The 68,935-nt window shown below is 50.0% G+C and overlaps 4 protein-coding genes across 9 annotated transcripts; 2 read left to right on the top strand and 2 right to left on the bottom strand.

The window, feature by feature from the left end:
- Window positions 1–20,893: 20,893 nt before the first annotated feature.
- Window positions 20,894–24,093, top strand: Sdr39u1 (short chain dehydrogenase/reductase family 39U member 1). 3 transcript variants are annotated; one of them, XM_076545049.1, is made up of 6 exons: window positions 20,894–20,981; window positions 21,539–21,645; window positions 21,739–21,821; window positions 22,100–22,221; window positions 23,005–23,148; window positions 23,393–24,093. In XM_076545049.1, exons 1-6 carry the CDS (start codon window positions 20,909–20,911, stop codon window positions 23,803–23,805), a joined length of 942 nt encoding a protein of 313 aa, XP_076401164.1. In that variant the 5' UTR covers window positions 20,894–20,908; the 3' UTR covers window positions 23,806–24,093. The 3 variants fall into 3 exon arrangements, with proteins under 3 accessions (XP_076401164.1, XP_006988626.1, XP_042140850.1); XM_006988564.4 differs by lacking the exon at window positions 20,894–20,981 and adding an exon at window positions 21,188–21,294; XM_042284916.2 differs by lacking the exon at window positions 20,894–20,981 and having other exon boundaries at window positions 21,301–21,645; window positions 22,100–22,217.
- Khnyn (KH and NYN domain containing) lies at window positions 22,625–34,466 on the bottom strand. 3 transcript variants are annotated; one of them, XR_013042418.1, is made up of 8 exons: window positions 34,146–34,457; window positions 33,835–34,052; window positions 32,249–33,378; window positions 31,985–32,115; window positions 31,806–31,902; window positions 27,177–27,342; window positions 26,954–27,055; window positions 22,625–26,477 (listed from the first exon to the last, which is right to left on the bottom strand). XR_013042418.1 is itself a non-coding variant. In XM_042284914.2 (8 exons), exons 2-8 carry the CDS (start codon window positions 34,033–34,035, stop codon window positions 26,216–26,218), a joined length of 2,031 nt encoding a protein of 676 aa, XP_042140848.2. In that variant the 5' UTR covers window positions 34,036–34,052; window positions 34,146–34,466; the 3' UTR covers window positions 22,625–26,215. The 3 variants fall into 3 exon arrangements, 2 of the variants coding, with proteins under 2 accessions (XP_042140848.2, XP_076401163.1); XM_042284914.2 differs by having other exon boundaries at window positions 27,235–27,342; window positions 34,146–34,466; XM_076545048.1 differs by lacking the exons at window positions 22,625–26,477; window positions 26,954–27,055; window positions 27,177–27,342; window positions 34,146–34,457 and adding an exon at window positions 28,160–29,432 and having other exon boundaries at window positions 33,835–34,035.
- Window positions 34,467–34,929: 463 nt separating this feature from the next.
- Window positions 34,930–41,406, top strand: Cbln3 (cerebellin 3 precursor). Its single transcript, XM_006988589.4, has 3 exons — window positions 34,930–35,964; window positions 36,256–36,375; window positions 36,664–41,406. The coding sequence occupies exons 1-3, from the start codon at window positions 35,689–35,691 to the stop codon at window positions 36,859–36,861; spliced, it is 594 nt and encodes a 197-aa protein (XP_006988651.2). The 5' UTR covers window positions 34,930–35,688; the 3' UTR covers window positions 36,862–41,406.
- Window positions 41,407–45,320: 3,914 nt separating this feature from the next.
- Nynrin (NYN domain and retroviral integrase containing) lies at window positions 45,321–64,454 on the bottom strand. 2 transcript variants are annotated; one of them, XM_042284910.2, is made up of 9 exons: window positions 64,343–64,454; window positions 63,989–64,203; window positions 56,071–56,726; window positions 54,110–55,960; window positions 53,509–53,639; window positions 53,271–53,367; window positions 51,742–51,843; window positions 51,429–51,530; window positions 45,321–49,937 (listed from the first exon to the last, which is right to left on the bottom strand). In XM_042284910.2, exons 2-9 carry the CDS (start codon window positions 64,184–64,186, stop codon window positions 47,075–47,077), a joined length of 6,000 nt encoding a protein of 1,999 aa, XP_042140844.2. In that variant the 5' UTR covers window positions 64,187–64,203; window positions 64,343–64,454; the 3' UTR covers window positions 45,321–47,074. The 2 variants fall into 2 exon arrangements, with proteins under 2 accessions (XP_042140844.2, XP_076401162.1); XM_076545047.1 differs by lacking the exon at window positions 64,343–64,454 and having other exon boundaries at window positions 56,071–56,366; window positions 56,568–56,726; window positions 63,989–64,313.
- Between the last annotated feature and the right edge of the window lie 4,481 nt (window positions 64,455–68,935).

Raw genomic sequence — 68,935 nt, 5'->3', positions numbered from 1 at the left:
GGGGGGCCTTGTGAGTCCCTCCCCAACCCATGGCTGTGGAAGGGCCGGATCCTGTTCAGGTCTTAAGTTAGTCATAGCTGCCGTAAGCTCAAAAGTGTAACTACCACATGGTGCCTAGAAGAAGACAGTGCCCCACAACACTCCACCCCATCCTCGGTTCTTCCTCATTCTTCTGTGTCCCCTGAATCTTGAAGGGGGCGATGTGAATGTCCCACTTCTGGTGGGGTGAACAGTCACTCTCAGCACTTTGACCAGTTATGGCAATGCCTGCTGCAAAAAAAAAAAAAAAAAGAAACTTATCCGGCTGGAGCTGAAGCAACACTAATTTATCAGAATAATCATAATTATTTAAAAGGCAATTTCATGAGTATATCATATGCACGTAGCAAAACAACAGCTTTAGCTCCCTTCTAGAGCCTAGGACCCTCCTCGGCCATGGGCTCTTTACCAGCCTTACAGTACTAAATGTGAATTCCATTCTGTGGAGCAGGCCTCAGATCACTTAGAAAGCCGTTGGTTGACAGGCCTCCCACCACTGCACCAGGGTGCACATCAATGAATAGTAGGTCAGTAGTGTAGTATGTAAGGCCCACAGGTAAGGCTGTCGGTCACCCTGGCCTCATGCCTCCCAGCACTTTGAGGGCTAGTGAGAAGAGAAGAGGTTTCCAGGCCGGCTGCAGCTTGGTTGCTGTGTCTGTAACCAGTGTGCGGTATCACCAGCAGCAGTCTCACCCTCTAGTTCTCGCGGACAACCAGCAGCAGTGGCAATGGCCTGCACTGTTTTGGAGGCCTTAGAAGGCCTCCTTGACCAAAAATTCATGGAGGTGGCCTGCCCCCGGCACTGGGACTTCCACAATGGCTTCTGGGAACAGAACCCTATGAGGGTTATTTTTCTAATTTTTCTTAACGTGTGCAGATGGGGTATGTGCACATATGAGTGTGTGCCCTCGGGATCCAGAAGAGGGCATCACATCCCCTCCCTGGAGCGGGAGGTACAAGCAGTTGCAAGCTGCCTGACATGGATGCTGAGTTCTTCAAGAGTAGCAAGTCCTCTTAACCACTATGCCGTCTCTTCAGCTTCTAAGTTGACCTTTTAATTAACTTACTTATACTTATCAGGTTTGCGTATGGTTTCTTCATACGCCCTTAGTTTTGGCTGACTGCATTAGTCAGGGTTCTCTAGAGGAACAGAACTTATAGAGTGTGTGTGTGTGTGTGTGTGTGTGTGTGTGTGTGTGTGTGTGTGTGTAGATATATGATTTATTAGAGTGGCTTACAGGCTGTGGTCCTGATAGTCCAACAAAGGCTATCTACCAATGGAAGGTCTAAGAATCCAGTAGTTGCTCAGTCCCTGAGGTCGGATGTCTCAGCTGGTCTTCAGTATGCTCTGGATTCCAAAGAAGCGGGTTCTAATCCCAGCGAAGGAATGGACTTGCCAGTAAGAGTGAGGGCAAGCAGGCAAAGAGGGAGAGCTTCCTCCTTCCACGTCCTTTATACAGGCTGCCAGCAGAAGGTGCGACCCAGATTACAGGTGAATCTTCCCACCTCAAAAGATCTAGATTCAAAGTGGGGCTTCCCACTTCAAATGATTTAAGAAAAAAATCCCTCAATAGTGTACCCAACCACTTGGATCTTAGTTAAGTCCAGATGTAGTCAAGTTGACAACCAGGAATAGGCATCACACCGATGCTTCCCCAATCCTCTCTCTCCTCCTTTCTGCCTCTGCCCCCACGTAAACACTCCCCTTCTACTTTCACATCACATGTGTTCTACGACCCTCCTCCCACCAGTTCCTAAGCCCCTCCCCCTTTTGTGGACCCTTTCTAGTCTCCTGATTATACACACACATTAATGCACATATATAAAAAGCCAAAGCTGAGATCTGCTCACCACATGAACCATTAGCTTTCTGTGTGTGGGTTACATCATTCAACATAATGTTTTCCAATTCCATGTATTTTCCTGCAAAATTCCTAATTTATTTTCTATTATAGCTGCATAAAATTCTGTTGTGCATGTGTACTACATTTTCATTATCCATTCAAAAGCTTTTTATTAAAAAGCAAAAAAAAAAAAAAAAAAGCTGAAATGAACTCAGTGTGGGGCATTAGTGGGGCAGAGGAGGAGGCGGCAGGTGCCAGTGGGGCCCTGCCAGGACAGCCATCACTGCCCACCAAAGCAAGCCTCCTGAGAAAACGTTATCCCGGTTTGTTCTGTCTGTCTCTGTCGGTCTGTCTGTCTGTGTGTCTGTGTGTGTGCGTCTCATTCTGTCTGTTTCTCTCTGCCTCCCTCTGCCTCTTTCTCTCCCCCTCCCTCCCTCCCCTCCTCCCCTCCTCCCTCCGCCTCTTTCTCTCCCCCTCCCTCCCTTCCCCTCCTCCGCCCCTCCCTCCCTCCCTCCCTCCCTCCCTCCCTCCCTCCCTCCCTCCCTCCCTCTCTTCTGCTTTTCTTTGGTTACAGGAACATGCTCAGCCAGCACACACAGCAAGCAGACCACAAACGTTGGAAAGCAAATGTCCCTGAAGTAGCTTCACCCATAACGGTTGAAATCTGGCGCATGAGGAACAGGTTCATCACTTTCTCCCACAGTCCCCAGGCAGACAAAGCCTCAGTTGCCCACAGAGGTCATCTGCTCACTGACATGCACTGCACTTCCTTTCCCCTTTCCTCTCGCCTCCAGGAACACTTCTAGGAATCATGTCGCTAAGCAACCACTTGCCTTCAAATCTTTGTTTCAGGGACAAACCAATCTAAGATGTTCCCAGGAGTCAAGTTATTTAAAATCACTGGGGTTACATGGTGTGGGTTTGTAAAGGCATCAATTAAAGCAATAAACAAAATCGGGGTGGAGTCCAGAAATGGACCCACTTGTATATAAACACTTGGTTTACGGCAAGAGAGGACATTCTGGGGAGTGGAAAGGGACAGCCACCCAGTGAATTAAATCTGACCTCTATTCGTGGACGCCAAAGACAATTCCTGCTCATGAGCTGGTGAGTAACGGGACAGAATTTCCTGATAACGCACTAAGAAAACATCTGTATTACTTTTTAGAAAGTAACCACTTAGGGGAATTTCTTCTCCATGCACAAACAGCACTGAAAATAGCCAGTTGTCATGCTCACACTGTTGATATCTTGAATAAATTCCTGTCTCAGGAGACCATCCGGTGTGTGAATTGTGTGTGTGTGCTTCTGCCCACTAGATGTCAGCAGATGTCCCCTTTTATCACCCATTATGACAAAAATGTTTCCAAAAGATCATCAAATGAGGGCTCGAGCTGAAAGACCCAAAAGGAAAGGGAGAAAACAGGATGCCCAATTAAATTTGAACTTTGGCTAAAGAAGAAAAAGTACACATATCTGCATCCACACACGTAAACACACAGAAAGAAAACCAATGAGGTATCCTTTCTCACTGGACCCCACGGCACAGGCCTGTTACCCCAGTTTCTCGGGAGGCTGTGGCAGAAGGATCACCACAAGTTCAAGGCCATCTGAGCAACTGAGCCTGCCTCAAAATAACAGAAAAGTTTATGGGGGCCGTCGAGATGGTTTGGTGAGTAAGGGGCCTGCTGAGAAATCTGACAACCTGAGTTGAATTCCTGGGACCCACAAAAGAGAGGACTGACCCCACAAGCTATTCTTTGACCACCACACAGGCACTATGGCACGTGCACACATGTGTACACAAACATGAATACATTCACACTAAATAAATAAAATGTAATTAAAATTTTAAGTTTACAAAAGAGGGCTGGGGATACAGCTCATGCCCATGGCCCTAGGTTCAATAAGACGCTTTTTTTTCCTCATTGTTTACCTGGTATCCATAGTTAATTGAATGTCCTATATTTTATATGATTATCTACTGAAGGGTACAAAAATCACTCCATAATTGAGAGTCACTGACTTGGAATAAAAGTTATTTATTTAATAAATTGGACTACAAGAAAGATTTCTATTCATCAAAAGATATCACTAAGTAGAAAAGGAAAGCCACAGAATGGGAACTGTGTACGCCATGTAAGACGGCAAGAGCTTTAATCCCAGCACTCAGGAGGCAGAGGCAAATGGATCTCTAAGTGTTCCAGGGCAGCCAAGGCTACATAATGAGACCTTGTCTCAAAAGCAGGGAAAGGGTTTGTATCACATGTATGCTGACACAGAACACAGCTCTCACCCAAAGATCTTATTTGGAGCCAAATATGAGTGGCCATTGCCCAGGACCCCAGAATTCAGGCTGCCCTGAATGAAATGTTCCACCATGACCACCACTGAAGGGATTGCATAAGCTTTTATAGTCACAATGTATTGGTGGAGATGGCAGACAGGCAGGTTACAGAAAAGTGGAGAAAATTCTGCCATAGGTTTCAGGTGCTTGCTGATGCTATCGTGAGCCTAGGGTTGATGGAAACCAGTGATCTACTACAAATACATCCCAAAGGTTTTCTGGTAACCAAAGGGCATCAGGTCAGACACAGATGATGGACAATAAGTAAGACATATAACAACCCAAAATAATTTGCTCTGGATTTGCAATATTCCAATTCTTTCTGAAGGTCTGATCAGCCATCCACCTTTGTAGAATCTTTAACCCAGGTGTGGCCTTTTCATTGACACTTAGTCTACAAATATGAACAGAGAGCTCGTGGACCCAATTTATAAATTATGCATATCAATCAATAAGAAAAGATCAGGTGGCTAGGTGTGGTGGCATACACCTTTAATCCCAGCACTTGAGAGGCTGAAGAAGGGGGAATCTCTGAGTCCAGAAAAGATTAGACAACTCATTGAAAGCACAAGTAAGAAACTTGAACAAGAAGTTAACAAAATAACACAATCAAATTGCTGATAAGCATGCCAGTTGTCGAGCTGCACTAGCAATCAGGAAAACACAAATTAAGCCTCAAAGCAACAGCATTATACCATCACAAGAATGGCTAAAATTAAAAGGACTGACAAGGAGAGAAACCAGAACTCTTGTCTTCTACTCAGTGAGAGCATCAATTAACTCGGCCACTTGGATAATATCAGCTGAGAAACTGAAGATGCACATCCTCCATCCATCAATTCCACACCTAGGAACATATCTACACTATCAAGCAGGAATAAGAGCAATAACGTGGCCTGTGAACAACTCGGAAGTCCATGTAAATGAATCAAACTATGGCGAAGTCAAACAACAGGGTACCACCCAGCAATAAACATTAACTAGTCACAAAAACAGGTGAATCTCACCATCAAAATATCAAGTATAGAAAAGCGCAGATTGCTTATTTTTCTATTCTTCTCTCATACATCCTGACTGCAGTTTCCACTCCCTCCTGATGTTTTTCTGTTGGCTTAGCGGCTGCACATGAATCTACTGATATTTTAATTATCGTCTGCGGCCCCAAGGCCCCTCAGTCAGTGCCCTACCTGACTCAGGATGCTCAGGCTGCTGCCTGGCCGGGCTTCCAGTCCTGAGGCCCCGACTAGGCCATGGCCAGAATATGTAGGTTTAAATTAAGTCTCTATCATTCTATTTATCAATAAGACTCAAAAGTCAAAGGCTGGGGTGAAAACCTGCTAGATCAGAGAAGCTGAGAAGCAACAGGCTGACCTTGCCTTTTGGCTAGAAACACCGTAAGAAATGTGTCTCTTCCCTCGTCCCAGAACCAAGAAGTGCAAACTCCAGTCCCTGCCCTTTCCTTCCTATGCATCTTTTCTATGCAAACTGGGCCCTGCTTAGTTGATTCTGTGCGGAGTGTTCTCCTGGTGTCCTCCACCACTGTGGCCCCTACAATCCTTCCTCCCTAACTCCCACAGGGTTCCCTGAGCTCCGTCTAATGTTTGGCTGTGGGTGTCTGCATCTGCCCCCATCAGCTGCCAGAGGAAGTCTGTCTGATGATGATTGGGCTAGGCACCAATCTATGAATATAGCAGAATATCATTAGGAATCGTTTCATTGACTTTTCTTCTGTTAATCGTATTTGGTTCTACCCTAGGTATTTGAGCCATCCAGCTTCTGGTTCCTGGCCATCCAGGCAGCGTCGGGCATGGGCTCCCTCTCATGGAGTGGGTCTCAAGTTAGACCAGTCACTGTTGGCCACTCCCACAAGCTCTGAGCTACCATTGCCCCAGCACATCTTGCTGGCAGGACAGATGTGGGTCAAATGAAGGTTTTGTGGGTGGGTTGGTGTCCCAGTTCCACCACCAGGAGCCCTGCCAGGTTACCAAAGATGGCCAGTTCAGGCTGCATATTCCTTATTACTAGGAGTCCTTGCTAGGGTCACCCTCATAGATTCCAGGAAGTTTCCACTGCACTAGGTTTCCATATGAGCCCCTAAATGCTCCCCCATTCCAATCATCTCTCCCTGTAATCTCTCCCTCCATCCCTCCCTCCCCTACTTGGTCCCTCCTGTTCCCATCCCTTCCTGTCCCCAGTCCACCTGCAAAATCTATTCTATTTCTCCTTCCCAGGAAGATCCATGTATCCCCCCAGAGCCCTCCTTGTTACTTAGCCTAGGTCTGTGGATTGTAGTGTGGTTATCTTTTACTTAACAGCTGATATCCACTTATGAGTACATATCATGTTTGTATTTCTGGGTCTGGATGACATAACTCAGGATGATTTTTTCTAGTTCCATCCATTTGCCTGCAAATTTCCTGCCACTTTTTTGTATCAGCTGAGTAATACTCCATGTGTAAATGTATATTTTCTTTATCCATTCTTTGGCTGAGGGACATCTAGGTTGTTTCCAGTTTCTGGCTATTATGAATAAAGCCACTAAGAAATGTAGTTGAGCAAGTGCCCTTGTGGTAGGGTGAAGTGTCTTTTGGGTATATGACCAAGAGTGGTATAGCTGGGTCTTGAGGTAGATCAATTCTACAATGGCAGATTTAAAAGAACAATTACATCAGTTTACTTACATAAACTTTCAGAAACAGACAAACTAACCAGGTGTTAAAATGGTTAAATCAGGTCATTTTAAAATGACCATTACATTTGATGAGATGGAGGAAGTAGAATCAGGAAGAGACACCCAGTTGGTGGAAGGTGGGAGGAAGCTTCCACACTGCTGCTGATGTTGTTTCCTGGTGAGTGAAAGCCAATAACACAGCCAGGGGTTTACAGCAAGGATGGAGAGTGCTGGAGTTCACTTGCTAAGCAGAGTTTTCTCCGAAGAAAGCAGCGGGCTTGTGCTGGGGAAATACACATATTCAGTAGCAAAGACTCAACACATACAGGCAGGCGAGAACCTGGATACACTCAGTTCAAGGTCATAATCACGGATCAAAAAGGCAGCCATGGAAGCCTCGGGCAGATGGTTTAATACCATAATAAGCAAGTTAACCGCACATCACCTAAAAAGAATGAGTCAGAGTGACTCAGTGACTTGGGCCAAAGCCTCTTAGCTAAAACAAAAGGGAAAGCATCACTGAAGGCTCATTACCTTCTTTGAAAGGGCTCCCAGCCCTGACAATGACAGGATGTCTCACCTGGCCACTAACAATCACAGGAAATGTGCTCACTTAGTGACATCTCCTTTGGTTTTATTAGTGTTACACTGTATCTCAGAGATGTTTTCTCAGATTCTCAGTCCCTCCAAGTGCTTTTGGTTACTTAATGTCCAGCTAACACTAAACTCCTGCTCTTCGGTAGCTTTTCTTTTGTCTTCACCCTGACAATTTTAGGAGTTGTTGAGATAGGATCTCAGTATTTATCCCTAGCTGTCCTGTTCTTCATGTCCTGTGGCTACATAGGTCAACCACAAAGGAAGATTTTTCTTAATCACCTAGAAATGTTTCATTTGTTGAATTTACACTGTGTCTGTAGCCTTTTAATATCCCATCTTTCAGTTTTTCATTCACTAATTTTCATATTTTAACTCAGCCCCATTAAGCTCAGGATGTTAAATTTAATTGGGCATAAACACTATTACTAAAGGAATTACAGCTAACACCTGACCTACTTTATAGCTCAGTCTATCTATTAAACCGAATAACTGAAGCAGCAACTGCTGGCTCTGGAAAGGAAGCTGACACATAATTACGCTTCAGAAATGATGTTTACTAGGAGAAGGGGCCTCCAGGCCGTGATCGAGTCTCAAGGGAGTAGTATTAGAAAAGAAACAACACAACTGAGTCAGAATCATGACAGGGCCTTAAAGGGAAGGAGAGGTTTCCCTTGAAAGTCTAAGAGAACTTCATTAAGAGTGAGAATAAGGCCGGACAGTGGTGGCACATGGCTTTGATCCCTGCACTCGGGAGACAGGTGGATCTCTTCTCTGAGTCCAAAGCCAGCCAGGTCTACATAGTAAGTTCCGGGCCAGCCAGGGCTACACAGAGAAACCCTGTCTCAAAAAACAAAAATGAGAATAAGAGAGATAGGGAGGGAAGGAGAGAGAGAGAGAGAGAGAGAGAGAGAGAGAGAGAGAGAGAGAGAGAGAGAGAGAGAGATCATGAGAGAGAGAGAGAGCATGAGAGAGAGAGAGATCATGAGAGAGATGGGGGTCAGAGAAGTACCCTCAGAGAAACCCTCAAACAAGAAATGTCTGACTTTCACCCCTTGCAGGTCAGAAGTTTCACATGACAAAATTTAGTTCAACACAGCTTATGTGACAAACACCATGGAAGAATCCAGTACTGGTTAGAACCATAAATGAGAATCCAGTGACACAGCTGAACAGCTTCCTAACAGTCCTTCCCAGGGACGGAGCTGCAGGGCCCGATTTCTTCAGGCTGTGGAGATGATCTGTCCTCTTAAGAGCAGCCGTCACCTTTAAAGGTTCCGATGTTCTCCACATTGACATTTTCAGTTTCTGTCATCCTGAGACACTAGCAGTTTGTCTCCTTCCGTAATACTGTCTGTACCTCATCAACAGCCTCTCCTATCTCGGTTTTCACTCGATATCCTCAGTCAGGTCAGGTGGTCCATAACAGAAAGTATCTCCACTTCCTTACATGTGCGTTTCACTGTTTTATCCACAAAATCTTAAATAATAAAAGGATATTTTCCTTCTCACCACCTCGCCTACTCACCCAGTGATTCCCTAAAGAGGATGACAAATAGTAGGTCATTGGATACATTTGTTCATCCAGAAATGGTCTACCTTCTAAAACAAGGTCCAGGGATAGAGAGATGGCTCAGCGGTTAAGATCACTGACTGCTCTTCCAAAGGACCCAGGTTCAATTCCCAGCACCCACATGGCAGCTCACAACTATCTATAACTCCAGTTCGGGGGATCTGACACAGTCACACCAATGCACAAAAAACAAAGATAAATAAATTATTTGGCTGGAGAGATGGATGGCTCAGCGGTTAAGAGCACTGACTGCTCTTCCAGAGGACCCAGGTTCAATTCCCAGCACCTACATGGCAGCTTGCAACTGTCTGTAACTCCAAGATCTGACACCTTCACACATACAAACATGTAGGCAAAACATCAATGCCAAAAATAATAACAAGTTCCATGGATACATTATGTCACAGAATCAGCAAATGTTCCATTGCATATGACTATGGTTTTGAGGCAGGCAGTCATATGTGGTTAACACATTTTCCTCTCAGGTTGTTCAGGTCCTCTGCTTCCAGGACCACACTGATCCCAGGTACTCCGACATGCTCATCATTCACTCTGGAACTGTCCTGCTGATCATCTCCCATTGAGCCTCTACTGATGAGATAAGCTGCTAAGGGCATCAAAAATTCTGCTTAGTAATCTATGACTAGAAATGAGAGGATCATTTCTGCCACCTGGCTGGGCCTGGCTTTGTAGAGTCTCCTTTAACAGTTGACCTTGAGTGCCCAGTTACTGTTACTTTGCTACAAACTTCTCCAAATATCAAAATAAAACAGCTGTGGAAGCTGGAATTTCCAGCACACAGCCATAATCTCATCCTGTGGATTGTGTGGACTTGTTGGAAGAAGTGTATCACTGTGAAGGTGGGATTTGAGGTCTTATATGCCCAAGCTATGCCCAATGTGACACTGTCTCCTTCTGCTGCCTGCAGATCAAGATGTAAAACTCTCAGCTCCTTCTTCAACACCATGTCTACCTGCATGCTGCCATGTTTCCTGTCATGAGGATAATGAACTAAACCTCTGAAACTGTGAGCCAGCCCAATTAAATGTTTTCCTTTATAAGAGTTGCTATGGGGGCTGGAGACATGGCTCAGCAATTAAGAACACTGACTGCTCTTCCAGAGGACCCAGGTTCAATTCCTAGCACCCACATGGCAGCTCACAACTATCTGTAACTACAGTTCCAGTGGACCCGACATCCTTAAACAGGCAAAGCACCAATGGACATAAAAATAAATATTTTTAAAAAATAGTTGCTGTGTCATGGTGTTTCTTCATAGCAACAGAAACCCAAAGACACTCCCCTACCCCAATTGAGGAAGACACAAAGGCGGACGTTGATTCAATTGGGACAGGAAGTCACCTAGCAGAATCTCCATCCATACCTCTGGCAGCTGCTTCTGGTTATTGGTAGGAATTCTGTTAGGCTGTCAGCTGGACACTCCATTGTGGCTTCCTCTGTGGTCAAGTGTTGGCCTCCTCAGAGGTTAGTGCATGGTTCAGAAAACGATAAAATGGAAGTGTGCGGCACTGCTGTGGCCTAGTCTTGGAAGCACCCATTGAGCTCAAGGGAAGAAACATGCATTTCATCTCCTGATGGGAATAAGAAGATTCCAGAGCAGCACAGGAAGCTGAGTCATGGTTGCAGCCATCTTTAGAAAGCACGTAGCCACAAAAGGCCTCCATAGCGCTCATCCTCACGTTCTCTGTCCTCCAGTTTCTCCCAAAGCTTCCAAATTCTGCTTCATATCTCTAATGCCCTAGGAATTTCATCTGGTGATGAAGATGACTAACAGTTACTAAATCATGCTGTGAACTGTTCTAAGAGATTTTTTTCAAGATTTATTTATTTTTGTCTGAACGTTTTATTTGCATATATGTCTGTGTACCATTTGCATGCCTGGTGCCCTTGGAGGTCAGAAGAGCACACTGGATCCTCTGGAAGTGGAGTTACAGATAGTTGTGAGCTGCCATGTGGGTGCTGGGAACTGAAACTGTGTCCTCTGCAAGAGCAGTAAGCACTCTTAACCCATGATCCATTTCCAGTTCCAAAGGAGAGGAAGAAGACTGTGCTGGTAAAGAGCGCCCCATAAGACACTGGCTTAGATACATGACGGAGGCTCGGTCTGTGAGGTCCATGTGGCTATTCAGAAGACTGGGCCTGATTAGGAAGCAGGCAGGACAGGCAGTGGGGGAGAGGGGTAGGGAGTGATAGGAATTGAGGGCATAGACAAGTGAGCACCAGATCACCACCTGAAGCTCTGCAAGGTCTTTTGGCTTTTACTCTAAAGCCAAAATCTATTGGAATCTTTGAGCATGAATTTGAGTGGCATGTCTAATTTTTCATAAAAATTACTCTGCTTATAATGAATCAAGGGAGCAAGAATTGGAAAACAAAGAAGGCGCCCCGATGATAATCTAGGCCAAAGATGGCATTCGCTCAAACAGGGGGTAGCTGTAGTAGAAACAATGAGAACCAGGGTTTTTTTTTTTTTTGGTTTTTTTCGAGACAGGGTTTCTCTGTGTAGCTTTGCGCCTTTCCTGGGACTCACTTGGTAGCCCAGGCTGGCCTCGAACTCACAGAGATCCGCCTGGCTCTGCCTCCCGAGTGCTGGGATTAAAGGCGTGTGCCACCACCGCCCGGCGAGAACCAGGGTTTTATTACTCTATGGATTCCCACAAGAGGTGATGGTGTCTCCTCACAGATCTGCTGTGGGAGCCAGTGGGGGAAGGGGTGAGAGTGGCCTCACATTCTGTCTTGACATTCGCCACAGATTGCAATTTGCTAAGTCTGGAAGAACTAGGAAAGGGACACGTTCTGACATGTCACAGTTGATGATGCTAATCATCCTCATGGAGATGGGGAGATGGTCAGTGCCCAGCAAAGGAGACTGAGGAGTGCCTAGGAGAACATAAGGGTCCCAGAACTCGAGTGAAGAAATATGCTTGTTGATATAAGATACGCTTCTATCAACAAATGCTGCTGAGGCAGATTATGTAGAGCTCAGAGATCCATAAATTTAGTGATCTGTGGGTCACCAACAGGAGCTGTATCAACAGAACAGGAGAGGCATTAGGCCCTACCACCTCTGTAGATGGGACCCAACTTCCCATCAGCAACTTACAGACCTTTAGAAGTCCTCCAATCTCCACAACGAAGACTTCTCTATGTACCAGCATTTCATCTCTGGCATCTGCCTGGATGTGGAGTCCAGATCTATAAAGTGTGCAAGAGACAGCCTCCTCTTCACAACCCATTCTAGGTACCCTGAACCTCCACGTCCACCTTCATGCCACTAAGTACACCCTCAGTTGTGTCCTCAAGAGCATACCTGTATCCAAAAGGAGCACTGATTATGGGATATCCCCTAACCATAGGGAATCTAAGCTCTGGAGACCCCTGTGCATCCTCAAGGCTCCCCTTCCCCCCACCTTGTTATTTTTCTTCTTCCCCACGTCTTCTTACCTAAATCAAATCTTCAACGAGATACCCAAGTCACACCATGACTTTCTCTCTAAACACAACAAAACACCATGGTGTTTCTGGTTCGGCCTCCTGTAGATAGGTCTGGCCTAGTTTTATCTGAAAAGTAGATCAACTTACATTAGGAAGCCACTCAGCTTTGCCAACTGATGGGTGGTATAAGAAAATGAGAGCTGAGTGGATAAACATGAAGAAGGCAAGGAAAAGCCACAAGAAACACAAGTCTGAAACAGATGTGAGGTTGGATGGGCGAGCAGTGTCTGGACGTCTTCAGGAGAAGGATCAAAGAGAAGGTACTGAAGAAGGGCTGGCATTCCCACTGAAGGCACTGAGTATCACAGATCCTCAGGGCAGAGCAGAATAGAAATAGAGGAATGGGGTATTCTGGAATCCTTTATTTAATGTCTCCAGAATTGAAATTCGGTTGGTTGGCTAATTAGTTGATTGCATCATTATATTTTTATCAGAAACTATGTGAAATGATCATGATGATGATATAAATAAATAGCCTTTAGGAAGTGCTAATGCCCGAAGTCACAAAAACATAAGTAGACAAAATGAAGCAGAGAGGAATTCCCAGTCAGCAGAGGTTATAGCAGGGGCTGCAGACAACCTGGATTCCACTCTACCCTGGTCCAAAGTGAAGGGAGCAGTCGGGATCCTCCCAGTCCTGGCTTCCTACCCCGGACCACAGAATGTCCTGAGCACCCAACGGGGCTGTGCTCAGTTCCTTCAGCTATGTTAGGATGCTGCTGAACGGGAGACCAGGCCATCAATGAGTGAAGACTGCGGACTCAGAAGGAACCTCTGTCTTCCCATGAGACAGAGCTGCACTTGCCCCTATGCCCAGATACGCAGACAGAAATTCTCACTTCTGATCCAAATTGAATATTTAAACTCCCAAAGTGTTAAAGGTCAGGACTGCAAATAGTTTAACTTTAATAGTCCAGGTGTAAAAGGAGAAACTGCAGAGGAAGCAAAAGGCTGATGCCCCCTCCTCAGAGCCCAGAAAATGAAAGCTCAGAAGAGAAGCGGGCTACTCCCCTCAGCTCCCTGAAATATAGATTGACGTCTAGGATCACAGCTCTGTCCCTAAGCATACTGGGCACAAAGCTTTGGGAAGGTTGTCTGTCTCCCCTGTGGGGATATTTATGGACCTCCATCCTCATGAACCTGTGGTCTAAAAGCCATCTGGCACCATGTGACCCTTGTCATACCACCATTGTCCAGAAGATGGAGCTGTGAGAGAGGATAACTGTTATCAATAACTGGGACAGTGGTTCTCAACCTTCCTATTGCTGCGACCTTTTAATCCAGTTCCTCATGCTGTGGTGACCCCCAACCATAAGATTATTTTCATTGCTACTTCATAACTAATTTGCCACCTTTATGAATCATAATGTAAATAAATACCTGTTTTCCTGTGGTCTTAGGCAAACCCCGTGGAAGGGTCATTGGACCCCAAAGGGGTTCTGATCACACAGGTTGAGAACCACTGAACTGGGGTTTGGGGCTGAAGAGATGGCTTCATGGTTAAGAGCACTGACTGCTCTTCCAGAACATCTGGGTTCAATTCCCAGGATCCACAGAGGCAGCTCTCTGGTTGCAGGGAGATCTGGCACTCTCTTCTGGCCTCCCAGGTACTGTGTGCACATGGTACACAGATGTACATTCAAACACTCATGTGCATTAAAAAAGATAAAATCACAAAGAAATAAAAACAATTGGTATATTTATAGGTGAGAAGCCCCTGAACACACAGTACTCCAGCCAGGTCTCTACAATGGAGAATAAAGAGTAAGGACCCTCTGGTCCATGAGCAGACACATAACACAAGCCTAGCCATTCACAGTATTTCATGCTTAGCCACAATGGTCAACTCAAAGAGGGCACATGCCCTAATCACTTCTGAGTTGTTGGTGTTTTTTTTAAAAATAAATCATTATTTATTTATTTGTTCTTATTTTATGTGCATTGGTGTTTTGCCTGCACTAAGTATATGTCTGTGTGAGGGTGTTGGATCCCCTAGAACTGGAGTTACAGACAATTGTGAACTGCTGTGTGGGTGCTGGGAATTGAACCTGGGTCCTCTGGAAGAGCAGCCAATGCTCTTAACAGCTGAGCCATCTTCCAGCCCCAATTCTAAGATTTTTTTTAAACTGGAAAACAAGAATCCATCTTTCTCTAAAGGGAGGACATCCTCCTGAAAGTAGAGGCAATCTACACACAAACTGAAAATAAGAGGATTCTGATGGCATCTGAGCCTCTGCACATAGCCATGAACAAAGTCAGCATGTTTCGCACCATTACCCAGCACGTCCTCTGCCCACCACAGTTCACTCCACAGTCTAAGGGAACAGATAAGACAAGTCTCAGGCTTTACTCAACATTTTTTCCCCATCATCAAGTATGAATGTCATACTGAAAAGTGGGGGTTCACACACAACAGCAAGGTTTTGTTGGTTTGATTTGGGTTTTGGTGGGGCGGGGTGTTAGCTTTGCAGGGGGAGTCTGTGTGTGTGTTCTATGTAGGAAGGATGACCTTGAACTCCTGATTCTTTTGCCTCTACCTCCCAAATTCTGGGGTTATAGGCATATGCCACCACACCAAGCTCAATATAACCATTTTTGTTTATGTTTTGTTTTGTTGAGAAAAGAAAACATTTGGCTAAGATTGAGCATAAAATTAGTTGCCTGAATCAGAGAACAGGAAAGAACTGGTTATGACATTAGCGCAGTGATCCTTTACATCATTTCCTGTGGAACTAGACGAGAATAACAGGAGAGTCTCCTGAGTCATCTGGGAAGATAGCTCAAACACCCAGAGGGAGCCGGGCATGTCGACACTCGCCTTTAATCCCAGCACTGGAGAGACAGTGGCAGGTGGATCTCTGTGAGTTTCACGTCAGCGGGATCTACAGAGTGAGTTCTAGGACAGCCAGAGCTACATAGAGAGATCTTGTCTCAAAAAAAAAAAATAATAATAGTAATATTCCACAAAACCCAGAGGGACAACAGGGTGTGTGAAAAGATCAAGGTTGGTGGCACAATCCCTGGGCACACCCGAGAGGCCGCAAGCTTCCAAGAGAGAGCTTCACCTCAGCAGAGCTTGCAGGGGCTCTTTGAGACTCTTCCCTTCAAAGGTGGGGTTAAATGTGCCTCCCCTTGTACTTAGTGACCTGATTCTAATACTCATGACTGTGATGTGACTATCTGCCGCTTCTGAGAGTAAGTCAGTACTTAGAGGCAGGGAGGCTTCCTCCCATTCTCATCCTCTGAGTCCTGGGAGGACAGCCAGTACACCTATGGACACTAAGGACGAACTACAAAGAAGTCAGCACGGCCAGAAACAACCCACAGGAACAAGGCTGTCAACAGTGTATGAGGGACCTTCATGGAACGGACTCCTCTGGCCCCATTTAAGTCTTCAGATGATTGTGGCCCTAGTGACCGTAACCTCCTAGGAGACTCTGAGCCACAACCACCTAGCTAAGCTGTTCCCAGATTCCTAACCCACAGAACTTCAAGGGAAAATAAAAAGTATTGTCCTTTCAAACAACTGTGTTTTGAAATAATTCATTAACAGCAACATGAAACTAATTAAAGGGTAGGCCACAGCAGACTGCCCGAGAGTAGTGACTATAGGACAAGCCAGGAGATGAGCCTAAGGAGTGATCCGTCAAGGTCCACATATTCCATTCTGATGGCCAGAAGGCAAGTATGCCCTTACCTGCAGGGGATGATCTCAAACACCAACAACACAGCAACAACTATGGACATCCACAACAAAGGTCCTGAAGTCGGGGGCAAGAGGATGTTAAGTATCCAGCCTGGGATCCACAGTAACATCCTACTTCAAATAAAGGGGCTGGGGGGACAGACCTGGTGCTGACCACCCACAGCTTCCAATCCCAGCTGTCTGGAAGGCTGCAGCAGCAGGATTCGAAGATCAAGGCTAGGGGCTAGAGACAGCTCAGTGCGGTTCTTCCTGAGGTCCTGAGTTCAATTCCCATCAAACCCCATGGTGGCTCACAGCCGTCTGTAGTGGGATCTGAATCCCTCTGCTGGCATAAAGTCGTATATGCAGATAGAGCACTCATACATAAAATAAATAAATCTTAAAAAAAAAAAAAAGACAAAGAATGAGCTCAAGGCTGGGGGCTGGAGAGATGGCTCAGACATTAAGAGCACTGATTGCTCTGGGTTCAGTCCTCAGTACCACCCATATGATGGTTCACAACTTCTATAACTCCAGTCCCAGGGGATCCTATGCCCTCTTCCAGCTTTCAAAGGCACCAAGCAGTCACGCAGTGCATATAAAACACCCATACACATAAAATAAAAATAAAGAAACTATTTTAAAGAGGTAGGCGGTGGTGGTGTTGGTGGTGGTAGTGGTGGTTATTAAAAAATCAGGCTGGGGTAGAGTAAGTTCAAGGCTAATCTGGCCAAGTTAGTGAGGCCATGTCTCCAAATAAAAAGTAAAAAGATGCTGGGAATAGAGCTCAAGTAGAACACTTGCCAGGATGTTCAATGCAGAGGCCAAATCACTGTACCCCTAAACCTGGCTCGACCAGCTGCGCCTCAGCTGACCTCATCAGGAAATATCTAAAAACAAATGAAACAAGAGCCCTCTGGGAAGGCACTGGTGACCAAATGCCTAATCAAATGACCTGCCACACCTGTGTGGCTGTGAGAAGCAGAGAAGAGGGACGGTGCACTCTACAAGATAAGAATTTACCTAACCCCTTTAATCCCAGCACTCAGAAGGCAGAGCTAGGCGGATCTCTGTAAGTTCGAGGCCAGCCTGGGCTATAGAGTGAGTTCCAGGATAGGCTCCATAGTTACACAGAGAAACCCTGTCTCGAAAACAAACAAACAAAAAGAATTTGCCCAACCAAAAAAAAAGAAAGGAAGGAAGGAAGGAAGGAAGGAAGGAAGGAAGGAAGGAAGGAAGGAAGGAAGGAAGGAAGGAAGGAAAGAAAAGTCTAAATTAGTGATTATAGCTCCTTCTGGTCAGTTTAAGTTTGTTTCATGAGTGATGTTCATGAGCAAACTAATCACAGAAAGTAAACTTACAAACTTCACATGGTGGTTCATGCCTGGATTCCAGAACATGGGAGGCTGGAGCAGGAGGACTGCTGTGAATATGAAGCCAGTCTAGGCTGCAAAATGAGACCTTGTCTCAAAAAAAAAAAGAAAAAGAAAAAAAGAAAAGGAGAAAATTACGCAAAGTTATATTTTGCACACCTGAAATATAAATTTTGAATCCATGTAATTTTGTTATAGAATATTTCAGACAATACCAAGATTAATAAAATGAATAGCCTGGACCCATCACTGATCTAAGAAATAAGAGTCCCCTGAGTACTTGTCTTAGTTTGGGTTACTACTGCTGTCAAGAGACACCAAGACCATGGCAACTTTTATAAGGAAAACATTTCATTGGACTGGCTATGTAGTCCATTATCATCATGGTGGGGAACATGATGGCGTGCACGCAGATGCGGTGCTGGAGCTGAGAGTGCTACATCTTGCAGGCAACAGGAAGTCAACTGACTCCAAGCATAGGAAACCTCAAAGCCCGCCCCCACAGTGACAAACTTCCTCCAACAAGGCCACACCCACTCCAACAAAGCCACACCCACTCCAACAAAGCCACACCTCCTAATAGTGCCCCTCCCTGTGAGATTATGGGGGCCAATTACATGCAAATTACCACAGTTCTCCTCCCCATCATATTCTACCTCCACAGGAAAATGCTACCCTGAGTTTTGCATTATTCTCATGCATTTATTTTTAGTTTTACAAGTCTATTTATTTAAAATCATAGTTTTGCTTGCTTTTAATATTTAAATGGAATTATAATGTAAATACTTCCTCAACTTCCTTTTCTATTTAATATTATAGCTGTGAAGAAATATCAGGGCATGTGGAATTCTGGCTAAGCCAACAGGTTTTGCTAAGACAGATATGATGGTTTACCGTTACTGTCAACCTGACTAGATTTTAAATCACCTAGGAGACACATGTTTAGGTGTGTCTGTGACGTCATTTCCTGAGAGTTTAACTGAAGAGGGAAGACTCACCATGACTGTGGACCACACCATCCCATAGACTGGGGTCCCAGACTGAACAAAGAGTTCAAAGTAAACTGAGCACCAGCATTTGTTGTTGGTTGGTTTTGCTCTTTTGCGGGGCTCGCCACCCAGCTCCCAAATAAATCACACACAGAGGCTTATTCTTATTTATAAATGCCCGGCCTTAGCTTGGCTTGTTTCTTGCCAGCTTTTCATAAATTATCCTGCCTACCTTTTCCCTCTGGGCTTTTTCTTTTTCTTTCTTCTGTAATCTTACTTTCACTCTTACTCCATGGCTGGCTGTGTGGCTCAGTAGCTGACCCCTAGCATCCTCCTCTCCTTGTTCTCTTACTCTTTTCTTCTTTTTCCCAGACTTCTCCTTCTATTTATTCTCTCTGCCTGCCAGCCCCACCTATCCTTTCTCCTGCCTCACTACTGGCTGTTCAGCTCTTTATTAGACCATTGGGTGTTTTAGACAGGCACAGTAACACAGCTTCACAGAGCTAAACAAATACAACATTAAAGAATGCACCACATCTTTGCATCATTAAACAAACGTTCCACAGCACAAACAAATGTTAACACACTTTAAAATAATATTCTACAACAAGCATTCATCTCTCTCTGCCTCCTGACTAGACACTCCAACTCCAGCCACCATGCCTTACACACCTTGATGGACCGTACCCTCCAATTGTGAGCCAAAAGAACCGATTCCTGTCTTCAGTTGCTTGTGTGGGGTACTTGGGCACAGCAATGAGAAAGGTAGCTTATATACACGCACCAATCAAAGTGATCAGAAATCACTTGAAGGCTGGAAAACTGAATTGAATATGGACAACCAGGTTATCAAAATGGGGATTATTGCTAAATGGTTTTAGCAGGAAGATTTGATAAGATGGGATTTTGTAAGGAAATACGCAGACAAACCTAAAAGAAGGCTCAAAGGCCTGACTGGAGTTTGGTCGGGCAATGCATCTTCAGCAGAGGCTCAGGCCTGGAGATACTTTTTGTCTCCAGAGACTCCCTTTGGTTTTCTAAGTTGGTAATGCCGTTAAAGTGGCGGAGGTGTTTATGTTTTATCTGACTCACTGAGTAACTGTCCTCGTAGGCTTTCTTAGAACATATGACACATAACACAGTTGTCCTGTCACGTGTTATCCAATGATGATTCAGCTTCCAATGTGTAGGTGGAGAAAAAAAACTCAAAATCAGGAAGCCTATTAAGAAAGCATTCAGGAATTTAGAGAGAATAACTGGAATCAGGGTTGTGGTTAGCAGAGACAGAACTAGATCTGAGAGATATTTAGTGTGTAAAATAAATTGCATTTCAGGCAACCAGAGCTCTAGAGGCGCTGGAGAGATGGTTCAGTGGTTGGGGACACTTGACACTCTTCCAGAGGACCTGGGCTGGAGTGCCAGCGTCCATATGGCAGCTCACAACCGTCTGAACTCCAGTTCTAGGGAATCCCATAACTTCTTCTGGCCTCAAAGGGCACCAGGCACCCACGTGGTACAGAGACATACATGCAGGCAAAACCACCAAACACATACTTCTCTTTTTTAAAATGAGAGATCTAGAGAAGTTTTTATGGGAGTCAGGAACTCAGAGAAGAGATCTGAATTACATACATTGGGGGGCTCTATGAGGAATCAGTGACTGAATTCACAACATAGATGGTAATGGACAGGAGCTGTGTGTTGTGGGCAGCCAGGATGACGGTGGATGGAAACAGAGACCTGAGATGGCTCCATACGTAGACTGCTGCACAGGCATCAGAAGGACCTGAATTCTGATCGCCACCACCTTTGTGAAAAGCTGGACATATAAAGCCAGTTGTAACCTGCGCCATTAATCTGAGCCAACACAGCAGGAGCCTGGGTCTCACTGGCCAGCCAGTCTAGACAATTGTGAGCTCCAGGTTCAATGAGACCTTGTCTCAAAAATTAAGGTGGAGGGTGATAAGAGGACGACTATTTCCTCGCATGCACTGCAGAGACTGAAGGAAAGGGAGGAGGGGCAAGCGGACAAAGGCGCATAGAGGGTGTAAAGAGGGTACTAGGATCCAACTGGGAACGATTATCTACATCTTAAGAATTTTAAGCAAATGGAGCAATCAATACACGCCAAAATTGGTTCTTAAAGTCCCAGAAGACAGGATGGTTTCCACTGAGGCCCAAAATGCAGCGTTTCCAAAAGGAGAGAGCACGTGTCAGTGATTCTGGCTGGGCGACCAGTCAACATGATCTAAAACTGGGCATTAGACTTGGTGAAACATGGGCAATATGTGTTCGGGGAAAGCCCGGGGAAATGGAGTGAACCCGGAAGCAGAGGGTGGAACGCGTGCTGGTGAGAACCTCGGGGACATCATCCACTGGAGAAGGAACTTAGGCACCTTCGAGCGCTGCCAGGAAGAGGCGGAACAGTGAGAAACAGGCCAAGGGAGAATCTGCGTCATCAACCTCTCCTCCCGGGCAAGCTTCGTCTTTTCGCGGCGATTGCTATATAACTCCTTCCGGGTCGGGGGTGGGGTGGGGGAGGAGGAGGGGGGGGCGGTTACACCTAGTCCTGAAATTCGCGTGAACTGAGGCGCGTAGTCGCGACCGGTATTTAAATCTCGCGCAGGCGTGTTAGTTCCCTGTCGCTATGCGGGTGCTCGTGGGTGAGGGCGGGCAGAGAGAGGAGTCGCGGGCGGGCTGAGGGCTGGGAGACCAGCCCCACTGGGCGCGATCTTCTAAGCACGCAACCTAGCCGTGGTTCCCCAGCCCCCAGGGCCGAAGCCCTGACACCCTGGGACCTGTGTCCCCGCTGCAGGGCGGGGCGGGGTGGAGGAGAGGCCTGGTGTCAGAGGAGACAGGCCTGCCTCCTCCACTCGGGGGTATAAACACGTTGTGCTCTCCCGTCAGGTGGCGGGACGGGGTTCATTGGCACAGCCCTAACCCACCTGCTGAAAGCCCGGGGCCACACCGTGACGTGGGTCTCCCGGCAGCCAGGGCCGGGTCGGATCACGTGGGTACGTCCAGCCTCTGCAAGGTGGGCGGGAGGGCAGTTTGCAGGCGGCGGCGGGGAAGGACAGTGCCAGGAGGTTCTGTGCCTTCTCCAACAGAATGAGCTCATTAGGTCGGGGCTGCCCCTCTGCGATGTCGTCATCAACCTGGCTGGAGAGAACATCCTCAACCCTCTGCGAAGGTCAGCGGGGCCATAAAGCAGTATCGCCTGCCCAGAGGGAGAGGGTCCACTGCTGTGAGCTGTAAATGGTAGACATGTACTGTGCCTCTCTTGACCCTGGAGCCTGTTTTATACCGGTGTCCTAAGAAAGACATACATAAGTCCATGCCTATCATGGAGAGGGGAAAGTCTTAACCTTTCCTAACCACCCTGAGTTATGCATTCGAACAGTCAGGGCGAGTAGTGACGATATGGGTTGGATGCATGTCTGTACTTCTGACCTTTTATCTTCTCTCCAGATGGAACGAAACTTTCCAAAAAGAGGTTCTTACCAGCCGCCTGGATACCACCCACTTGCTAGCTGAAGCCATCACCCAAGCCGCACACCCTCCCCAGGCATGGATCCTAGTCACAGGTGTAGGTATGCCCCCAAATCACCAACCTCTTCCATTAACAGGGAGAAAGCAGCTCCGGCCCTTGGGGCTAGCCACCCCCCACTGCAGCACCTTAGAGCGTAGATCCTTTCCGGTATAGCTTCTAGACCCTCCAGCCACAGCAGGTTTCTCCCAACCTCTGTATTTTCACTGTGTGCTATTTCTGGGTGTGAAGGGAATGGGGAGTGTACGTGGCTAGACTCAAAGCTAGAAGTCCTTATCAGAAGCCCTCAGAAGGATGCCAGTCCTAATGCTGAGGTGGTCTACCTACTCCCAAGTCCCTTGCTTTTTGGACCACAGTTCTTTATGAACAGCCTCCTATCGATGTGTCGCCCTTGAGACCACATCATTGTCAACAATTAAAATGGAAGTAGTAGCCACCATACTAAGTAATTTATACGTGTTATTTTAATCTTTGCAACAACCTTATGAGGTAGGTACAGTTACTCCCATATTGAAGATACAAATGGTTCACACAGAGAAGTAACTTGCCAGAGAGTCACAGACATCAGGAATGGGGGAGCTCAAGCAGCCTGGCACCCAGGTTTCTGTCCCTAACCACTACAAGCTAGCAGCCTCTGGGTATAGCCCTGCAGCCAAAGGCTAGACTTGCAGGCAGGAACACATGAAGCTCAAGGGGAAAAGTCACGGTCCTTTCTTCTCCTGTGGAGAGCCAAAGGGTCAGAGAGAATGAGGCTAGGGAGCCTTTAACTGCAGAGAGCCCAGCAGGACAGGGCCAGCCAGAGCAAATGAGTGCTCTCCCGTGGCAGCTTACTACCAGCCAAGCCTGACTGAGGAGTATGACGAAGACAGCCCGGGAGGGGACTTTGACTTCTTCTCCAACCTGGTAACCAAATGGGAAGCAGCAGCCAAGCTTCCTGGAGAGTCTACACGCCAGGTCGTGGTACGTTCAGGTGAGGACCGAGGGCCTGGGAACCAGGCAAAGTGGAAGATCCGGGGAGGGCTGAGCTTACAGTGAGAGGACACGTCACTCGAGCTAACCTAGAGAGGGAACGTCCCAGGGAGGTCCATAACCCTCAGCTCTCTCCACTCCAAATCGACACGGGAAGAAAGCGAGGAAGGGAAAAGAGAAATCAGAGTAGTGCAGATTGTCAGGGCTAAGCGACCTTCCTGTACCACCTCTCTCGCCTGCTTTAGGGGTTGTGCTGGGCCGAGGGGGTGGTGCCATCGGCCACATGCTTCTGCCCTTCCGCCTGGGCCTGGGAGGCCCCATTGGTTCAGGTCACCAGTTCTTCCCCTGGATACATATTGGTGACCTGGCAGGAATTCTGACTCATGCCCTTGAAGCGGACCACGTCCAAGGAGTCCTGAATGGGGTGGCTCCAGCATACACCACTACCAATGCCGAGTTTGCCCAAGCCTTGGGTGCTGCCCTGGGCCGCCCAGCCTTCATACCTGTCCCCAGCACTGTGGTACAAGCAGTCTTTGGACGAGAACGTGCCACCATGCTGTTGGAAGGCCAGAAAGTGGTCCCACGGCGGACACTGGCCACTGGCTACCAGTATTCCTTCCCAGAGTTGGGGGCTGCCTTGAAAGATGTTGTCACCTAAGTGGAGGACCCCAAGGCAGGAGCTGAGGCCTGTTCCTACATACTGAGGATGGGTTCAGGTGAGCCCTGTAGTTGTGAACAGACGCCATCTGGGTCTTCGAACCTCTGCTCCTCACTTCCTTCCCGAATTGTTGTTCCATCCCCATCTGAGGAACTCCAGTCAAGGTTGCAATCTCATTCTAACCTTAACCTCTTCAGCTTCTTGTGGGTCACACTGTTGCCCCAGTTCTCCTCTATGCTGTGTGGAGAAAGTTCTAAGTTACGGCAATAAAGTATATCACTAGCTTCAGCTGTCTCTTTGGCTTAGATTCTCCTAGAACTTCTCTTAAAAGAACTAGATTTTACTCCAGATGGCTCTTCTTCCTAAATGAGGTTCTGAATGGTGTAACATGCAATCTCTCTCTTTCTTGGTATCTCTTTCCAAATGAGCTGGTGAGAAGTGAGGTTATGACCGAGGTTAAAGACAATACATATAAGGATCTATTTCCAGTGAGTTCCGGTGCCACCCTAACCACCAGTTCAGAGGATGCCAGCAAACGTGGGGGAAGGCCCTGTACGTTAGCCTTCAGCATTTCACAGTGACAGTGAATTAATGTAGCAAACACATGCAGGTCCCGCCTCACACTGCAGAAACACAGAGCCAGTGTCCCTCTCTGTCTCTCATCTGCTAGGAACACTTCAGCCTTCCAGGGCCCACAGCATAAAAAGGAAGCTAATTCTGGCCTTCTGTACCCCCACCACTATGGCAAGTGAAAAGAGCAGTTGAAAAGCAGTTCGACTGGCAGCCAGTTCAGACCAGTCGCTGTTTCCTGGGCACTGAGAAGAGTCACTGTCATTTCCCTGATCAGTCTGTCTCCAATGCAGCTGTCCCAGCCTGAGTCAATCTGGGACTCTATCTGGGATAGAGGTGAAAACTGCCCAATGAAACAGGCAAAGACACTGGCACCTAGGGACCCTCTCTCTGATCACTGAGCTCCACACACAGTCAACTCTCTGTGTCACTTGAAGTCAGCCCAACAGAAAAGAATCTAATTCAGGGGCTTGCTACAAGGTCCCAAACAGCTGAACCCAGGGGCACCTGCCTTACCTCTTGATCTGAGAAGTTGACTAGCTCAACTATTCCTGGGGAAGGTAAAAGTAATAGAAGCATGTTACTACACTGGACAAGAAGCTACTGGAAAAACTACATCCAGGTCAGGAATGTGCCACCTTACAGAGTCAATTCCCTGGCACAGGAATCAAGCAGATACAGCACAATGACTTGTGGGAATCAGGATGTAAACAGTTGGTCATGATAGGTCAGTGGAGTTGATCTGTGACCAATCAGGTGTCTTTTCCCAGAAACTAGTTTCTTCACCATACACAAAGCCCAATGCAACCTCCGCCTTCCATAAAGGGAATATTACATAGAGCCCACTAACATTGTTGCTGTAAAGCATGGCTTCACCACCAGAGAGAGGGTTTAACCAGGGCCTTTCTGACACATGAGTCTGTAAACAAACAATTGAATGCAGCTGACCAGCTGCCACTTCTAGGAACCCTGAGAGTATTTAGGTAATTGGACAATCAACCCTAACAACTACTTTGTTAATATGTGTTTTGAAGGTTGCTGGAAAAGGATGCAGCCATTGCAGGGCAAGTTCTGCTGAAAACCCAGTGTTACACTGAGGTACGGACTGTGGACACCTCTGACCAGGACGTGTAGGGTAGGGAGCCTATGCAGCCCCAGGCAGACACACCTGAGACATGATCCAAGATCACTTCCTCACAGGCGCCTGCCTCTGTTCTCATCATTCCTCTCAAAGGTTTTTTTTTTTTTTTTTATGCCTGATATCTAGACATAGTAAAGGCCAAGCGACTCCGCCAAGGTCACAGGCAGACACACCTGAGACTGGGACCTCCGCCCCTCTGCCTCCTGGTCTCTGCTGTCCCACTCCAACAGCCCACACAGCACTGTGGCCCCTGCAGAACCCAGCCAGCTCAGCCTATCCTAGGAACCCAGAAGGATGCCGCCTTCCTCAATTTAGCCCTCTGTGCCACCTCCAGCTTACCCTAGGCTCCAACTCAGTTTACCTTGGAGGTGAGGCCAACGCTCCCAGTCTTCAGGAGGAGCGTCTACACCCTACAGAAACCCTTTGCAAAGATGAGGTTCGGGGGTTCGATCTGATCAAACCTAAGAGCTGGTTGCGGTCCTGGCTCAGCTTGAGTCACTTTTTATGGACCTGTACTCACAGTACCCCAAGGCAAGATTATTCCCACACTCAAATCCCCTTCTCCAGTGCTTCCTCAAGCCAAAGCACCATCTGGGTCACAGTCTGCGCAGCAGAGGGGACTGTAAAGAAGGGGCTGGGCTGGGCTGGGCTAGGGGATGCTGAATCTGGTAGGGCAGCAGCTAGGCAAGCAAGTAAGGCTCAGAAGTTGAGACTCAGCAGGGCCTCCGAAAGTTGGTTAATATCCCGGCAGTATGGCTCCCGCTGCAGGATGAAGTCCACCTTGTGGTCCTGACCCCAAAACACCTCCAGCAGCTGGCGCCGGAGCCGCTCTGTCTCCCGGGTCTTCCGAATGCCCCCGCCGCTGCCTGTTTCCTCTTCCTTCCCCTGCTTCCCCTGCTGCTGATTCCCATGCTCTGGGGGGCCTCTGGGGGGCTGGTGAGCCTTAGAAGAGCCCTGTTTCCTGGAGAAAAGCAGAGTAAACATTGATGCACTCTGGAGAAAAACTGGGCCTCAGGGAGCCTCATCCGGACTGACCGACGATGTCCAGCCTCAGGAGATGAATTTGTGAAGTTTCCTAAGCCGGCCACCGAGTGGCAGTATCAACCCACTAGGAAGACAACCCTAATGAGAAGTAGTCCTGCTTAATCACTTGCTTAATGAGCCAACAAAAGGTGTGGGGGTACAACTGGCTAGCATGACATGCAAACATCCCCCAAATCACTCCATCAAACACACTGACCAGAGAGAAAAATAAAAGTTTCTCTCCCTAGTACAAAGCTCTGTGTCAGGGTTCTCTGGGGGGACTTGAAAGGGCAGCCCCTCAAACTCAATACTACTGCAGAATTAAGCTGGCCCCAAACTGCAACACTCCCATCCAAGCCTCCGATCCTTAAGAGGAGCGTATCGACAGGCTGCGGGCAGAAGCAGGGGCATTACCTGTCTGTCTTCTTCAGGAACTCATCCAGGGTGGGGCCATTTCGCCCCAGGGGGTCATCTGGGACCATGAAGAGGTTTCCCACAAAGGTGAAGGGCAGCAGGCTGGATGAGGAAAGAGGGAGTCACAGAAATGACCTCGCCTACCTTGCCGAGACCGACACCACCCGGAGCTCCTGGCTATCATCCTTTGAGGCATCTTCAAGCCCGTCCCCAGGATTCTCACCCAGTGGCCTGAGAAGAGCTGGTTTTAGAGAAAGGCCTGAGTCGGTGCCTATCCTCACCGCTCTCTGATGATCGCCATCCACTTGTCAGACTCCTCTGCCAGGTCCCGGAACTGGTCGTTGGAGACAATGATCCCATCAGTCTCTTCAGCCAGCTTCACCATGAACCTGTCTCCAAAAAAACACAGAAACCATTCTGGGATTCTCCAAGGATCGATCCCACAATACGCTATCAATGCCTGTGACCCAATGCTGGTGATGGAGGCCGTCTCCAGACTCGTTTATTTAAGTGAAGAAGGGTGATGGGGGGCTTCTTGGGAATTGAGCCCAGACCCTCGTGCATCCTAGGCAAGTGCTTTACCACTGAGATGATGGGTAGGTAGACAGACAGACAGACAGACAGACCAAGGGAGTGGGAGTCAGAGACAGGCAGGGTATGGTGGTGCACACCTTTAATCCCAGCACTCAGGAGGCAGAGACAGGTGGATCTCTTGAGTTCTAAGCCAGCCTGGTCTACTTAGTTTCAGGACAGCCAGGGCTACATAGGGAGACCCCGTCTCAAAAACAAACAAACAAAAAAATTGGAGACAGGATCTTGTTAAGTTACTCGGTCTAGCCTTGAATTCACTCTGTAGCCCCAGCAGGCTTTGAACTCGCCATCTTCCTGCCTCAGCCTTCCAAGTAGTTGGGATATTGAGCTCCTCCCCTCCCCATCCCCCAGCCACAAGTGACTAACGAGACATAGGCACCAGAGTTAGAAGAGAAACAGTGATGAACCCAAGGTAGTCTCCCAACAGCATCCCATTCACCACAAGCCTTTACTGAACACTGTCTAAGAAACAGTAAAAGCTAGCTATAACTTTCTCCTGCGCCGCCAGTCACTCACAAATCTGCATTCCTCCTCGGACCTTCCCACGCCGCCTTTCTCTCCAGGGCCACAATCACCTTAATAATTCAGACATTAAAACTAAGACTGCTGCCAGCCTCCCACCACCTCACCTGCCTCACCTCACCATCCTCCGGTCTCACCTGCTCTTGCCCTACACAGAGCTCTTCCCCACCTGCCCTTCACCCCAACCCAGCCCAAGTGAGCGGCCGTGAATAAAGTCCACACGTCCAGGCTGGCAGCTAAGGCCTCTAGAATCCACCTCCATGTCCCCTTTACAGCCTTTTCTCTGCCGGTATTCCCTAATGCACCCTCAACTGGAGTTGAGATCAATGATTAGACTGCACTCTTAACACGTCCTCCGCTCTCTGGCTTCAGTTTCTCAAACTATCCCCTCCATCTCAGAGTGAACCCCAAACCTTTACCATGGCAGCCACCTAAGGAACTTGCTTTCTGGGAGCTGGCAATATAGCTCAGCTGGTAGAGCGCTCACCTAGCTGCAGCAGGTCCTAGGTTCAATCTCCAGCACCACATAGGCTGGGCATGGAAACATACACCAGCATTCGGGAGGTGGGGACAGGACAATCAGAAGCTCAAGGCCGTCCTTCGTCACACAATGAGCCTGAGACCAACCTGGCTACATGAGACCTTACCTCAAAAAATAAATAGAAAAATAAAATGGTCCAGTTATAAGGTTTATTTTTCATGCATACAGGTGCTTTGTCTGCATGTATGTCTGCAGACCAGAAGAGGGCATCAGATTGTGAACTGCCGCGCAGGTGCTGGGAACTGAACTTAGGACCTCTGCAAGAGCAACCAGTGCGCTTAACTGCTGAGCCACCTCTCCAACCCCAAAACTATAAAGTTTTTTAAAGACACCTGAGCCCCACTTTAGTAACTTTCTGGTCTTGTTTTATTTTTGAGACATGAGCTCACATAGCCCAGACTTGCCTCCAACTTACTGAATAGCTGAAGCTAACCTCAAACTTCCTGCCTCTGCCTCTACCTCCCAAGTATTGGCATTTAAAGGCATTTGCCACCATGGCCAGGTCCCATTTTACTAATTCTCCATCCACAGAGTAAGATTCACAAGGTGGTGGGGAATGAACTAACTTTTGAAAGGTTTAAAATCAAAGAGATCCAGCCCATCCCACATCCTTCTCAATCAAAACTCCCAACCCCTTCCTTCCTGTAAAACCCAGTCACAACGAGGCTCCCTTCCCTGAGTTCCTGTAGTGCTTGATTTACGGGAGTTTTTATTGTTGTTCACTTCATTTGGGGCCTTCTGAAGCCAGGGACCAACTCTTGCCCCAGGGTTCTTTCTCCAAGTCCTGTACCTAGTCTGAAGTGGGCAGTCGGTGTCTGAAAGGCACTGTGGTACAGAGAAGACCGGGAATCAGGATTTGGTAGAACAGGTGTGTGGGAAACAAGCTAAGGGGGTGCTGTGCTACCTCAAGTACACAAAAGGTGCTTTCTAGTTAAGGACTTCCGGCTCTCGTGTTAGGCTACATCCTGCTCATTTTGTTATGCTCCGCTGTGCTGACTTACACCATAATGAAGAGAACGTCCAAGTCTGTATCATGTATCCACTAGGTTCTACACAACCATGCATTAAAACTGACTCAGTCCTCAGTATCAATTCTGTTACAATGTCGATGTGGACAAAAAGTTACTATCTTAGATGAACTAAAATCTAGGCCTTAAAACAAAATAACAGCACTTGGGAGGCAGAAGCAGAAGGATGGCCACAAGCTCAAAGCCAACCTGGCCCACAGGTGAAGTACCAGTCCAGCCCAGGGCTACAAAGTGAGATCCTGTCCAAAAAAGTAACAGTGGCATCAGGAGAGTCCTGGCTGGTTTTCTGTCAACTTGACACAATATACAGTTATCTGGGAAGGAGACCCTTAACTGAGAAAAATGACTCCATTAGATTGCCTGTAGGCAAGGGTGTGGGCCATTTTCTTGATTGCTAATTGATAGAGGAAGGTCTGGCGACCTGGAGGCATTGCCCCCTCTAGGCTGGTGGCCCTGGGTGGTATTAGAAAGTCAGCTGAGCAAGCCAGTAAGTATCATTCCTCTGTGGTCTCTGCACCGGTTCCTGCCCCTGACTTCCAATCAGAGATGGACTATTACCTGAAACTTAAGATACATAAACCCCCTCCTCCCAAGTTTCTTTGGATCACAGTAATTATCACAGTATCAGAAATCTAAGACAAGAAGAAAGTTAAGTACCTCTTGTAAAATACTACTGACTTCTAAGGAGTAAAAGTTAAATGTCTGGAAAGATAAAACACACCACTAAGCTGGTTGGTTTTTAATTGTGAACTTAACACAGTCACCTGAGAAGAGTTCACACTGAGGGACCGTCTAGATCGGGCAGTCTGTAAGGACGTGGCTAATTAGAGTGGAAAGAGCCAACCACTGTGAGTGCCACCATTCCCTAGGCAGGGGATTCTGGACCCTACGAGTAGAGGAAGCAAGGTGAGCACTATCGTGTATGCATTTGGTGCTCTCTCGTCCTGGTTACGGATGCGATGTGACCAGCTCCCCTAAGTTCCTGCTACTATGACTTCCCAGATATAATGGATTATAACCTGGACCTGGGAGCTAAAATAAACCCTCCTTAAGGTTTTTTTTTTTAACTTTTCTGGACTCTGTGGACACCAAGCATGCACATAGTGCACATCCATACATATAGGCAAAACATTACTACACATAAAAAGTTTTTTTATTTTACACAAAAATTAGGAAAACTTAAAATAGTTAATCAGCTTTAAAATGTATATATTTCCACACCATGTGTGTACACGTGTAGCAGGAGGACACCCTATGATTTCTGTTTAGCCTATATGGTGACTTTTGTCCAGGGAGTTAACCACTTACCCTTTGTATCTGCCTCTGTAAATAGTGATAATATTTCATGCATCTCTTTTTTCCTTTCTTTTTTCTTTTTAGTTTATTGAGACGGGGTCTCATTTTGTAGTCCAGGCTAGCCTGGAACATACTTTGTAGCTCATGCTGGCCTCAAATTCATAGGGATTATCCTGCCTCCATCTCTCACGTGCTGGGATTACAGGCGTGACTACCACACCCAGCTTCATGCATCACTTAACTGGGCCCATGCAATGTTAAGAAGGAATGTCACTAGACTCTTGCTTAGCTGCAGGAACGAGGCAAGCACATACCTTATCTTCTTTTGATATTCACAAGGAGGGTGAATGAATGGAGAAGGATCCTGAGACAAAGAGGTTGATTCACTAAGAGGTGGGGCCGAGGCCATGGAGAGCAGATCAATAATGAAACCTGGAGCCCTAGTTCTGACATTCCGTTCCATTCTGCATCTGATGATCTCTCACTGAACAGTGTTCTAGGCAGTCCTAGTATTCAAAGACTGTGTTTCTGCATTTTATTTATTTTGAAGGTTTACTCTCCCTTTCCCAGAATGTTCGAAGAATTTCTCTACGTTTGGAAATTCTGCCAGCCATTCATGTCACTGGCTTTCCTAGCTCCCCGTTACACCGGCATTTTCTAGACAGTAAACACAAGGTGAATGATGAGCAGGCAAACAGTTGTCTCCAGTCCGTCTCATGTCACCTGCAGAGCTCATTTACCTCTCCCATCTTAGGTCCCACGGACACTAACTCCCCTTCTGAGGCTGGAAGACAGAGGTCAGGAGCATCTCTCTCCTAAAGTCCCACTTAGACTCCTTAAATGTCAAACTTGGGGCCAGGGGAGGGGCAAATACCTGTCATCATAGGAAGAAATCCTCTTGCCATCCATGACTCGTGAGGGCGTCAGGGAAAGCAGACTCAGTGAGTACAGCTTCTGCAGGAAGTGGCTCTCTACAGAACAAGATACACAACAGGGTTCTCCTCGAGGCAGACACAGTCTCACCCAGGACCCGGATGGCCAGACGCAACTTACCTCTGACCTTGGAGTCCTTACTGAAGCGCCACTGCGGCACAAAGACGGTTATGTCACGGTGCCCGCGGTCCCAGAAGTACTGCACAGCAAGAGCAATGCCTCGGCTTGAAAAGTAGTGCTGGAGGCCGTGCCTGCAACGGAATGGGTCAGCACTCAGGACCCAGAGGACGCCGCACTATCCGCCCCTCGGCAGAGGTCTCCAGAAGAGACCAAGATGCCCGGCTCATCCTCCCTCCTCAGACCTCCGCCCCACCAGCTACTTACACCATGGCCACGTTGCTGCCATCGATGACAATGTGACGGAGATCTGGCTGGCCGGGCACATTGGCAAGGCACAGGGTGAAAGGATCCTGTAAGGCTTCCTGGAACCGCTGTGTGCCAGTCACCAAGTTGCCCCCTCGAGTGCCTCGTTTCCATGGAGACCCTCGACTTCGGGCGCCAGCCTGTTGCTTGTCTCCCCTGTCTCCCCGATCTCGGTCCCCACAGGGCCACGGGGGTTCCGGCGCAGGTGGGGGGCTAGGTACTCTTGGGGGTGAGGTATCCCCATTATGGAGCCGCTGGAGGAGAGAGGCTCCCCGAGTTGGAGCTGCCCGCTGAGGGGGCACATGGGCACCGGAAGGTTCATCCTGCATAGGGAACCCTCCTCGTTGCTGAGGCCCCTCCTCCTTCCCCGAGGCCTTTCCCTTCAAGGGTGCTGCCGCCTCTTCTGCTCCTGCGCCTGCCGGTTGCGACTTGAAAGCCACCCCTCTCTCCCAGACGTGTTCCCCAGGCGGCTCCTTCCGCCCTGGATACATGTCCCTGACACCATCCTGTTTCCTTCCCCTCTTCTCCACGGTGTGACCTTCTCCTCTTGCTGCCCTTGACTCTCCCCACCCCGCCACTCCAGTGCCCGGGGATTCCCCACCTTCATTCAAGGGAGCCCTAACTCCCTGGAACTGAACACTCAACAGGCCCGGGCTCCCCTGCTCACGAGAGGGCAGCGCCTGTGGCCCCTGCTCTCTGGATGCCTCCTGTACCAGGCTTAGGAGCTCCTCCTGGACAGCCAGGGGCAGCTGCAGCAGGGCCTCTGTGTAGGCATCCACCCTGGTCTGCAGCAGGGCAGAGAAGTCTCGCAGCATTCCAGCACTGGCAGAGGCTCCAGGACAAGAAGGCAGCTGAAGATCCCAGCTCAGCCGCTGCATTAACTCCTCCACCCGGCTCTGGGCCATCACAAATGCCTCAGTGAGGCCACTGATCATCAGAGAGCCGGGAGCCAGGGGCACCAGGTGGGCAGACGTGCTCCAGGACAGGCAGTCAAGGAAGAGGCCTTGGGCTCCCTGGAAGACGCAGTGCAGTCTGGGTGGGAAGCGGATTTCACTCTGCAGTTCTGGGCTGCAGAGCCCCTTCAGGTATTCCTAGATGGGAAGGTCAGAGAGGAAACTTCTAGAAGCCATCCCCTCGGGTTCATTGTTCTCCCTGAGCCCCAGGGGCTTGCATCATCCAAGTAGCTACCGTTATTATTCCCACTGTAAGCAGAAGGCTGTCAAGTCCTCCTCGAGGCCAAAGAAAGCAATGTGGCCAGCCTCCTCCTACACCCACTCCCAGTGAATTCCTTGGCAAGGACTACCTACACAGTGGGATTACTATCCCCAAGAGCACAAAGGAATCGGTTTCCAAATGCCTGCAGTACCTGGGCCATCAGGGCAGAAGTGAAACCAAAATTCTACATGAAAAGAATTGCTGAGTTCCTCAAAGCTCAGGTCAGAGGCAGTCGGTAAGGCAGCCAAGAGGCAGGGATCCTCCCCAACCCCTCCTCCGATTCTGCCTAGGGGAGGGGCAGGCTCCTAAGAGGCGCTGGAAGAGGAGTTCACCTTGGCTCTGCAGACATTTTCTTTGGGGCTCTCAAGCTGCAACCAGATGTGAGGGTTCTCTGGGCAGTCTCTGGAAAGGACGCTCATTCCCACGCTGAAGATGCGCTCCACGCGAGCCTGCTGCTCCCGAACCTTGTCCTCTGCGACCGCAGACACCGCAAAGCGGTCAGGGGTCGGGGAAGCAAACCCCCAAGTAGACATGGCTTCTTCCTGGGGTCCTGGAAGGGCAGAGGCAAGCTCAGTCTCCGTCTCCCTTCAACCCGAATCCTAATCACGCGGCCTACATACACCCAACAATCAACAGGTCGCACCTAGTTACAGGCCCGGTAAACAACCCCAGGAGGTGGCACGTCCACCTGGCGGGTGGCGAGGATGGAAAATGATCTGTACACAGGCCTCTCCCGGAGAGGAAATCCTTCGTAAACAAGGCTATCTGGGATGGGCGACTGGCCTGAGAACACCGATGACCACCGCCCCGAGAGGGGAAGGGGGAAGAGGCCTCCAGCTCATTCTGGGGATCCTAAGAAGTGAGTGGGTGGGGGGAAATCCTCAAAGCTCAGAGGTCTCTGCAATTTCTGAGTAGAAGAGAGCCTCTTTGGAGACGAACACCCGCCGGAGGCTGTAACTGGGTAGTCCTGGGAGGGGGTGCCCTTGTCTGCCATGTTCTTCCTCTAGCCACGCCCACCTCCCCGCCCCCCTTCTCGGAGACGTCCACCGCCAAGCGTCCCACCCAGGGCCGGGGAGCAGGCCCGCCCTCCCGCGGACGGCCGTGGTGGCCGTCCCCAGCCCGACCACCCTCGGGCCGCGGCTTCCAGCTCCCCAGCGCCGGGAAGGGGCGCGCCTACCGCCCAAGCCGCGAGTTCCTCCTGCTCTTCTGGGTGCCCGCGCCCCCCCCCCCGCGCTCCTCCCGCGCCCCAGGGATCAGGGGCCGGGGGCGAATCTGGGAGGGCCTCTCGGCTTCCTCACCCTACCTAGACGGGTCTCGTCAACATCGCGTTCTGTTTTTGGACTCCACTTCCCGGCCTGGGGCGGAGTCAGCCCGGCTCCTCCCCCGCCAGGGCTGCGCTGGCTGGGGCTCAGGGCAGCGCTGCGTGCTTCTTCCCGCGCCCGCCCGACCGCCCTCCCTCCCTCCCTCCCTCCCGGGCTCCGCCTGCTGCCCTGCGGCCGACCAGCCCGCCCTCCACGTCCCCCGCGGGGCCTAGCGGGTCGCCAAAACTTCTCCATCCCACCCCACCCCCCAACGCCTCCCGCCAACTCTCCCGCTCGCCTCCCATTCGTGGGGGTCCCAGCGTGTTCTGCACAGTCGTCGAAGGTGCCAAGAGGGCAAGTGACTGGTCCAGAGTCACAAGAGAATACTGCCCTTGGCACAAGCACTTTCACCAAGTAGATTGTGGGGAAGAGGAGGACGCGCCTTCCAACAAAAAGAGAGATTCCACGGGAAAAGACCGTGAGGAGTTCTGGAAAGGAGAGGATGAGGAAGGAGCCGCAGAAACTTCGTCTAGCGTACACGCGCACACAGAGGGGGGTTGCTCTCCATCACCCACTGTCCCGCCTCCCTGCTTCAGAATCTGGCTGGAGCCCTCCTGTCCTGTCTCTATCCCTGTTCTCCCTCTCCGAGCCCAACTGCTGTCACTCCGTGCTCTGCCAAGGAGGAGGGAACTGCAGTGATAGCGGAGTGAGGAGAGGCCAGGCAGAGCTGGGGGACACAAACAGAGGGAAGGAGGTGCCCACACTAGGTGACAGACCCATAGACAGGACAGAGGAGCAGGGCAGGAGGAACTGGAAGCCTGAAGCAGAGGAGGGAGGAGAGCAGAAGACAGGGAAAGCTGCGAGTTACAGAGGTACCGAGCCGTGATGGCCACCAACCGGCACAACCCCAAGCTGCCCTTGGCCCTGGTGCTTCTGACCCTAGGGGCTGGGTGGGCTCAAGAAGGGTCGGAGCCTGTCCTGCTGGAGGGGGAGTGCCTGGTGGTCTGTGAGCCGGGCCGACCTGCTGCGGGGGGGCCTGGAGGAGCAGCCCTGGGGGAGGCACCCCCAGGACGGGTGGCGTTTGCTGCAGTCCGAAGCCATCACCATGAACCAGCAGGGGAAACGGGCAATGGCACCGTCGGCGCCATCTACTTCGACCAGGTAATACCCTTGCCCCTGCCCAGAGGACCTGCCAGGACCTGGGCTTTCCTGTCCAAGCCCGCTCTGCATCCCTCAGCCTTCAAGGGAACCATATCCCTTCACCTATGATGGCCACCAACTGTTTGCCTCCTTTCACTCATACACACAACCTATCTTAGCCATGTCTCATAATTTTTGAATCCACAAATTCCTGCCACACCTGCTTGCCACCCCTTTTCCCCTGACTCATGGCACAAATGCCAACCCCAGTGATGTCCCTGAATCCCGCTCAGTAGGATCTGCTTCCCTCAGGTGCTGGTGAATGAGGGTGGTGGCTTTGATCGGACCTCGGGATGCTTCGTGGCCCCTGTCCGTGGAGTCTACAGCTTCCGATTCCATGTGGTAAAGGTGTACAACCGCCAGACTGTCCAGGTGAACCGAGGGCCAGCCCCATCTCCAGGGGGAATGAAGGGTCATAAGCAGAATGCAGCACATCCCTGGGTACCCCTTCTGTTGACCTGTATCCTGGGGACCATGAGCAAGGGAGGAAGGGTCCTGGCTAGCAGGGTATGGCAGATGTGCAGAGCCCAACACCGGCCACCCCTCAGCTCTCACAGGAGAGCCCATTAAGCCTCTGGTTCCCAAAAGGAAGCCCCTGGGAAGATGAGGGTCCTGAGCTAAGGGCTAGGAAATAGATCCTAACTGAGCTCCCCTCCCTAGGTGAGCCTGATGCTGAATACATGGCCGGTCGTCTCAGCCTTTGCCAATGACCCTGATGTGACCCGAGAGGCAGCCACAAGCTCTGTGCTGCTTCCCCTGGACCCTGGGGACCGTGTGTCCCTGCGCCTCCGTCGGGGGAATCTCCTGGGTGGCTGGAAGTATTCAAGCTTCTCTGGCTTCCTCATCTTCCCACTCTGAGAACTCAAGCCTTTGAAAGACAGATATCTAGCATCTGGCCACCCTGCCCTGCCATGCTCTGCCCTGCCCTGCCCCAGAAACAAGCGTCTTTGGAGCAAGAGAAAGGCCCCCTCAGGCTACCTATAGCCCACCTCCTTGCATGAGATCCTGTGCCAAACACCCGAGGCTAAGAGTAGACAAGAGCTGAGCTATGGACTCTCTAGATGGAACACTCCTCACCAGTACCACTCCGGTTGCCCTCCCGGCCTCCTGCTGCCCCTCTCCTGCCTCAGTTCTGGCTTTGGCAGAGCAGGATTTGGCAGGATGGAAGCTGACACTATTCCACAGGCTCCACTCCTCCTGTTCTCCACCCCGCTCAGTGCTATTTGGTGACAGGTGGCGCAGGTAAACCTGACAGGCTCCCACAGGGACCCAGATGGACCAGCCGCATCATACCTGCAGACTCCATCCTGTCAGGAGTCAGCCTGAGAGAGCTCAGCCAGCACCCTGTGAACAGGAGCTGACAGCCCAGCCATAAAAAGAAGTGTGGGGAGGGCCACAGAGCGTCCATAGCTGGAGAGATGGGATGGGGACATGTGCCTACCCTGAACATGATCAACATGCTGCAGATAAACTGGGACAGTCAGCAGGCAGGAATCCTGCCACCCATCTGGGCCAGGTCCCAATGGACTCTGGCCCTCATCTGACACGAGGCATGTGTGGGTGTGTGTGGGCGTGTATGTGGGTGTGTGGGTGTGTGTTTGCTCTGACCAACAGGTGAAACCAGAGCAGGTATACAGAGCCGGAGGCACGGTCAAAGGTCACATATGAGCCACAGAACAACACATCAGTGACCGTGTGTCCTCTTGGCCACCTCCTAGAACTGCCCCACCTTTGGAATCTGAGTTTCAGTCACTCCCCACTCTTGTTAGCACCTCTCTTCCTCCAGCTACGTCTCAGCTAACTTCCCTGTACCTGCAGCCTGTTCATAGCACCACTCTCCCTTGATCCATACTGTCTAATTCTTTTTAAGTTTCCTGGTACCCGGGAGTCCGTGGGTCATCCCTCTTCCTCCAGCATCAGAAACTCTCTTTCATCCCATGGTCCAGCATGAATGGGTCTATCTGGAGAACTGTGGTCGGTGAGACGCTATTCTTCTCACTTTGGTTTGGAGCAGGATTGGAGCACATAAGGCATGATGAAGAGAAAATAAATTCAAACTGAGCATAACAGCCAAGTTTTTAAAAGGCTATAATAGTACTCAAGTTAAACAAATACCAGGAACGAGAGAGAGAGAGAGAGAGAGAGAGAGAGAGAGAGAGAGAGAGAGAGAGAGAGAGAGAGAGAGCTCAGAGGCAGAGCTAATGTGCATGAAGCACCAGGACTGAACTCCAGTACTGGGGTACAGGGTGGGGAGTGGGTGAGAAAGAGGTGAGGGAGCATTTTCTTTCAGCATTTGCCCATACTTTGTGAGCAGGAAGAACAATTTAAACAAGATAAGTGATCGTTCCGTCTCACATGGACGAGTCTGCCCCTGAGAGTCCAGGATGAACAGCCAGCCGCTCATGATCGCAAAAGCCCAGGCTCCCCTTCTGCAGTTCTGTGGTACTTGGCCTGACACCTTGTGGCCCAAGATGGCTTCTTGAGCTTCAGCAATTTCATCGGCCCAGCAGGAGAGAAGAAAGGGCAGGACTCCTTCCTTGAAAGGTTTCCTGACAGCTGCATATACTGTTCCTGGTTACATCTCTTTGCTAGAATGTAGTCACACTAGGCCACACCAAGCCAAAACAGACTAGGAAACAAACTTACTTTTTTGTAGTATTTTCTGTGTGTGAGAGTGTGTGTGTGTGTGTGTGTGTGTGAGAGAGAGAGAGAGAGAGAGAGAGAGAGAGAGAGAGAGAGAGAGAGAGAGAGAGAGAGAGAGTCAGAGGACAGCCTTGGATGTTGGTCCTCACCTCCCACCATGTCTGAGACAGTGATTCTAATGTATCACTGTGTATATCAGGCTAGCTCGTCTGGAAGCTTCTGGAATTCTATCTTCCCCTAGGAGACAAGGATTACAGATGCATGGGTTATGGCCAGCTTGTATGTGAATTCTAAGGATGTGAACTCAAGTTATCAGGCCCACACAGCAAGTGTTCTAACCACAGGGCCATCTCCATAGCCTCCATAGTCTGTACTTTATTCTAGGCAACTGTGTCCAGCTAAAAGTCAGGAGTCTTACAGTAAGAAAAAAGAGTAAATGGACATTGGAAGATTTTCAAAATACAATAGGCTAGATCCACTTGTAAACACCAACTGGTTTAAGATGCTGTTTATTTATCACAGTTTCTGTATGTCAGTCGTATTACAGAGTGTGACTATTCTCTGATTGAGGGTTCACAAAGTCAAAAATAAGGTGGACGGCAGCGGTCTTCCTCACTAGAATGGAAGAAGCCGCTTCCAAACTCATAGAATGCGGCTCCTTAGAGTTGTAGCACTGATGTCCCCAGTATCCTGTTTTCTAGCCAAAAGCTGCCGGCCCAGCCCCACCCTTTGACTCTCCCCGACCTATACCTGCTACATGTTTCTGACTTCCATGGGCAGAGTTCTTGGAGTCTGAGGATTCAGTGCTTGGACTAGACCCTCCCAGAATATACATAATAATCTTTCTATTTTAAGGTCCCCACCTGCATGCATATGCAAAGTCCCCATTCCATGTAACAGCATACTGAGATGTCTTGGTGACATCTCACATAGGCTCTGAGATATCTGCATACCACAGACTTTGAATGTTGAGAAAAACACTGGGCACAGTTCACCCATTGCAGGGAAAGATGTGAGTCTGAGATACCCAACATAAAGAAGGTCAACACCAACATAGGTTTTTTTGTTTTGTTTTTTTGAGTTTATTTATTTATTTTTATTTTTTAATTATACTCATGATATTCATTAATTACACTCATGATATTAATTACATTTGTGGTATTCATTGATTACATTTGCAGTATTCATTCAATAATTATATTTATGATATTCATTAATTACATTAATTATATTGATTTATTGCATTCTTGATATTATGTCCTGTCCATTTGTGGGGTTTTTCCATCACACAAAACAGAGATTCTGTACTTAGGAAATCATTGCTCTATATTTCTTTCTTCTCTATCTTGAGATAATGTCTAATCTTTCTGTCTCTATGAATTTGTATATTCTATACATTTCATGTAATACAATTCTATAGTATTTGTCCTTTTTTAATGTACAACTGCAGGAGAAATAATACTCAGCCTGAACATAAAAACAGGTTATAATTTAAAAGTCCAGGGTTATTTTAGACAGTAAAATATTTTCTCTGTAGAAAATAGTATAAATGATAACATTTTCCAATAAGCCCTTTTAAGCCAAATGATAGCTGAATTGTACATATAAATATTGATTAGATTCTGGGATACAGAAGTTTATTTTTACTTTACTTGTATGGGTGTTTTGTCTTTGCACCACATACATACAGTTCTCTCAGAGGCTAGGCGAGCATGTCAGATCCCTTAAGACTGGAGTTAGAGCCAGCGGTGAGCTACCATGAGTAATGTGAGCTGGATCCTCTGCAAGAGCACCAGGGCTCTTAACCACTGAGCTGTCTCACCAGCTCCCTGATACACACACACAGAGAGAGAGAGAGAGAGAGAGAGAGAGAGAGAGAGAGAGAGAGAGAGAGAGAGAGAGAGAGAGAGAGAGAGACTCAGGTTTTAATCATTTTAGAAGGTAAATTAGTTCCTACCCAACCAAGACTCCACTAACTGCCCATCCAGAACTCCTTGGCACAGAGGGAATGCCCTCTTTTCTTTTGGTCCAGAGATAAATGGCTTATCTTCAGGCCACACACACAGCTGTGTGTCCCTCTTTTTTTTTTTTAATTTGAAGACCAAATTCAAAACTTGGTCTGAGTGAGATAGTATCTATTTCATAATCTACAAACTAGTTTTTATTATGGTGAGAGTGGAGGTTTAAAACTGGACAATCCATGGGGCTGGAGAAATGGCTCAGTGGTTAAGAGCACTGGCTGCTCTTCCAGAGGACCTGGGTTCAATTCCCAGCACCCACATGGCGGCTCACAACTGTCTGTAACTCCAAGATCTGACGTCCTCACACAGACACACCTGCAGCAAAACACCAATGCACATAAAATAAGAATAAATTAAAAAAAAAAAAACCTGGACAATCCAGCCTGGTGTGATGGTACACACCTGTAAACTGGGGACTTGAGAAGCAGAAGCAGGAAGACCTGAAGTTGAAGGCTAGCCTGGGCTACCTAGACTCAGTCACACATGCACACACACACAAAACTTGTATAATGCGTGTAGTGATGTGTTTGCTTTATCAAAATGTTCAGAGCTCTTAAAGGAGCTGACCAATTAGATGTGTGATTCCACTAAAATATTCGGGATTTAATTGAATTTGTAATCAATGTTTAAGTGATCTGACTTGTAAAATGTATAGAATCTGATTGGTTGGCTGTGTGTTTTTGTATTCAGTTTTTGCTTAAGTAGGTTTATGAAGTACACAGATTAAATAGTAAGTAAAGCCCGTGTGGCAATAGGTATTCCTTTGTAGGGACCAAAGCGCCTCCGATTTGGGGATGCTAAAAATAGAATCCAATGTCGACTTGCACCCTGCCCCTCTTCCTGGCAGCTTATTTACACAGAGAAAATGGGCCAATGAAGAATCCACTGTAGTCCCAAACCCACAGCCTCCAGCCACACGTGGTCCTCAGTGGTCAAGCAGTTCTCTGGATCCTTTACCAGCTTCTGCCAGCTGCCAAAAGCAGGGAGTCTCAGGTTCTGCTCCACTGAATGCAGACTGAGACCAGAGCCCCACCCTCCAACCACTCCCACGCTGGCCTTCCCCCCACATCTGCCTCTTCCTGTGCTGCTCAGCTGACTTCACCTCCTGGTGAGGTAGGTGGCTGCCTCCACCCACCAGCGTGGACCCTGCTTCCTCTAAGCACACCCCTTGCCTTTTGCTCTTCCCTATGCCTTCCCTTCAGTATTTAGGATTAAGAGCTTGCGTCTCTCAAAACTAAAAGAGAAAAGGTTAGGTATGGGGGTGGCTGTAGCTCCAGGTAGCTAGCTATCCAGCTCTCTAAAGCTCTGAAGCCCTTAGCATCAACTTGCCTCCTCTTTAGGCCTTAATTTCATAATCTAGACATGTGACCAGTTGCTGGCCTGTTAGTCACTGGTGAAGTCTGCCTCTGCTGCTCCACCCACACTGCCCTGGCAGTCACCTCCCCTCCAGTGTCACTTCTGTCCCCAGACACCTAGTCCTGCTACCCAGGCTGTCCCTAAGGTCAGATCCTGTTGCCCATGTCCTCTTAACGGACGTTGCTGGAGTACTTTCTGAACATGTCCCAGACCCTTTTTTAGATTCGCCTGCCACTTTTGTTCCTTCCTTTGCTTGTTCTGAGGCAGTCTTACCAGGCGGGTGTCAAACTCGGCAATCCTCCTGCTTCAGCCTTCTGAGGTGCTAGGACTACAGGTGTGCACTACCATGCCTCACTCACCCTCCCTTAATCAGTGGTTTCTCTCCAGGCTCTGGTCCTACATTTCCTTGGCCTTAACACACTCCCAGCAGCACACACGTCCATCCACAGTCTCCCCATTCTTAGGCTTCCTGAGCAGAGTGGCTCTTCTGAGCAGACTCCCACATTCCACCTCTACTCAACCTGCCGAAACATGAATTACAGGCTTTGCTCACCAAGTCTTTTCTCCCTCCCTGTTCACTTTGTAATTGGAACTTCCCTGTCACCCAAACTAGAAACCAGCTTTCCTCCCCAGGACTCCTTGTCACCCCACCCCAGCCACTGTTTCTGTCCAACGTTTTCCATCTCCCTGGTTAGCAACTAGCAATCTGTTGGCTAGATTTCTAGAAAAGCCCCGTAATCTACGCCCCCCTCCCCCGATGCCACCACCTCCAATTCTCCTCAGCACCCAATGCTCTCTCCACCTGGGGACCGCCTCACTGCTCCATCACAGCATAAAGCCCTTGGAAACTTAGTGGGTGTCAGGATGGAATGCATAATCCTTAACACGTTGTGTGTGTGAGCTGTCTCACAGTCCAGCCGCTGCAGTCTCCACGGCTTCCGCGTTCATCACCTGCAAGAGCGTGAAGACATCAGAAATTGCGCCATTCAGCGGACACTCCTTAGGAAATGAAAGTGTAAGATTTAAGTCAAAACGTCATGGGCCCAAGAGAACTGTTCTAGGAGTCAACAGAAAAAAAAATCCAGACATTTAAAAAAAATATTTATTTTGATTTTATGTGCATGGGTATGTTGGCTGCATGAATGTCTGTGTACCATCTCTGTGTGCCTTGTGTGTTCAGTGCCCACAGAGGCCAGAAGAAGGTGTCAGATCCCCTTAGAACTGGAGTTATGGATAGTTGTGAGCTGCCATGTAGGGCTGGGAATTGAACCCAGGTCCTCTGGATGAGCAGTTAGTACTCTTAACCACTGAGCCATCTCTCCAGTCCTCAGGATAAGTTTTACTCTGTGAAGCATCTTAATTGGGACCAAACTGAAATGGAGGCTTTTTTAGATTTTTAAATTTTATTTTATGTGTATAGGTGTTTGGGCTGCATGTCTGTATGTGCCCTACCTGCATACCTTGAGTCAGAAGAGAGTATCGGATCACTTGGAACTAGAGTTAGACAGCTATGAACTGCTATGTGGGTGCTGGGAACCAAATCTGGGTACCTTTCTCTGCAAGAACAGCAAATGATCTAACCACTGAGCCATCTCTCCAGTCCCAAAATGGAGAAATATTAACTAACCCTATACGATGCACTAATAAAATACAGAGAAACCATAGATTTCTAGGCATAGATTTCATAGGCATGGGGAGTAATTCCACAGCGAAGTAAAAAGGCTTGCATGAGACACAGCATGAACAACGGTTCCTGAGTGGCATCGGATAGTCACGCAGGCCCAGCCCCTCCTTTAGCTGCATGTGACCTTCCGGGAGTTCCCCTCGCCTCTCTGTGCCCCATTTCCCCCATCTATACATCGGAGCTATTAACTGTATCAGGTTTGGAAAGCGCTTAGCCTAGTGCCTGGCAAACAATCTATGTGAGTCCTTAGTGTATAAATTAGTAAACAGTCAGAGAGCTGTGGGGTCGGTCCCAGGGTTCCTGGGCAATCTCCCAAAGCAGGCAGGATGTTTTGAGTTCTAGTGGCCCTTTACCTGTTACAATGTTTCTGTCTTCCAGGTGTGTTCAATTTTACAGTGAGCCCACGTGTTTCGCCTAGGACGGTGGGGTGGTACAGAACTCACAGATGTTTATGTGAGTTTGGACCGTAGGATGGGAGGGCTGTATGGTTTGCATTAGACTGTCTATGTGGTGACTGTTTTAACCTCTTCTCTGCCGGAGATGAGAAAGCCCACCTACCCGAGCCCTAAATAAGAATGTGGCGGGTGGAAATGAGAGTGGCTGTGGCTGTTGGCTAACAGTGTCCACAGTACTTGACTGTGGGCAAACTTTACTGACTCTCCCAAAAATAAAGGGGATCTCAGCCAGGCATGGCGGACTGTGCCTGCAGTCTCAAAATTTGGGGTGTGGAATCAGAAGGTGAGGAATTCAAAGTCAGCCTTGGCTAGTTGGAGGCTAGCCTGGGCTGCAAGAAACCCTGTTTCAAAAAAGAAAAATAAATAGGAGACTCTCCAATCTCTACTAAAACCTTGTCAAGTATCTATAGGCAAAGAAAATTCTTAGAAGCCAGTGTGGGTAAGAGTTGACCATTGCTTCAAGCTATCTGGAATAGAAAATGATAGGACGTTGGCTGCCAACCTTCCCAAATGGCCTTCCACTTCAGCATCCCTGATCTCTTGCTCTCCAGCCTGCACGAAGTAGAGACCTTTGCTTTTGCAGAAGGGGCTCTGGGATGACCTTCCTGAATACCACACAAGTTGTAAGCCCAGGACTTTGCTCCACGGCTCTCATGGGTCTCATCTCAAACCACACTGTATTGTGTCTCACTCCAGGACCCCTGGAGCAGAGAGCTCCAGGACGGCTCTACCTCACTGCTCCAAGTCATTGAGGGGCACATTGAAGGACAGGGCTGTGTCACTGTTGTCCTCCCTCACCTGACTCCGGGCTCCAGTTGGACAGAGACCACGTCGGTCACTGTACCTGTCATCCTCTCCACTCCTAGACAGAACAAGGTACATAGCAGGTGTGCTTCAAATAGGAAATGGATGGAGGTCTCATGGGGGCTTGCACCTTCCTCCTGCACTCTGTAACCACGCCAGCACCAAGCAGAAGTCTGGGCATGTAGAAAAGGCAGCAGAAAGCCAAGGCCCTAAGTCAGGAAGCTTAGCCAAGAGTAAGGACTCTGAGCTGGAGGGGGAAGAACAAGGGTTCCAGGTACAAGAAGAGCAGTGAGCTATACCCCCACAGATGCCCCACCCACCTTACCCCCCAATTCTGGAAAACAAAACAAAACATTGGTTCCACTTTAACTGATTTATTGAAAAATAGAATGAAAATCACTTGAAAGAGCACATGATAAAAACTGTACTTGACAGGAAGAGGGGTTTGAATACAGCCCTGGGGTGGGAGAGTGAGGCTGGCACACTAGACGAAGAGGTGGGAAAAGAGGCCCAGGTGAGGAAATACAGTACCTGCTAAAAACTCTACAGCTAACCCGCCAGCGTCTCGGGCGGCGCCCAACATTCCTTCCTGGGCAGGGTTGACAGCTGGATTGGCTGAAGAACAGCATCCAGGTCATTTATCTAGAAAAGTTGGGAAATGGCATCCAAGGGAATGGAGGTCCACAACCTGGAAGGATTCTCCCACTTGAACCTGTTGCTAGAACTCCTGTCCGTGATGAACTGGAAGTCAGGAAGGTTCATCCGGGTCCCACCTCAGCCACCACCCAGCGGTATGACTTTGGACAAGTCATTTCCCCCTGTGGCCCTCATTCCTCTGCCGTGAAACAAGCTGGACTCAATGGCAACTTCTCTGGACCCGGCACTCGGCGATGTCCTGTCTGGCGACCTGCGCTGCGCTGGAAAACTGGATTGGCTCCTGAAGAAATGAGCCCGAGTGGCATGGTGCTGCCTTCCTCTGCAGACTGACAGCTCAGCAGTGTGGACATGCAGAAGGGTGAGAAGCACTCATGTCTACGAGAGGCCCACGCCCACTGCGGGAGCGCCCACTGCGGGAGCGCCCACTGCGGAAGCGCCCACTGCGGGGGCGCCCATGGTGCGGCTGGCTCTAAGGGAGCTCTACCCAAAGCATCTAAGGAGACGGGGACCATGCGGGCAAGAGAGGGCTGTAGGCTTTGGGAGGGGATGAGAAGAATAAGAGGTAAAAGCTACCCAGCACCTGGCCACGTGTCAAACTACCCACGCCAATGCCCTCCCCTCGAAGCAAAGCCTGGGCACCACTTGACCTAATAGAAGCAGCTCTTCTGGTAGAGGTGCCACACTTGGCACCGAGGTCCGTGATTTCTGTGAGGTGATCACCATCACAGCAGGGGGCGGCCATCGTCTCCCTTAACTGGAATCAAATGAGGTAGGCCAACTCATCCCTTTCCACCCTCCCTTCCCCTTACACAGGTAGGTGCCATCGTCCTGGAGGCACACGAAGGCTAAAACCCTTTCTTGACAGCTGAGAAGGCAAAGGAAGCTGACTGGAGAGCCGCTGTGTGTGTGTCCTGCACCTCCCGCCCCCACCCCACCCCCGCCACTCCGCTGCCAGCATGTGTCTGTGCCACTGAAAACTCCAAGGGCAAAGGCTCACCAAACCCATAGTGTAAGAGGAGGCCCTCACATGAGAGCGAGCGGTGGTACCCACTGTGAAGTTCAGATCTACACTATTAAGTATACCAGGTTTAAGATATTGGGGGGAGGGGTGCACACACCAATATACGCCTACATGTGTATGAAGGGACAAGACGGCACTTGGGGAAGACTGTGAGCCTGGCCTACATTAGTAAGGAGACTTTCTGCTCCCAAGTGTAAAACTGCCAGAGCCCACATATGACAACCTTTGGCAAGGTTTCCAAAAACCCTAAGCTGGGGATGTTTCCATAGGGACATTCATCCCAAGGTCAAGGTAATTCAGCAAAGCTTTATGAAGCAACTTCTCCACAAAAGGCACAACCGAGGGCCCCCAAAGAGCTAAGAGCATTTCTTAGAGCAGAGGGAGGCCCTAGCAGCAGAAACCCAGGACCCCTGGAGCAGAGAGCGCCACCTCACTGCTCCAAGTCGTTGAGGGGCACATTGAGGGGCAGGGCTGTGTCACTGTTGACAAAGCCCTTCATTAGACTGCTAGGATAGACACACCCCAGCTTCTCTGGGGTCGGGAAACCCCACACCCGGTAGAGGGATAGGCTCAACCGGTCCCCGATATAGAAGGGACCCACCCACTTGGCACTGCTGCCATTCTTGGGGAGAGACAACAAGAGGACCTGGTCACCCACATTCCACTCCTTCTCCTGGGTCTCCCTCTTGAGACGTCTGTTCTCAGCTTTTTCACTCGCTTTTTCCGCCACCCGCCAGTGGAGGTCCAAGAGCTCCCGCATCAGCCGCAGCAAGAAAGCATCCATCTTGAGCCCTTCAATGTTTGCACTGCTCAGCTCCCACCACAAGGGCTCCGTCAGCCTCATCTCGTCCCCAGTCAGGACCTGGTATGGGGTGGCATCTGGGGTGGAGGCCCTAAAGGCCAGGTGCAGTAAGGGAAGGGAGCTTGCCCACTTTTTGCCATGCAGGAAGATGAACTCCTTCAGGGCCCTCTTGAATTCCCAGTAGGCCTCTGAACTCATCAAACAGGGGAACTGGAGGGCCCTACTCAGCGTGGTCACCTGGGCTCCCAGGGCCAGCCCACAGCTCACCAGGACATGCCGGGCAAACTGGGGACCTTGGGCTGCCTCCAGCCTTAGGGGCACACCCCATCTCGCAAACACGTGCTGCAGTAGCACCTGGGCCACAGCCATGTGCGTATAGGGCTTCAGAGGGAACGCCTCCACCCACCGGGTATTGGCATCTGCCACAATGAGCACGTGCTTATGACCCTCCTCACTCGCAGTGACCGGACCCACCACCTCGATCTGCAGACTTGACCAGGGAGCCGTTGACCTGAGAGGCAACGGAGACTCAATTACTTTCAACTCACCACCTACGAGATTACGGGGAATGCAAAACAAACAGCTCCTGCAATAATCCCTCACATGCTCCTTGATCCCAGGCCACCATCCCAGCAACCGCAACTTCCTGTAAGTCTCCTCCAGCCTCTGGTGCCCCCCCAAGGGGATGTCATGCACAGAAAAAATCAGCTCCCTCCGAAGTTGCCTTGGGACTACCCAGACCCTGGGATGTTTTTCCCCCTTGAACATAAGCAGGCCAGTGTCTTTGTCGAGGCTGAGGGAATGAAAGGCGGAACTGAACGGCGACGACCCGGGCAATTTCTGCCCCGTCTGCAGCTTGGTGATGACATCAGCCAAGGTGCCGTCACTCAGCTGTAAGGTCAGCAAGTTAGGCTTCCTGCCTTTAGTATGGGGGGTCACCATGGGTGCTGGCACATCCTTCGGCAAATCCCACCACTGCCTGCCCCCTTGGGCACCCTGCTTGGCCAAATTATCCACTGTCACAGCAAATAGAGAGCCCCGGTAAGAGGTGCGGTAGATAAAGGGAAGGGACGAGAAGCCGGAAGTGAGAGACAGAATATAGGAGAGCAAGCTTGGATGAGGTAGCGAAGCCCCGTCGGATGAGAGGAAGCCCCGGGCTTTCCAGAGTGGCAGGAGCTCCCAGAGGACGCTGAAGATCCAGTTGCAGTGGGTGAGGAAAACCACCGGCTGGTGGGCCTGGCCAAAGCGCTCTAGGCCACAGGCCACAGCTGCCAGGTGGGCATAGGTGAGTGTATAAGGGGAACAGGAAAAGGTGAGCGAGACCGGGGGGCTGGTGGGAGACAAGATGTAGAGACCAAAGCCAGCACACAGCTCGTCGTCACGGTAGAAGCAATAGCCAGATATATGGATGCAGATAAAAGTAGACAGGTCAGTCAAAGGAGGCAGAAGCTGGAAAACGCGAGGCATAGAGGCAGCCGGTGTCAGCAGCTGGTTTTCCCCCAGCAGGCCCTGGAGAAGGGCCAATTCCAATTCCCGCTTGCCTTTGTCCTGCACCAAGAGAGACCAGCGAATCAACCAGGCTTTGGAAACCCGACGGCTTTCCCACGCCTCGTTGTCCGCCGTGGTCCGGGCGGCATAGGAAAGACGCAGAACCACTGGGTTGTCTCCAATGCACTGGGAGAAGTGTTTGAGGGCCCAGGCCACAGCATAGGGGCTGTCCCCGCCTGACTGAGGACCCTCACTGTCCTCATCGGGGAGGAGAGGTTTCGAAGTATAAGCGATGGAGTGCTTCCTTCCAGAGTGTTCCTGCTGCAGGATGGCCGTCAGCGACACCTGGCTGACGGTCACTTCCAGGTAGAAGGGCAGAAGGGAGTTGGGGGTTGACAGGCAGAGGGCGGACACTAAGGCCCGTTTCAGGGCCAGGAAGGCCTTCTCGTGCTCCTGGTTCCACTGCCAGTCTGGCTTCTGCTTGAAGAGGCTGTGCAGGGGACCCACGAGGGCTTCATAGTCAGGAATCGCATCCCGGTGGGAATCCATAAAGCCCATAAAAAAAGACAGGGCGGTGAAGTTGCTAGGGATGGTGAGCTGAGCAAGCTGGGCGAGAACTTGTTGAGAGGGAGCCTTTCCATCCCAGGGGACATCCAGGTAGGGGGAGGATACCACTGGCAGAAGGTCAATGTCTAAAGCCCCCTCAGAGGGGTCATGCAGGCTGAGAGACCGGAGGATTTCCTCAGGAAAGGCAAGGCATTCGACTCCAAACGCCGACACCAGGGAAGAGCCGTGGTCATCTTGCTCCTCAGGCTTTGATAGTTCTGGCTCCTCCATCAGCTCCTCGTCCAGGCTTTCCTCCCTCTTCTCCCTGACGGCTTCCCCATTCTGGGGAGCCACCAACGGCTCAGGATCAGCATCGTCACTCAGCTCTGAGATACTGGCTGAGCTGGGAGGAAGGGTCTTCCACACCTTCAAGAAATTGCCGATGTCCATGTCCAACCTATTAAGAAGGAGAGGGGGCAGCCCCACCCCCACAGATTATCCGTGGGGAAAGCCACATGTGTGGTCCCCCCACAGAAACCCACCTCACTCCTAGGAGTCCTTCGTACATGGCAGGGATCAGCCAGGAGCCAGCCCATAACTACTTGCTCTCCAGCTTAACATGTGCTAGAACTTCAACAAGGATTCTTCTGTGCTTTGAAAGTTTATCAAACCAAAATCTTACTGACTGTGATGGTCACTTTGAATCGCCAGCTTGGCACAATCGAGAATCAACTAAGAAGGCAGGCTCAGTGAAGGGCTGTGTGGATCGGGTAGCCTGGAGGCAGATCTGCGAGGGATCATCTTGATGACCCTCCCACCCTGGGTGGTGCCATCCCCTAGGCAGAGGCTCCTAGACTGTGCCAAGCGGACAAAGTGAGCTGAGCACTAACTAGCACACATCCATTGCTCTCTTCCGACTGCAGACACGACGTGACCAGTTCTTCCCAAGCTCCTGCCCCTGTGACTCCCCACAGTGTGAACCTTTCTCATTAAGTTGCTTTTTCCAGGGTATTTTATCACAACGACAGGTGACAAAGCTACATAGACTAAGACCGTGAAACATTTAAATTAGTTTTTGAGTCAATGGCTTGATAAGAGATGACTGGCAGCTTCCGCTCTTACCCCAGGATGAACCTTCCAGGGGAAGGTCAACCCTGGAGAGGAGGCCTGGCACACAATGGAGAAACCTCGGCTTCATTTCCACACACTGATGAAATGGCGGGTAGGAAACAAACTGATGAACTGGGGGTGGGGGTGTGTGGAGAGGTGGCCTAGGAAGCACTGCCCTGTCCACAGGTCCCAACCACGTTCCCCCGAAGGTCTCAGAACACTGGGGGCAGGGGGACAGCAAATGTGGCCCAAGGCACATAGAAGCCAGAGGATCCGAGATGCTACAAACCAGTTCCGCCAAAATGACCTTGAAAAGGTCACTTGAGCCTCCGATTCCTCGTCTACGAAATGAGGAATATGGTCATTTCCATCTAACTCAGATTGCAAGGACCAACGGAGATAATGAACATGACAGCACGTGTGTACACATAACTCTCTTGGACACAACGAAAGAAAAAAAAAGTTGCTGTCACACATCACCAGGAGCATAAAGCAAAAACACTCAAATGGCCCCAGACAGAGAAGAGATTCTTCTGCATGGAGTGGAATGCTACCTGGCTGCAACAGTGCACCACACGAATTTGCACGGTGTAGGTCTGAAGACAGCAAGAAAAGATTAAGCACAAATGCCAGTTGTGGCAAAATACATAAAAAGGTGTGTGTGAAATGTTAAAATCATAATATGAATAGTGGGTAGAAGCATCAAAATGTGGCAGATATATAAAGATATAAAACGGTCCAACCACTCTGTTTGCTAGATAAATGTTGGCTAACACCGAGAGGAGCTTCTGGTCAGTCCCGGGAACGTCTGGGAGGTAGAGAAGACCTGAGAAATTACCTGTTCGGCTTCTTCAGGAATTCATCCAAGGTGGGGCCATCACGGCCCAGGGGGTCATCTGGTACCATGAAGAGATTCCCCGCAAAGGTGAAGGGCAGCAGGCTAGACCCACAAGAGAAAGGGGCAAGAACATTGTTGAGCCCAAGATTCAGCCACACTCTATCGCCTCCACAGGGGCCGAGACTCCCCATTTACCAGCAGGTACTGGAGAGCCCTGTCCTAAGGCTCCTCTTCCTGGCCCAGCATCTCTTTCTGCCACGGGCTGCCTGACATCACTGAGAAATAGGGGCACAAGTCCCAAGGAATGTCTCACCGATCTCTGATCATCACTTTCTTGGAATTATTCATTAGGATGTGAATCTGCTCGTTAGTGAGGATGATTCCGTCTGTCTCCTCTGCCAGCTTTACCATGAACCTGCGAGGGAAAAGGAAATCACTAACCATCTAGGAACTACCCTCTCACTTTCTGGACCCTCTGGAAAATGAGCTAGAGCTCCCCAGTGGGCCAGACAGAGACTCGACCCTCTGTAATCAAGACAAGGCTCTACAGCATATCCTCTCTTCCATGTGGCCATCTGGGATCCCAGCATTCCCCAGAAGGTGTACCTGGTTGCACAGACCCCCAAGCGTGTATACAAGCACACACCCCTCCCAAACACACAGGCTCACGCAACACAGAACCCATCCTCTGGTTTGCATTCACGCACAGGTATTTTCTGCTCCCATTTCTGCATCTGTAAACTGTAGATAAAATACCCACCCCATATTGCTGCAATAATTAAACCAAGGTGATGCTTACGTGTCTAATTCAGCGCCTAGCACACAGCGCACAATATTCTTCATCAAAGCACAATACTCACATTTGTGCCAACGTGTACATCCACATATATACTAACACATAAAATCACGTGACTTAATAAACAAATCCATTCTTCTGAGGATCACTCTCCTTCTAAGGAGGGCTGTGACCAGGAAAAAGAGCTACCTACCTCCTTCTCAGCATTCCCTGGAATGTTCACATGCTGTTCCCCAAGTGCCCAGCAGAGGGCTCTTCTACAAAAAAAGCCATTTCCCCTTAAACCTTTGCCTTGCTGGATTTGGAGGATTTAACAAACTCACCCAGGACTCAGCTCTGGAAGCTTGGGAGGCTGGAGCGGCCCTGCCCAGCCCTTCACAACCTTGAAGGCTGGGTAGATTGTGGGGAACACAGGGAAGAAACAGAACCTCTCCCCACCCAGCATTCGAGGTGCCCAAGTGAAGCCAAAAACAGTCAGCTGAGCATCTGGCCTAGGACTATGGCAGGGCCTTGCTCACCTGCCCTAGGTCAGGCAGGGTCACAGACTCCCCTACACACAACAGTGCTATAGCCATGCTAGACAATGAATGCTGAGGGGATGTCAATGTTTAGGCAAACCAGGTCCATCTAACCGCATTTCCAGAGCCTTGCCCTAGGATCCATCTACATGCGGTCACATACACCGCCTCCCAGCATCCGAGCTTGGGGAGGGAAGATTGAAGGCATTCCTTGAGATATGAACTTTAACCCAAACTGGCGCCAGAAAGCCTAGGGTACCACTGCCACTAATTTGAAGGATGAGGCTCATCCTATCCAAGGCGATGAGCCTGGGCCCACAGGCCATGCTGGAGGAAAGCACAGCACCAGAGTTCCAAAGATGTCGGCGACCTTGTGCTTGGGAAGAGCCAACCTTCAGCCATCTCATTTGTGCGCCAATACCTCCTCTCGGACATGGCATTTGCCTCCATTTCCCCCCTGAGAAGATGAGACGGGACAGCATCCGAGACCACCCCGAGCCCCACAGAGGGACCTGGGGCATGGCGCACCTGTAATCATAGGTGGTGATCTTCTTGCCATTTTCCAGCTGGGAGGGAGTGATTGAAAGCATCTTGAGTGCGTGGAGCTGCGTCAGAAAGTGGCTCTCTGGGGGGGACAGAACACAGAGTCAGCGGGAGGGCTGAGTGAGAATGGGCCAGGGGGGGAGGGGTGGAAGAACAGAGCAAAAAGACAAGGCGGAGAAAAGCCCGGTGGTGCTGGAAGGGCTGGCAGCTGCGGGCACCTTACCTCTCACCCTCCGGGTCTTCTTCAGCTGCCAGGTGGGCACAAACACGGTGACCTCTCGGTGTCCTCGATTCCAGAAATACTGCACCGCCATGGCGATGCCCCGACAAGAGAAGAAGTGCTGGAGGCCGTGCCTGTGGGGCGGTGGAAGAGAAGGAACTCCTTCTAGAAGGCCACGCCTCACCACTCATCCCCTCACACTGGGGGCCCAAGCAGGTAATGTCCCAAGAGTGCCAAGGATGCCAGCAATACCCTCCCCCATCCACTTCCTGGCATCCCCCCCCCCCCCGCCCCGAGACAAGGTCTCTCTATGAAGTCCTAGTTGTCCTGAATGGAGCTTACTATGTAGACAAGGCTGGTCTGGAACTCAAAGAAATCCTCCTGCCTCTGCCTCCCGAACACTGGGATTAAATGTGGATGCGCCGCCACACCTGGCCTGCAGCCTCACTGCGCACACGCCTTGCCATGCGGTAGCCATTCAATACATGCCAGTTCCCTCATCTTTTGTTACCCATATGAGGTCAGGGAGGAATACCTGCCCAGCTCCACACACACACCCCCACCCCTACCCCCAACCCTGCACACCCAGTCCTTGGCTACTCACACCATGGCCACGCTGCTACCGTCGATGACCACTCTCCGCAGCCCCGGATTCCCAGGCTCCTCGGACAAGTTCAACTCGAAGGGTGTGTCCAAGGCCTCGTGGTACCTCTGGAAGCTGGTCACTGTGCTGCTGGCCTGTGGGTGGTGAGGTGACTGCCTCTGGGCTTCCTCCCAAGCCCCAAGAATTCCTTCCTTCAGGAATTGATGTTTATTTCTGGAGGCCACGGGGCTACTGGCCTGCAGCGCCTGCCTCCCAGCCTTTCCCTGGCCCTTCGGCGGCGTGGCAGCTCTACTGTTTGAAGCCTGGGCCTCACTCGGGAGTTTGACTGCATCCGAGGCCGGTCCTGCAACCGTGGGCCCCGTCTGGGCTGCAGACTTTTTAGATGCTCCGGAGGCTTTAGAAGCTCCGGGTGCTTTGGTGGTCGAGGGTGTGTTGGGAGTCGCAGAACCTGCTTTAGCAGCATTTCCAGTTTGAACTTTGGGGATTTGGGGACCTGCAGGGGTTTTGACTGAAGGCATGTTCTGAGCTGTAGGAATCTGGGGAGCTGTGGGTGCCACACGAGCTGCTGGTTGACCCGCCGCCGCCGCTGCTTTTTGGGCTGTGGGCGCCACAGGAGCTGCTGGATGATCCGCTGCTGCTTTGGGAGCTATGGATGCCGCAGGAGCTGCTGGATGACCCACCGCCGCTGCTTTTTGGGCTGTGGGTGCCGCAGGAGCTGCTGGTTGACCCACCGCTGCTTTTTGGGCTGTGGGTGCCGCAGGAGCTCCTGGTTGACCCGCCGCTGCCGCTGCTTTTTGGGCTGTGGGCGCCACAGGAGCTGCTGGTTGATCCGCTGCTGCATGTTGGGCTGTGAGCGCCACGGGAGCTGCTGGTTGACCCTCCGTTGGTTTTTGGGCAGTGGGTGCCACAGGAACTGCTGATATTGGTGGAGCTGGAGGCACTGTGGGAGCCGGAGGCTCTGCGTACACTGCTGACTTCTTTAGGGCTGGAGGCCCTTTGGGAGCAGCAGGCAGCCCTTCCTCGGCGGGTGGGTGTTCAGCTTTGGACACTGCTGTAGCCACGGGCATTTCAAGAGTTTCAGACACGGTTGGAGCTTTGGGTGCTGACTGGCCTGTCATCCCCGCACGAGCCACTGGCCTCTCTTGAGCTGCGGGTCCCCTCTGCTCGGTGGGCAGTGCTGAAGAGGACAACTTCTCTGGACCTCTACAATCCGACGGCACACTTCTTTGATCTTCCTGCTCGACTGCATCCTGGGGTATAGATGTCAAGGATGGCCCTGCTTGTGGAACACCCTCTTTGACGGCACGATCCGCTGGCACCACCGATAAACAGACGGCTTCTGGGGGGTCCTCTGGCCTCGGGTTATGCTCTAGGGCTGTCTCCTTTCCTAGCTCCCCATCTTCTCTACAAGGCTGGTTTTCTATACTGGGAAGAGGAGTCAGCTCTTTCGGTTTCCACTCCAGGTTTAAGGGCAAAGGACTCTGTCCTGGCAGCCTCAGCTGAATGGGGCCCATGGGTCTCTGCCAGAACGGCAAACTGAAGCAAGCCTGGGATAGGAGCCAGGCCAGGTGAAGGGAATGTAGCTCATTGATCTTCCTGAAAGTCGCTGCAATGGTCCCTGGCCACAACAGCCCAAAGGCTGGCCTCGGGGCCTGGGGCTTCCAGGATGGACACACACTCAAAGCTGACACTGGTGACTGCAATGAGATTCTTCTATCTTCCATCCTCTGTACCTGACTTCGCGGCAAGAGGGCTTGTGTGGGATTTGCGGAGACCTGGCTGCTGATGACCTGCACAATGGGCCCTTCCTCTTGAGCACGGTTCACCTCACCTTGCTTGTTGGAACGGATCCTGGAAAAAGGCCAAGTTTGTTGAAAAGGTGAGAAAGGTAGTTTGGTTCCTATTTCCTTGGGATCATGAGTAGGGACAGGGGTGGAGAAGACCCATGCTCCAGTACTTACTGTACTAGCTGGCATTCTGTCTCCAGCTCAGTGCTCCGGGCTGGCATCAGGGATCCAGCCGCTCCCACACTAGTTAACCTCTTTGAATTTTCTGAAGCCTGATTGAAGGTTCCTATCTCTAGGAAGGGTTCAGGGCTCTCTCCTATGGTCACCAGGGATGAGCCTTCCTTCTGCTGCTGGGCAGGGGAGATCAGCACCTCTGGGATGGAGCAGGTACTGGAGATGCCAGAGCGGCCCAGCCACTCGATGATGTCTTCCTTGCCAGCGGCATCTCGGACCAGGCGGAGGAGCAGCTCCTGGACCGAGGGGGGAAGCTGCAGCAGGTCTCCCGCATACTTGTCACCACGGATCCACACCAGGGCCCCAAAAGCCCGGGTCACCTCTGTCTCCCAACCCCCCCGGGGGGTGACCATAGGGACAGACCCCCAGCACAGCCGGGCCACCAGCTCCTCCAGCCAGTTCTGTGTCATGGTGAAAGACTCAGTCAGCCCACCCACCATCAGGGAGCCAGGGGGACCAGGCACCAGGTAAGCCAGAGTACTCCAGCAGAGGCAGTCCAGGAACAAGCCTTGTGCCCCAAGGAAGGCGCAGTGCAGGACCGGTGGATAGCGGACCTCCTTCCACAGCTCTGGGTTGCACAGACCCTTCAGATATTCCTGGGCAGAAAGGAGAAACAAAGGGAGCCATTTGTGAGCGGCGGCTCACCCTAGTCTGTCCTCTGCCCCTCAAAGGCCAACCCCTTGCTAAGCTTAATCCTCCCACAGCTGACACCGCCACCTCTTTCCAGGGAATGGTGACAGAATGAAGGAGACGCAGAGGAAAGACCAGAGAAGATCCAAGTGTGGCATCAAGAGACCTCACACTAGCTCTGACTTGGCCTTACTCAACGGGGAAGGATTGTAGGAAATGCGCCATCTTCTCAGGACCTCGGCCTCTTCACCTATAGCATGGCAGGTTTAAACTAGATATGCTTGGGTTCTGGCCCCCCTTGGCACTGCGGAGCTGCGTGGCACCTTGGGGGAAGGGAGCTACACACTATTTATTACTCTCATGTGCCAAGAACGTGGGCAGCCTCGGGCAAGTTATTAATTCCCTCCTCCCATCGGTGTCTCCCGTCCGTCCCTGCCTCGTCAGCCAAGCAACAGTGAGCTCAGTGAGCTTTGCTTACTTAGGATGGTGCCTGGCATGGCCTGTTCCCATTCTCCCATCTCGTAAGAGCTTGCCCAAGTGCACACGGCTCCACCGCGTCTGCACTGGATCACAGTCTATGTCTACCTGGCTAAAAGCAGAGCTCTCTGCACCTCCTCTGGCTGACGACACATGACTTCCAGGTAACCCTGTAGGATTCTGCCTTAATCCCCTTCCAGAAGCTCTCAGGCACAACCTGTACCCGTAACCATGGTAACTGTTGCCTGGTGATGTAGATAAGTTGCTGGGGCCAGTGTCCAGAGGACTCTCTCTCCCTCTCTCTCCTCTCTCTCTCTCTCTCTCACACACACACACACACACACACACACACACACACACACACACACAATCACATTTTGTCTAACTGGAAGAAAAGCCTCTAGTTCTCTGGCTGACCAGCCCTCATGCTTTCAGGGAGAGCAGCTGGTTTTGTCTACCTACCAGCATAATCCCAGGACCTTTGAGAACTCCTACACAGTCTCTTAAAACACTAGCCCGAGTGGACTGAGTTCACTCTCATGTCCTTCCACATCCATGTCCTTAACAATCACGCTTCTTCCTGCCTTCCCTGACCGTTACATTCAGTGACAAATGCCCCTCCCCCCCACTTTTTTTTTTAAATCTCCAGCAGCCATCTTGAAGGCCACACTAGCACCTCTGCTCAGGGGAGAAAACATTTTTCTCCTGCTTATTCTGTGTTTACCTCCTTCCCAAGTAAATTTCTTTCAGCAAAATATGATGGATACCCCAACCTCTCCCACCCAAACCTCACCTGGTCCCACTACCAAGCAAGAGCAAACGTGACCGGGTGCAGATAACTCTCATCTTCACAAATGTTCCCCAGCCCATGCGCCCTACATTCCAACTACACAAAAACCATGTATAAAGTCAAAGAGGCAAGCTAAGAAAGAAGATTGTGCGTGCTTTCTTTAAATGGGGTTGGGGATACAGGCCTGGGGGTGCTATGCTTATTGCACGAACATGAAGCCCTGAGCTCAGAGCTCCAGCCCCTTGGGTGACAGAGGATCTTGGAGGCTCACCAGCCAACCAGTCTGAGTCCTATGTTCAATGAAAAAAACGCTACCTCAAAAGGTAGGAAGGTGGAAGGGGGTGGAGAGACCGCTCAGTGGCTCAGAGTGCTTGCTGCTCTCTTCCAGGGGACCCAGATTCAACTCCCAGCACCCACATCTGACATCTCACAACTTTCTTCTAGCCTTTGAGGACACCGTCACACACTCATATGGTACACTTTCTCTTCTCTCTCTCTCTCTCTCTCTCTCTCTCTCTCTCTCTCTCTCTCACACACACACACACACACACACACACACACACACACAGAGCTTAAATAGTTATTGTTCCATCAACAGTTCACCACGTTTATGAAAAGTATAGCAATTGAGATCATTTTTAAAATAATAAATATGAACAAGTATTTCATTATTATGCCAGGCCAATAGATGATCTGATATATTCCTCTCTCCATCCTACAAAGGAAACCTTCATTATCTTCCTTTTTGATGAGAAAGGAAGGTCACATGTTCAAGCTCACTTACAGGCAGGGATACCCAGCACAGTGACCCCAAAGTCTAGGATCTTACCTATGATGTTACCTACACTGAAAAAGCAAAAACAGATAAGGAAATAGCAGAAATTTACAGTCCAGAAAATGATTTGACCCATCTATAGATAATTGACCCAGAAAAATAGGTAAAACATCAAAAATGAGTGATATTATTTATAAAAATATATTGCCTAATGTTCCATAGATCCTTTGTCACTTTGAAATTAAATAAAATATTAGCACCAAACAATATTATACCAGTCTATGGGTGTCAAAGTGCTTAACTTCACAGGATTCTCCTTTTTCTGTTTGTTGGTTTGTTTGGTTGGTTGGTTGGTTGGTTGGTTTTTTGTTTTGTTTTGTTTTTTGGTTTCTCGAGACAGGGTTTCTCTGTGTAGTTCTGCCTGTCCTGGATCTCACTTTGTAGCCCAGGCTGGCCTCGAACTCACAGAGATCCACCTGCCTCTGCCTCCTGAATGCTGGGATTAAAGGTGTGTGCCACCACTGCCTGGCTCTCCCTCCTTCTTGTAAGTCAGTATTCATCATCTGCCTTCAAGGGCCACCCCAATTTACATGGAAAAAAACTAAAAAGGCTAAGAAAAATGACAGAACCAAGAAGCTTTGAATTCAAAGAGTGAAGGGAGTGAGAAAAACAGGCTGAGCTCTTCGAGGAGATCAATCTGAAAACCTATTACTCCAAACACAGAGAGACAGACAGACAGACAGACAGACAGACAGACTTCTCTGCCTTCAAAAGTCTTACTACCGTTACTCTTCTCAGAAACATCCTAAACAATATGGACACAGTAAATAGGACACTGTTTTGTGTGAAAATTTTTAGTTTTTAGTTTTCATGCCATTTCACCATGTGAATATAGAACACACAAAACTCCGAGACATTTAAATGTAACAACAGCAATAAACCACCACCAAAAAAAAAAAAGAGTAGGCAATAATTCAGAGTTAGCCAGGTATGGTGATGCATGCCTTCAATCCCAGTGTTTACAAGGCAGGGGCACCAATCCCAGCACTCCGGAGGCAGAGTCAGGAGGATTTCCGTGAGTTCTAGACCAACCTGGTCTACAGAGCAAGATCCAGGACAGTCAGAGCTACGCATGGAAACTCTATTTCAAAAAACAAAAAAAAAAAGGGAGGGAAGAAAGAAGGAAGGAAGGAAGGAAGGAAGGAAGAAAGAAGGGAGGGAGGGAGGGAGGGAGGGAGGGAGGGAGGGAGGGAGGGAGGGAGGGAGGAAGGAAGGAAGGAAGCCAACAGAATGCTGCCTGAAGAAAGAAGTAAGCTGAAGCCTCAAAGTCAAAAGACAAGACTGTCTACATGCTGTGTGAGGAACTTGGAGAGCCATGAATGCCAGAAGGGTCCTGAAGGACTTGAACTTTTAGAAAGAGGACAAGAATTTTGAAATGTAAATTCTTTGGTTAAGAAAAAAAAAAGCTTACATTTAAACAAAAAGAGAGATTAGGTGCTCAGTCACAGCACATACATGTAGGCCAACATGGAGAAGGAGCACAACCCTTATTGAGAGCGTTTGCCAATTTCTGTGGTGTAAATGTCCTCCCAGTGTTATAACTAACCTTCCACCAGCTGACACGGCTCCTAACATTTTAGCAATGGGGGTGTGTGAGCCAAATCCAGCACACACCCAACCACAACCAATTTCCATGGTTCTGCTCGCTCTGTACGAGGGACAGGCCAGCTTCCATCTCAGAACTAAGCTGGAGCCCCAGAACACAGACTCCAGAAGCCACTTTATGGCCACTGTCTTTGGATTCCCTGTCACCTCCATCCATCTTCTCCAAAAACAAGAGAAGCAAACACGTCACCTCTCTTGTCTGGCACTCAACCTATTCCCGCAGTTAGTTGCCAAATAATACCGAAGGGATGTACAGGCTTCAGCCCTTGGCTCATTTAATCACTGTTCGACTCCCCTTTCCTCTTGTTGATCTCACCTCGAGGAAGCGGCTTCCCCCGGGTTTGTTTTTCTACCTAGAGTGTGATACACAGCAGCATCTCTGATATTTTCTAAATCCTGCCAAGCACAAGAACTTAAAAACACAAGTTTAACAGAAAATTTTCTGGAAAGGCAAGCACAAGTCATATTAAAAACACACCCAGGTCCTTCTTTAAGTGAGCCTGCATCGTTCTTGACCCCTCTCCCACTCAGACCAAAACAAATGACCCCACTGCTCCCCCTCCACCAGTCCCTAAGCTTCTAATTTCCACAAGTCCTCCAACCAGGTGACCTATATATAAAGGCCACTGTCAGAATGCAAAACTCCAGGCCCTACGGTACAACCTGACTCGGCTATACCACAGCCATATGAAAAACAAGACATCCTCACATTAGGAGATGCTCACAGAGCCCGTGTGGTAGTTTAAATAGGAATTGGCCCCCATTGACTCATCTGTTTGAATGCTTGGACAATAGGGAGTAGCATTATTGGGAGGTGTGGCCTTGTTGGAGTAGGTGTGGCCTTCTTGGAGGAAATGTGTCACTGTGGAGGCGGGCTTTGAGGTCTCACATGCTCAAGCTAGGCCTAGTGTGGCAGTCTCTCAGCTACCTCTCCAGGACCATGTCCACCTGCATGTCAACATCTTTCCTGCCATGATGATAATGGACTTAACCCCTGAACTGTAAGCCACTCAATTAAATGTTTTCCTTTATAAGAGTTGCCATGGTCATGGTGTCTCTTCACAGCAATAGAAACCCTAAGACAGCAGGTAATGGAAGTGTCTCACTTTATAAGACATCAACACTGGGAGAAAGACATGATGCTATTTACTAACAGCAATACCCAGCTTCTGCCCCCTTGTTGTCCTCTACACTTTGCAAAGTATTTGAACATGCATCATTTCAGATGGTCCTCACAACTCTCACATGAGAAGAGTGTTATTACATTGTTTAAAAATGAGGCCGGGCGGTGGTGGCGCACGCCTTTAATCCCAGCACTCGGGAGGCAGAGCCAGGCAGATCTCTGTGCGTTCGAGGCCAGCCTGGGCTACCAAGTGAGTTCCAGCAAAGGCGCAAAGCTACACAGAGAAACCCTGTCTCGAAAAATCAAAAAAAAAAAAAATGAGGAAAAAGAAAAAGGCTCAAGATGATTAGGCCTAAGCCTCTTCAAAGACCTGGCTCCTCTATCTGGACCATGATGCGGTGACAGCATGTCACATCCAGATCTCCTAACCCTTAGGACAAAACTTCATCCTCCCCACATTCCACGTTCTCCTGCCCCCGAAATTCTTCCTTCTGTTCACCACCAGTCCAAGAAAGGAAGTCACCCAGTATCCCTGCAAGGTAGCTGGTGGGGAGGGGAGGATTCCTTTAATCCCAGCACTCAGGAGACAGAGGCAGGTGGATCTCTGTGAGTTCAAGGCCAGCCTGGTCTACAGAGCGAGTTCCAGGACAGCCAGGGCGACACAGAGAAACCCCGTCTTGAAAAAAAAGAAAGAAAGAATCTCTGCAAACTATGGTCACACCAGCAGCAATGCTTCTCTCTCCAGGGCAATGAGGGAAGCATGGGGAAGCTGTCAGGGCCCCTGCATTGGCAGGGCTTGGAGTGAGAGCCTTGGGGGTGAGACTCTGTGGCCCCGAGAGACAGCAGTGCACACTGGAGCTGCCAAGCTTGAAGGAGCTGACCTGAGGTTCAAACAAAGCACCAAGTGAGGCATCCCGAACAGTGCTATTCGGGACTGTGCACAGGCAGGGGAGGCGGTGGGCAGGGGAGGCGGTGGACAGGGGAGGCGGTGGTGGGCAGGGGAGGCGGTGGGCAGGGGAGGCAGTGGTGGGCAGAGGAAGCAGTGGCCCGGTGGCAAAGGGCCTGTAAGTATACACAGGCTCTGAGTTCTGCCCCCATCACAAGGCAGGGGCCTTTAAAAAGGACGCACTTAGTTGCTTGGTTCTCCAAGAAGACTGAGCCGTGGTACTTTACAGTAACGGAAAGATCAAGACTATAAAGAACCCGAAAGCCTCTTGTCACCCTACCCCACCCTCTGCAACCCACGGGCTCCTGCACATCTGTTCTCTGGACAGACACCTCTCCCCTCCCCCAGCACCTCTGGCAGAACTGGAGAACTGCTGATGCAGCAGCTCCCCACAAGCGCTGGGAGAGAAATTTCCCAGCCTCCCTGTCTTCCTGTTGGCATGGTTGGGCCTCCCCGACCAACCGAGGCCTTTTCTAACTGGGATATGGGTAAAGCCCCAGCCAGAGACTGAGAGAAGGGAACCTAGGTCATTCCCACCGGAAAAGATAAGGGAATCTGAGGGAGTGGGGGACCTTGGGTGTGATGGAGGCAGAGGGAGGAGCCCAAGCAGAGAAGCTGGTGAGAGAAGCCTAGCCGAGCACAGGAACTACAAGCTGTGCCCTGGCCTGTCTAATACCCAACTACACAGAGCAGGCCCTTTCATCTCAAAAGTCCACAGTCCTCCTCCCAGACTCCCTGGCTTCCCAAGGCAGTGCCTTCCAAACAGATGCATTCCACCCTGAACCCCTGTGAGAGGTTGCTGAGCACAGCAAGAAAATGGGGCAGGGTCCTGGGTTCTAATCCAACCTCCACCAACCTCCTCCTACCTGACTCTGAGGACTTAGGCCCTCACCCTCTCTGAGCCCAAATGTCTCATCGAGAAAATGCCGACACTGTTCTCAAAGTATCTCTAGGGCCCTCCTCCAGTCCCAGGACCCAGAGAAGCAGCCTAGGATTTAAGCAGACAGAAAGGATGGAGGGCCTTCCAGAGTCTTGAGGAGAACAAAGACGCGTGTTGCAGAGGCCACAAAAATGCAGGCCCTTAAATGATCCCAAGATGGAAAAATCAGGGTTCTGAGCACTGAGGCCTGGCCGGAGAGGGCTCCAGAAAGAGATGTTCGCGGGGCAGAGGCTCCCCCAGCACACTTGAAAGGACAGACGGAACCCTTGGAGGACAGAAGTGACACGAGAAGGGGCTGACGTGACTGGCAAGAGAGGGGTGGGGCAGAAGAGAAAGAAGAAAGCACGGGGCCCGAGCTGGCGCAGCAGGTCTGGAGGGAGGGAGGCCCAGTACCTGCCAGCCAAGCGACGACAGAACCCAAGCTGAAGACCTCTGTGGACCGCTGACTCCCCAGGAGTGAGGGAGAGGGGTTGACCAGAAGGGTTAGGGGGATCTGAAGAGAAGCGGTTTACCTTGGCTTTGCCGGTATTCTCCTGAGGCCCCTCCAGCCGCAGCCAGAAGTAGGGGGTGTCGGGGCGGCTCTGGAAGGCATTCACCTTGACCCTGAAGATGCGCTGGACCTGGAGCCGCTGCCGATGCACCCGAGGTTTTGATTCTGACTGCACCATGAACCATTCCTGCGCCGGGGGTCTACCCCCAGACAAGAGCATGGCTGCCCTTCCTGCCCCTGGAAAGCGAGAGACAAGTGTCACCGATCGCAGCGCCAAGGCCCCCCAGCCACCTAGCCCTGCAGCCTAAGCCACGCCTCCCTTTCCCTGCGGCGCGCCCCCCGCCACCGCCTCCCTGCTGCGGGCTCTGCAACCCACCCGCCAGCGCTCCGCGCCCGCCTTCCCAGCTCAGTCGTCCCTTTCCGCCGCTGCACAGGAGACAAGCCCTTCCTGCTCGGGGTTGTAGCTGGGGGTGGGACCGGGCGGGATCCCGCCGCCCTCCTCCTCCGCCCCCTATCCCCCCACCCTCCTACCCCGCCTTCCCCCTCGATCTCGAAGCCAGGCCCCCAGGATAAACTCGCCTAGGCTGCTGGATGGCTTAAAGGGGCGCTGGAGAGCAGGGGGCGGGGCGGGGGGGGGGAGGCTGGGGAGGAGGGAGAAGGCCAGGCAGGGTCGTGGAAACAACTGCCTTCCACCCAAGTTTTGTGACCAGGGGTCAAAGTGAATTTCCTTCCAATTCCCCTTTCCTGGAAGGAAGGGAGAGAAAGAAAAGTTGGTCTCTGAGACCCTGTTTTGAGATTTCAAGCAGGGTTCTACACACACACACACACACACACACACACACACACACACACACACACCACTCCTTCACATACGCACACACACACCACCCCACTCCTTGATCTGCACCTCCCTATAAGACCCCGGACCTGACCCACCTCTGTGGCAGGAAAGGGTTAAAGGAGAATGGGGTGGAGAGCCCACAGAGGCTAGGGCCTGCAGAAACTCTGGGCTGGAGACCAAGCAGGAAGTAAAGGGTAAGAGCGCTCTCACCCCCGACTCAAGTCTGGGGACTGCCTGGAACTGGCCCACAGCCCAGACCCTGCGGAAGCCCCCCGGGGCTGGAGGGGCAAGGGAGTCAGCTGCCCGAGTTTTCAAGCTTGAGTTGTGAGAGCCCCTTTTCAACAAGTGTGAGTCAGGTTGTGAGGAGCCGGTGGGAGGAGGCAGGGTCGCCTTCCCCCTTATCCACAGCCAGCTGGCTGGCTTCAGTGGTCCAAGACTAGCCCCTGGCTGGGGACACCTTCAAAACCCTGGCTGCCCTGGGAGGCATCCTCCGTACAAAGAACACTCTATGCGCTGTAGCCTGAAGTCGCCTGGCACTGTGAAAGCAGAGTCTGCATGTGGGGCCTCAGGGGGACCTTACTTTCCAAATAAACCAGGAGTCGCAGTCTGACAGACACAAGTGTGGCCCAACCCAGGCTAACAAAGGGTAGCTGATTTTAACTAAGTCCTTTCCTGGGATGTCTGTTACAGAGGTGTGTGTGTGTGTGTAGCTGGGACATATGTGTTACAGAGCTGTGTATGTGTGTGTGTGTGTGTACCTGGGATATATGTGTTACAGAGCTGTGTGTGTGTGTGTGTGTGTGTGTGTGTGTGTGTGTGTGTGTGTGTGTACCTGGGATATATGTGTTACAGAGCTGTGTGTGTGTGTGTGTGTGTGTGTGTGTGTAAGGGGGGAGGAAGGGAGGGAGGGAGGGAGGGAGGGAGGGAGGGAGAGAGAGACCAGGGTCCCCAGGCCAGTGGGGCAGGACATGCTGTAAAGAAAAGGCCAACCAGAGAAAAAGATTCAGGTTACTTCCAGGCTAGACTAGATGGCCAAGCCCTACCTTTAATTCTTATGCCTGTATTGGAATCCAGAAAAGGAAAAGGCCATCTGTGAGGTTCTGGCTAGTCAACCCCCGAGACCTGCCCCTCCTGCAGACTTATCTCTACCTGTGCTGCTCTGTTTAGCCGAGGTCAGGCATGGCAGTGCACACCAGAAATCCCAACACTCAGGAGGGTGAGGAAGGAGATCCTGACTCAGAAGGGGATGAAGGGTTGTGCCTCAGTTTCCCTTCCTTAGCAAGGTCACAGCCACACAGCCTTCTCCCCACTCCTTCTATAAATGATGCTAAAGTCCTTCTGACCTCCACTACTGACTGTGGACTTCAAGCACAGTTACTGTTGTCAAGGAAAGGCCCCAGGTTTAATCCTCTGTTCAAAGAGGTCATGTGGAGGGCAGAAAGAAGCCAAGCATAAGACACTTCATAAACAGAAAAAGAAAGTAATTTATTTCAACTTCTGTGCTCAGTTGCTTTAGCTCATAAAAATGGGGATAACAGTCCCCATTTGCACACTATGGACCAGGTAAAGAACCTGGCATTTGCTTACTGGTCACATCTCTCTTTCCCAGATCTTGTCTTCCTCCCCATCTCAGCTCAAGCCAGTCTGTCCTAGAGATTCTCTTCTTCCTTGACTCACCCCTTACTGCCTGCTCATCCGTCCACTTGGATGCAAAGGATTTGGCCAAAAAGCCTGGTTATCACCCCACTTTGTCAGCAATGAACTGTGAACCCTTGAGCAAGTCAGTAAATTTCCCAGTCCTTTGGAGCTTCTTTCTCTTAGTGCATTCACTGGGCCAAGTTCTTTCCACAATTTCAACACTTACTTATTACCGGCTGTGAGCCAGGCTCTTGGGGTACAGCTTTGACTTGGGTTATCTCCTTGCTTGTTGGAATGGGTCTTACAGGACTCAGAATGCCCTAGAACTCACTATCTCATTCAGGCTGGCCTTGAACTTGAAACGGTTCTTTGTCTCTGTCTTCCAAGGACTGCGATCACTTGCATGCTCCAATATACCCACCTTCCCTTAATTTTTGAACCAAGTCTCTTCCCAGCTCCAGCTTAACCACATTCATTAATTTTCTGAAGGTTGAGGTTTTTCGAGACAGGGTTTCTCTGTGTGGCCCTGCTTGTCCTGGAACTCACTCTAAGTCAGGCTGTACACCTGGCCTACATTCATTAATTCTTTACCTACAACATTAGGTTAAAAGTTGCTTGATTGTGTTAGAGGCCTCCTGAAACCTGGCCCAAATCTACCTGGAGTAGAAGGATCCTGGCTAAGAGAAATTAAAATAAGGTCTGGCGCCATGTAAGAAGCCATGTAAGAAGCCCCGAGATGAGGAATAAGAGGCCTCCAAGCCAGAAGATCAGCATGACTAAGGAGGGGCCTGCATTGTGAGCTTGACTGACAGATCCTATCCTTGCAAAGCTTCAGAGGGAGGGGCAGTTCTGTCACTCAAATACCTAGCCCAGATCCACACCCATCTAGTCCCTAGGGATGGGGTGGGGAGCTTTGCGAACCACATGGCCCTGCCTGGAACCTTTCTGTGACAGTAACTAACAGAGGAGGCGGGCGTCGCCTGGACTTCGTGGAAGTCACTGGGTGTCTTTTTTTCATGCAGGACTCCCATCGGAACACAAGTGGCTTCCTTGGGGCATCCAGAATCATCAGAGTCGGAGGAGATTCCAACAAGCAGCTAGAGGAAAGAGCCAAAGAAAGCAATTGTCAGTAAATGGGCGCTTTCCCAGAGTGCTCAGCACCTAGGTGGGAAGCATGCTGTTCTCAGAAAAGGTGGCTGAGGATGCTTTATAGAAGGGCTCTTTCCAGGCATGGTGGCTGCTGCCAGTAACACACCACTCCCAAGGAAGAAGCAGGAGGATCAGGAGTTCAAGGTTCAAGTTTTTTGGGTTCTAAAGTATTTTTTTGCTTTTATTTTAAAAATTATAATTTAGATGTATTTTTCTTCTTCTTTCTTTCTTTCTTTTTTTTTTCCAAAACAGGTTCTGTCTATGTAGACCATCCTGGAACTCACTCTGTAGACCAGGCTGACCTTGAACTCAAGAGATCAACCTGCCTCTGCCTCCTGAGGGCTGTGGATGATTGATTGATAAATAAAACACTGATTGGCCAGTAGCCAGGCAGGAAGTATAGGCGGGACTAACAGAGAGGAGAACTGAGAGAACAGGAAGGCAGAGAGGAGGAGACACCAGTCTGCCATCCAGGGAGCATCATGTAAAGGCAGCAGGTAAAGCCACAGAACACGTGGTGACATATAGATTAACAGAAATGGGCTGAGTATAAGAGTAAGAGCTAGACAACGGTAGGCCTGAGCTAATGGCCGAGTAGTTTAAGTAATATAAGCGTCTGTATGTTTATTTTATAAGTGGGCTATGGGACTGCCAGGGCTTGGCAGGACCCAGAGAGAAAAACTCTAGCTACACCTGAGTGCTGGGCTTAAAGGCATGCACAACCCTTCATACCCTTCTGAGTCAGGGTCTCCTTCTTCACCCTCCTGAGTGTTGGGATTTCTGGTGTGCACTGCCACACCCAGTTCTAGATATATTTTTCAATTTTATGCTTAAAAAAAAAAAAGAAAGAAAGAAAGAAAGACAAGAGGCTGGAGAGATGGCTCAGCGGTTCAGAACACTTGTTGCTCTTGGCCGAGGACCCAGGCTCGTTTCCTAGCATCACAGTGACTCACAACCACCGCGAACTCCAGCCCTAGGGTGTCGAATGCCCTCCTCTGACCTCTGCGTGCACCAATGCACATACATGCATGCAGGTAAAACACACACATAAAATGTACCTTTTTTAAAATCTAAAACTGAAAGTCAAAGATAAGATGCAGGATACCATTCTAACTCTGCCCTTAGCTGTTAGTGTTTTACTTATTGTTATGGTATGTGTGTGCATACAGGCGCTCTTGTGCCATAGCACAGGTGTGCAGAGGACAGTTTTGAAGGGTTGACGCTCCCCTTTCACTGTGAGTCTAGGGCTCAAGCTCGGGTCATCAGGCCTGAACAGCCAGCACTTTTACTGGTTAAGCCCTTCTTTCCAACCCTACCTTTACTGTATCTACTCACTTATTA

The sequence above is a fragment of the Peromyscus maniculatus genome, chromosome 9, assembly GCF_049852395.1.
Source record: "Peromyscus maniculatus bairdii isolate BWxNUB_F1_BW_parent chromosome 9, HU_Pman_BW_mat_3.1, whole genome shotgun sequence".
NCBI lineage: Eukaryota > Metazoa > Chordata > Mammalia > Rodentia > Cricetidae > Peromyscus > Peromyscus maniculatus.
This window is presented reverse-complemented; position numbering and strand designations above follow the sequence as displayed.

Bases quoted from the DNA above. Each gene is read 5' to 3' on its own strand.
- Cbln3 (XM_006988589.4), top strand. From the start codon at position 35,689: ATGGCCACCAACCGGCACAACCCCAAGCTGCCCTTGGCCCTGGTGCTT. The intron at 35,965-36,255 runs GTAATACCCTTG...TGCTTCCCTCAG, and splicing joins GCGCCATCTACTTCGACCAG to GTGCTGGTGAATGAGGGTGG. The intron at 36,376-36,663 runs GTGAACCGAGGG...TCCCCTCCCTAG, and splicing joins ACAACCGCCAGACTGTCCAG to GTGAGCCTGATGCTGAATAC.
- Khnyn (XM_042284914.2), bottom strand. From the start codon at position 34,035: ATGTCTACTTGGGGGTTTGCTTCCCCGACCCCTGACCGCTTTGCGGTG. The intron at 32,116-32,248 runs GTAAGTAGCTGG...ATTCCGTTGCAG, and splicing joins GGCAGCAACGTGGCCATGGT to GCACGGCCTCCAGCACTACT. The intron at 27,056-27,234 runs GTGAGGATAGGC...TTCCTCATCCAG, and splicing joins ATGGCGATCATCAGAGAGCG to CCTGCTGCCCTTCACCTTTG.
- Nynrin (XM_042284910.2), bottom strand. From the start codon at position 64,186: ATGCTCTTGTCTGGGGGTAGACCCCCGGCGCAGGAATGGTTCATGGTG. The intron at 56,727-63,988 runs GTAAACCGCTTC...CTTTCTGCCCAG, and splicing joins AGAATACCGGCAAAGCCAAG to GAATATCTGAAGGGTCTGTG. The intron at 53,640-54,109 runs GTGAGTAGCCAA...ACCGCCCCACAG, and splicing joins GGTAGCAGCGTGGCCATGGT to GCACGGCCTCCAGCACTTCT.
- Sdr39u1 (XM_076545049.1), top strand. From the start codon at position 20,909: ATGGGCAATATGTGTTCGGGGAAAGCCCGGGGAAATGGAGTGAACCCG. The intron at 21,646-21,738 runs GTACGTCCAGCC...CTTCTCCAACAG, and splicing joins GGCCGGGTCGGATCACGTGG to AATGAGCTCATTAGGTCGGG. The intron at 23,149-23,392 runs GTGAGGACCGAG...CGCCTGCTTTAG, and splicing joins CCAGGTCGTGGTACGTTCAG to GGGTTGTGCTGGGCCGAGGG.